The 72089-nt window shown below is 35.6% G+C and overlaps 2 protein-coding genes across 2 annotated transcripts; both read right to left on the bottom strand.

Moving 5' to 3' along the window:
• Window positions 1-16049: 16049 nt before the first annotated feature.
• LOC132626958 (uncharacterized) lies at window positions 16050-22359 on the bottom strand. The gene is made up of 2 exons (XM_060341998.1): window positions 22199-22359; window positions 16050-16535 (listed from the first exon to the last, which is right to left on the bottom strand). The coding sequence occupies exons 1-2, from the start codon at window positions 22260-22262 to the stop codon at window positions 16321-16323; spliced, it is 279 nt and encodes a 92-aa protein (XP_060197981.1). The 5' UTR covers window positions 22263-22359; the 3' UTR covers window positions 16050-16320.
• Window positions 22360-42459: 20100 nt separating this feature from the next.
• LOC132626956 (lipid droplet phospholipase 1-like) lies at window positions 42460-43799 on the bottom strand. The gene has a single exon (XM_060341997.1). The coding sequence runs from the start codon at window positions 43669-43671 to the stop codon at window positions 42613-42615; it is 1059 nt and encodes a 352-aa protein (XP_060197980.1). The 5' UTR covers window positions 43672-43799; the 3' UTR covers window positions 42460-42612.
• Between the last annotated feature and the right edge of the window lie 28290 nt (window positions 43800-72089).

Here is a 72089-nt window from a genome sequence, read left to right as displayed (position 1 = left end):
ACAATAGATTTATTGCTAAAATCTTGAGAAAAACAGAAGACTTGCAAGAGCACGGGAAGACACTTATGCAACGGAAAGACAAGTATAAGCAGAAGGTTAAACAGTTGGAAGAAATCCATGCCGTGGAAAAGCAAAAGGTTGTTAACCTGGTTGTCCTTAAGACTCGCTTCAATTTTCTGAAAGGACTTGACCTTTCCTCATTTGATCATGTTGATACTCTTGCTAATTAAAGGATGCTCGTGATCTTCTTGGTGATATGTTCGGAGATGATAATGCTGAAGAAGATGACGAAGAGGAAACAGAGGAGGAAAGCGATTCCGGGGATGCAAATGATGGATTTCTTTTGGAAAAGAAGATTCCATCTGATGATGATCATACTTAGATCATTTCAAAAGCTCTTGTATTTCTTTCCTCTTCGGTGTTTGATTTTTTCTCTGCTTCGTTTGGATTTGGCAATTATTTTGTAATAGTTTTATTTTGTGTCGATTTTACAATGAATGAAGCGTTTGCTTATCCATATCTCATGTTTTTCCTTTCTATCATAAATCTCTTGTAAGATTTCTTTGGTTAGAATATTCCTGGGTGATCAATCTGTTCCAAAATTCCGACCTCAGAATACTTGTAAGAAGATTTGTAATTTTGCCGCACAAATATATTCGGGAAGATGGTTTGGACATCTGACTCATTACGAATAAATTCCTTCACTCGTAATGCCGAAGAATATGGTTTTGTTTTTAATGAGAGACTTACTCTACTTTGTGAAAAAAGGGAATTCAAATAATCCATTAACTACTTAATCACAAAGTAATTTGAAATACAGAAGATAAAAATACCTTAATTCGTTGATGATTTGGGTGAGCGGAACTTAGTTATGCCCGGCATCTCCCAATATTTTCAAAAACATGAAACTAAATGATTCGGAAATACCCAAAAGATCGGAATCTGAAAGGGTATCCTGCAATTAAATTGAAGTATTCTGTCATAATGAATAACTTTTGTAACGCTTGTACTCAATGTTTTTGTCGTTATTTCGCATTTATGTTTATTACATAAAATGTTGTCATCCGTGTATATAGTCCCTTCTTCTTCTTCGGCGAAACGGTTATCTTCCCGTGTCCTCATCGGGATTTTGCCGGGAAAATAGGATATGACTAAGATTGATAAGACAGTTTAGTTTTCCGATGATCCTCTTTGATTCGCGTAACGTCTCATAATTAGCCATAAAGGCTGCTTTGTATCGGAACCGTCAGTCCCAACTCTTCATATTCTTCGTTTGAATTTATATAAGGAAGTGAATCATTAACCAAATATTTCACAGTTTTCTTTCCTTTCATAAGTTGTTTAAAGCAAGAATTATTCTATGCAATCTTTTCATATCTTTTCTGCGAACATGTCTTCTTCTTCTGATAAAAATCCTTCGAAAATTCCATCGAATCCTTTTAAATTAGAGACTTTAGCTAGCGCCTTCCTTCCCACTCGTTACGACTACCCCAATGATTTTGATGTTTTCCATCATTCTTCTCCTATAGAGGATATTGACTCCTTTATTGCTCCTGAAGATATTATTTCAGTTGCTCAGAAATGTGGTTTGGGTCCTGATGTTATTTTGGCTATTGACAACGGGACAAAACTTCATAACCATGTTGATGGTTTTACTTTGATGCCTATTTTTCCTTTTCTTATTGGGTTTTTGTTACCCATTCCTCTTGTTATTGAGGAATTTTGTTGTCGATACAATGTATGCGTTGGCCAAATTGCCCCTGATTCCTGGCGATTAATTTATTGCCTTCAGTTTTTAACCATTAAGGCTAATCTTTCTTTTACCTTGGATCATTTGATCCATCTATACATTCCTTTTATTTTCCGGGGTAGCTTGATCCATTTCTTTCCCCGTGGAGAATGCAAGCTAATCAATTCTACTGATTCCGGTGACGTGGATCATTTGAAACGATTTTTCAGAATTAGAACAGAACTACTTCATCGCCCCTCCGACGATGTTTTTCCGGAGATATAGAACCCAACTCTGAATCCTATCAATCGGAATGAAATCACAAACATTCTTGATTGGACAATGGGTTTGCTAGGAGCTTCTCGGGATGTTACACGTTCTTGGAGGAGTTTAAGGCTTCTTCCCTCAGTTTTTACTTTAGAAAGGCCCGGACCTTCAAACAGGAAACGAAAGAGGGATGTAATAATAATAGAAGATGATGAGGAGGAGGTTCAAGCTGATATTCGTCATTCCATTACTCCTCCTCTGCCTAACCCCGAGATACCGGCGAGCGAGTCGTCTCTGAAGAGTGTCAACCATTTTCGACAAGAAAGCTCTTCGGGATCCCTCTCGTTGCCAAGCATGCCTCACGGTAACGCAGAACTATCCTTGGGTCACTTATCCGAGATGCTTCTTCAAGGTTACTCTCTTGCAATGGCTTCTTCATCCCAGGTCGCTAAAATGGGAAAAGAAAATGAACAGCTTAAGTTAGAAATAAAAAAGCTTAAGTCTAACCTTCGGGATTCTGACTCTGTTGAAGTTGCTTTGATGTTGCGCCTAGAGGATGCGGTTTGTGCACTACAGCATCGGGATAATGCAATGTAAGCATTGAGCACATCCTATGCGGACCTTCAAGATTGTTGTAAAAGTGTTGAAGATTCTCGTGAACGTTGCTATTCTCGGTGTAAACTGCAACGCCTTCAACGTGATGTGGATATCCTTAAATCTCGAAAAGAGACTTTTGAAGAAGCTCTTACTCCAAATTTGACCGCGTTTCTTCGAGCTGCTACTCATGAGCTTCATGTTGCATCGGCATCTCTTAAAGATTTAGAGGATTCCGGAGAGTTTTCCCGAGATTAGGATCACTCTCTCCTCCAAGAACATTAAGAATCTTGAAAAAATGTGTGCTGATTCGGTTAGTGGGGCCCTCTGATAATTTCAATCTTGGTCACCAGTGCTGATTCTTAGACTCTTGCCTTCAATGATCACCATTGCTGATTCTTAGATTCTTGCCTTCAATGATCACCATTGTTGATTCTTAGATTGCTGCTGTCTTTTAAGTTGTAGAATTGAAACATGTATACTTTTAGTATTTTCGAGTATCCTTCTATTATGCTTTCCCTAAAAAAAACTTTTTTGCCCAAGTTTTTTATTTATTTAGGTTAATATAATCGGGATCATGTTTGCAGCATGTTCTCCGATGTGCGATTTTGAAAACCTTCTGAGACAAAATAACTGTAGCTTTGAATGATTTACAATTTTATCGGGATGATTTGCAGTCCCTAGTGAGTTCAAACTTTTGCTCTTATTCTACAAGATTTTCATTTTTGGTGTTCCCTGGTACTTCATAACCCGCAGTCCCTATTCATAGCCCCCCATTGTTTAGATATGAAGTATGAATACTTAAACAATGTATCATGTATGCCATTCCCGTATATCTTTCTTACTGCCTCTTCCCGGTAAAACCCAATTGGGATTAATCCCGATTAAGGGGTACGTCTCGTAGAAAATGTTTCTGTGTTAGGAATGATATAGCTTCAAATCGCTTAGGCTGTACTTGTTGGCGATGATCTTCCCTTTTGCTCCTATCATGTTTGATTTTGAAAACAAAAGAAAATAACAAAGTAATAATACTTGTGTAAACAGAGATGAAATAGAGACCAAACTACAAAGCCAACTGTAGAATTCCCACAGACGGCGCCAAACTGTTTGAGTCAAAATTCGTATTTTACTCAAATAGTTGAATTTGTTCTAAGGTTAACTACAGTTGGTAGTAATTTTATATAGATAATAGAATTAAGACAAACAACTTATTAGTTATGATAAAGAATAGCTAAATAAAGAGAAAAGAGTAAACTTATTCCAATTTTGATGAACAACAGTAGCGGAGTGAATGAAAGCTAGATGATTCCATAATAATAGAGAAAAATAAGCCAGACATAATAATAATAATCTATTTCTCCCTCCCTAACCTCTACAAATGAAAATCCTATTTATAGGTAGATGGTCTTATCTGGTGTTATTCCCGTTGTGTATTTGTAACGGCAATCATTAATTGTTAAATTGATGATTGTCATTTAATTTTCTTTATTCTGGCCGTTAGTAACCGTTTCAGTCGTTACTGCATTAATGCCATTGAATGCGCAATAAAGAGGGTGTTATTTGTTGTTTCCGTTGATGTTTTCACCATCGACCCAATCTGCTGGCTTTCCGTCAATGCTATGCTTGGCATTACCATCTAATATTTATTCGTCATTTGAATAAACTGACACATGTTGACTACATTTTGGTCCACGTGTCAGGTACATTTTTTACCCATACAACTATCTATATAGAGCAAAATTCGTAGACAGCAAGTGGACGTATTAAAAGATGACACGTGGCGAGGGTGACAAGCCAGATTAGAGTCAGCAAGTGAGGGGTTACGAAAAATCATACGAAGCTCCGGATAAGTAATTTGGTAACCCGCTTCCTGAGGCGGAAACTACAAAAGGCCCAGAGAAGCATGTCAACTCACCGGTGAAACGTCAATTAAGACGTGACAGTTACAGAAACGTTACAGAAGACCCTAAGTTTCCTCCAGCCTTTATTACATTTTATTGCAGCATCAATAATGATAATTAAGAGGGCATGCATGATATGTGGATCATGCACCCCAAAGCTCTAGTATAAATAGAGGCCCTCGTTTGTTGTAAGGCATCTGAAACTCAATAGAAAACAAATGATCTTAAGCAATTTCTCCTTGTTCTTGTTCTTGCTCTTAAGAAAACTTTGGCGCATAGCTTACCCAGACACTGTAGCTCACTATCTCGTCAGGGCTCGGGCCATTTACTTTAATTGTTACTTGCTTTCATTATGATAATCTTACTTGCTATTGCTTATTATCTCATTATTTTGGTCATATTGATTCACGTGTCCCTGACGACGCATAATTCAACTGTACCTATTTTACGGGTAAACAATCTTGCGGGCATCATTGCATATAAACTAATTCAAAGAGCAAAAGGTTACGGGGCGGGCTTAGCAGAATGAACCAGCTGTGTAACAAAAGGGCGCAAAACATTTTCTTCTTTTTTAACCATAAAAGTAGTAATATATTAAAATAAAATAGACAGTTAAATAGACATTACAATATTACGGGGGTCACTTAGGACAAAGGTTTTCGGGGCAAGTAAGATTATTACAAACACAAGCTGAATTATGTTTTTCAAAATGTGCTCCTAAAATATTTTCTGACAAGAGGAAACAGAAAGTGAATGGTTTTATGCAGACTTGAGTCAAAGATTTTCTTTCAGTACCAAATCCTAGAAATATAATTTACAAAAATACATCTGGATCAGTACTATCCCTACATACAATATTTTAAAGCATAGTATGATATGTTTGAAAATGAAAAAAAGAAAAGAAAAAGAAACTGTGCTTTGTGGTTTGTCCAAAAGTACATTCTTTTTTATAGTGCCAATTGCAGAGATTCTGGAACATAAAATTAGTCTGGATAAAGAATTCCCTTTTCTCGTTATCCTTTTACTTATTTATTTTATAAATAATTACAGATCACCTGATCCAAGAGCCAGCTCTTAAGGAATCAAATTAGATACAAATTAATCCAGCAAGTTTTATCTAACTACAATTTTTAATCATGTAGTATCATCGTCATTCTGATGATGCACTGTGTGATTTCACGTGTTTAATTTTCTATCATGAATATTTTATCAACAAAGAAAAGTAGAAAGAAAAGTAAAAGTATGTGGTTGTGATTATTCTATAATCTTTTTCTTTTGGGTTGTTGAGTTGAATCATACAACTCTTTTATTTTTCCCTTAGGCATTTGCTTAACTTTGACAGAACTAAGGACATTTGCTATGGCTAGGTAATAATTTTGTTGAAATTTTGATCAAACTAAAGCTCTATATTAAGCGGATGTTATACCATTTGTCTTAATTTGTTAGAAACTTTTTCTTACTTTATCATAACGGAAGTTTCCCACATTATATTATGTGAATTTGACTTTCTTATTGCAGGATGAAATTATGGCACTAATTTGTTGTATACAATCTAGAAATTGCAACGTCTTTAGGGCTAATGATGTCAATCAACACGATTTTATTTTTAGAAAAAGAAAGGGAGAAAATTAATTAATTGAGGAACTAAAAGAATATGATAACAATATAGATGGAAAGATTCCAATAATTTTGCAATGGAGAAGTACAAGCTGTTAAGTTTGTTGTACGGTTGAAGCAGTCACATGCGTTGACTTCATCGTTTTGAGTCCGGAACCTAAAGAGCACAAAAATACACAAAATAAACCAAAAGGGGGGCTTCCTTCCACGATATACCAAAAGGGGTATAACGTGGAGGGGCCAACATTATACCCCAAAAATTTTTTCCCAATGTCACACCAAAAAAAGAAAAAAAAATTAAGAGTATAACGTGAACTGATCCACGTTTTACAATATATATATATATGTTGTAAAACGTGGACTAATCCACGTTATACAAAATTATAAATTTTGTATGATCAGTCCACGTTATACTGATATATATTTTTCCCACACCCAACGTTTTACAAAATAGTTTGTAAGATGTTGGCCAGATTTAAATCATATCCGGCTATTTTTTTAATAAATTTTTTTTAGTGATTTTTTAATTTTTAACGCATACAGTTAATTTCAGTGATTAACTCAAACAAATATTTTAACGCATACAATAATTAAATATGTGTTATATATGCGAATATAAATAAAAAACACTAAAATATAAGTTAAATAAACGTCACACATTAACTGAGTAGAAAATGTTAAATTACATACGTTATTAAACGGCACAAGACATGTCATATATTCTTGGAAGATTACATGAGGAAACAACGATCGTACAACTTAAGAGAAAACATAAAAACCAACAAACAACAACAACTACTGATTTCTGACGGGACAGCGATTCTTGTTATGACCTGTTTGCTTGCACGTCCTACACTTTCTAGCCATGCGAGCAGGAGCTATATCCATTTCATTCCTCCTTCTAGTTGTACTCCGCGCTCCTGATGTTCGCTTGTATTCAGTGTTTGCAATTAAACTAAAAGGAGAAGGTGGCCAATATGCCTCATCACCCATCGGTGAAAAATTTTCACTGTACGTTTTCTTGTAATACCTGCAACTGTAGAACTTGCTAACATAGGTCTTTGGTTGAATTCCGTGGATATCACAAAATTTAATGGCATGTGAACATGGCATATGGTAGTTTCTCCACTTCCCACATGAACACTTTTTCCCTTCGGCAGAGACTTTATGGATATTTCCGCCCTTACATTCGTGTGCAAATGTCAGCATCTCAAAGACCCCTTCAGCTGTATTGTATTGCTTCATGTCAGTGTGCTTTAGGGACCTCTCCCAGTATTCATCAAACTTCTTTTCAACAGCGAGCAGCCAAAACTTTTTATCCACAATCAACAAATCAGCAAGGGTGCTTCTCTCAACAAACCGATCAACAAGATTTTTAAACGTATAACGGACCATGGAAGTAACGGGCAATCCACGAGCTTTCTTCAATAAACCGTTGTAAGACTCAGAGACATTCGTTGTCATAGCCCCCCCCCCCCCCCCCCCCCCCCCACATATGACCGTTGTCCTTATTCAATGTCTATTTCTCCTCCGGAAGAGCTTTTAACCACAGATGCGCTGGAGGTGACAATCTTTTGATTTGTTCCATCCTCATTTTATACTTCTTCTTCTGGTGCTCTGTAGCCGCCAACCACATTAGCTTCTCAAGGTCACTGTTGAGGAACTTTTTATTAAAGTTGCTTTTCAAATGCCGAACGCAAAACCTATGGTGTGTGGATAGTGGTTGTAACCAATCATGTGTTTGGACACATTGCAAGAGGCCCTGATGACGGTCAGAAATAAGTCCAATTCCTTGTCTCCCACAAATAATATGTCTCCACAACAACACAAGGAACCACGTCCAAGACTCAAAGCTCTCGGGTGCAACAATAGCATATGCAAGTGGAAAAATGTTATTGTTCGCATCAATTCCAATAGCAATTAACAGTTTCATCTCATACTTACCGTACAGATGAGTGTCTTCTATTGAGATGACAGGTCTGCAATTTTTTAATCCATTGATGCTTGGTTTATAAGCCCAGAAAAGAAACTTGAAGATGTCTTCACCTTGCATTGTAGTTGATTGGTACTCCCACTCAACAACGGTCCCCGGATTGAAATATTGTAAGGCAGCCATGTATCGAGGCAATGTCTTGAAAGAGGTTTCAAAATCTCCAAATACCATTTCAATAGCTTTCTTACGCCTCTTTGGTGCTTTTCTATAACTACGAGTAAACGTATGCAACCCTTTTATTTTTTCCTGAACCGACTTAATACTGATGTATGCATCGACCATAATATATGGTATCAACGTAGTAGCAATTAGGTGACTGTTCAAATTGGAATGATCCTTCCTGTAATCATCCGTGAGACAACTGTGTTGGAGAACCGTTTTGCCTGCCTTCCACATACCACTTGAAATTTCTCTAAAACGGATCATCCACTCACATCCCAACATATGACGCTTGCAAATAACCCTCCAAAATTTATCTTTGGACTGATCAGAAATGAACTCTTTCTTTTCTTTGAGACAATATAGTCTCACTGTGCCTTTCATTTCCTGCATGTTCTGAAATAACATACCTAATTGCATAATACAAGGAAAATTATCAACCCCCTAAAAATGGACCAACAAACAAAAAGATTATTCATTGCCACTATACTAACCTGAATTAATAAATTCAGGGTTTTTACGATCCCAAAGTGCAGGTCGAACTGGGCCGTCATCTCTAATGAAGGAAAAAGCATCCGGGCCTTCTTCTATGTTATCCAAATATGGAATCACATTAGAATGATAGCTAATGTTACCATCACCTCGAGCAGTAATGTCTTCTTAAGAATGACCATCATCATCAGATGAGTGATCATCATCTGTTTCTGCGTGATCTAATGGGATATCACTATATGACTCATCAGAGTGATCATTAGCTACATCATTATTGCTCACAATTTGTGTGAGCTGAGTCAACACGGGGTTTTCGTCAAAATCGTTACACATACAAACATAGGAAAATTCAAGGCGTTCAAATCTCAAAAAAAATTAGTTAGAAGTCTCCTAGTTTAAGCGAACAAAACATCGTTATATTTACCTTTCCGTAAATGACTCCACTTGAATAGGGCGATATCGAACTATACTCCCGCCACCTAATTCACTTGTATCTGGAGCACTACTCAGTCCAGGAATATCACAGCTCTGCATAGTCCAACCAAAGTTATGTGACTGGCTACCAACTCCTACCATTGTTTCTTGTTGAAGTGTACCTCTTTGAAGCCCAATATTCACAGTGGGAAGATACGTAGTACCTCGAATATCAAACTCATCGTTAGTGGGTGCTTCAACATTGGTAGAGCGTTCAACAGTTTCATACCTGTCAAGTGTCGCTATGCTGATATGATTGCTAAATATATCAGGACTTCGAAGAAATAGCGATAAGAAATCATCGTCTGAAATAAGAGTTTCCTCGTAAATGGGAAATCCCCTAGCCGTAATTGATGTTGGATATCGTTCAGTGATAACCACTGAAAGGTTAGGATCAGTTATGGCCATTTTGCTTATGAAAACACGTTCTAGACGATCGTATTTGAGGGAGATTGGAAACCTTTGTACGACTCCCGGACGACGGTTATATCTCACTGAACCTTCTTCGTACACAACTTCACCACCCCAATATAAATTAACTCGTACATAATTTTCTGCCATATTATTTTCAAAAGAATACAAATGTAAAAATGAATGGAGAATGCAAGAGAGAATTGGAGAATTCTTGAAAAAATGGAGTCTACAAGGGAGATATGCAGAATACAAGAAAGAAGTAGAGAATTCAGAGAGATATGCAGAATACAAGAGAGAATTGGAGAATTCTTGAAAAAATCTTAACTGGAATATAAAAAAAAATGAATCACGAACCTTTGAATGTCATAATGCAGATGTTGAAAAAATTTATTAACTGTTTGATTTTATGGCTGCATGCTTGATTTGACGATTGCATGACAGATTTGACGACTGCATGCATTCTCAGCTTTAACAAAAAAAATACAATTAATTTACTGTTTTGCTTTTACAACTGCATGCTTGATTTGACGACTGCATGGATTCTCTGCATAAAAAAAATTCAAGAATCAATTATTGCTACCGCTCCCGGCCAACGTTTTGCAACAATTGTTTTTGTTGTAAAATGTTGGCCTGCCAACGTTTTGCGACAATTGATTTTGTTGTAAAACGTTGGCCGGCCAACGTTTTTGCAATAATTGATTTTGTCGTAAATCTTTGGTTGGAAACGTTTTGTTCTTTATTTTCAGGTTGAGGCATCTTATAATGTAGTTTTTACACAAGTCATATAATAATTAACTAGAAAAAGCACAAGGCATACTATGTATTCTTGATAGATTACATAAGATTTGAGATAAATTCAATTTTTACGTAGTTTGCCCGCGCTCTCGTTTTGATCTACGTTGGTGAACCTCCTCTTGTATCACACCCTCATCCTGTAAATGCCATAAAAAATAGAAGTTATTTTTTTTAAAAAATAGAAGTTATTTTTGTACGATTGGATTCCTTAGATAAAGTTTCTTAGCAATTGTTTTAATTGTCTACGTAAAATCGGACAACATCTCCCCTGTAACGCGCCGCAGGTCTTGGTACATTAGGATGTTGACGACGAGGAACTTGCACAGTAGGTGGCTCAACATACTCCGTCAGTGGTGTATAATTTGGAGCGAAACTCAACATCGTCCCTAGAGAGGCAGCAGCCATGGACTCTGTATTAATGTGGCTAAACTTCTCTGCTAATTCCTTCATTTCATTAGACACAGTTGGATCTTAGATAGTCTCGTGAGCCAACCAGTACGATTCTTGATGTCTTAAAGCCTAAAAAATAATTAAATTATAAGATTTGATAGTGGTCTAAGACACATATAAAGACATCAAACATATAATGCAATGTAATGTACGTACCAATGCCTCATGCCTGCCTGTCATGTGTTGGTATCCTCTATCCACATTATGCGCAGGATTTCCTATGAAAGTGCGCGAGTGACGTCGATACCAACAAAAATACTTTGATAATGACTCTGGGTCTTGAGTTTCATACTCGGCCCGAATTACCCTTTGTCGACGATTTTCCCAAAAAAAGGTCCGTTCGCATAAAATTTTGTTAATCCTCCACTGTTATAGCATACCGCTTGTCACGTTTGTAATGAAAAGGATCAATCTCAACACATGGTCCCGGAATATGTTGCTTCCTACCAAACTGTCTGAGAACGCGGTCTACCATGTGCCACTCTGGATAGATTCCACAAATAAGGGGAACCTGCGCCCTCCAAATACCTGGCCACACCGACACCACTCAGGGAGTCCATTAATGATGGCCTCTGAATAAGGCTGCCACACAAAGTACGATAGAAAGAACATAAAATTACATGATAGTAAAATAAATAAATTACACATAAGCGTAACTATTATATCAAAACGTCATTAACAACCATAATTATGATAAAATACCTGACCATCTGTTAGATTGTACAATACATCCCCACATCACGTGCCTCATTTTCGCGAGATTTATGATGAGTCCACTTTCGTGCAAGAGTCGTGTGTGGCTGAAGGGCCCTGGGTGGTGGCTGCATCAGTATAATTCGCTCCCAAGCCCAAACCTATATTAAAAATTTAAAATAAATAAATAAAAAGCTTATAACTATCAAATAAGACAACTAAATAAAATTATATAATTTTAAAGGTCACGTACTTGCAATAAGGAAATGAATCCACACACATCCTTGGCTTTCCTCATCGAAGCGCGGCATAAACAAGTATACAAATATGACAATGCAGCCGCTCCCCAAGCTTGTCTACTCATTGCTCTAAGGTCACTCATGTCAAGCAAATAGTCTAAATTAAGTAAGTCACCGGACTTATCCGGAAATATCGTGCCGCCACAAAGGCATAGCAAGTACAACCTAACCCGCTTTTGCACATCAATTTCTGCGGTCTGATCTGTAATGGCATCTAAGCCTATAATCTATTCAGTTAATTTATTTACTTCCAACCTACTAACACCATTAAAAAAATCTAGACCGGGTGCCCAACCAGTAAGCTCATGGATCAACTGTTACCACCCAACAATATTTATATTTCAAGCATTAAGATCATTCAAGGGATTACCATCAACAATCATGCCAAACATGAGCTCAATATCTTGTAATGTGATAGTCGTCTTACCCGTACGCAGATGAAAGATGTGCGTCTCAGGACGCCATCTCTCTATAAGTGCAGTGATGACTTCCCAATCATATGATACACATCTTACCTCTACTACTCCCCAAAATCCACACAGGCCAAAGTAGTCAAGGATGCGAGGATGAAAAGGATGACGCCTCACGTGCTTCCAAAATTCGATATCCACGCGGCGTGGAAACAGGCATCTGGTCGGTCCTCTCAAGGCCCCATCCCATACAGCCTGTGATCGATGCTTCTCCTGGAGTGTTAACACATTGTACACTTCTACCCCGGATGTAGGGGTAGCCATGGAAGCTCCATACCTTAAAAAAAAATTGAAGTCCAGATCAAGCTATTTGGAGTAACTTACTATTAAAATATATATATATATATATTATTCCAATTTTAGCAGAACAAATATGCACTGGCTAGATAAAGCCAACTTCCATACGCCTTATTTACAAATCACTGATAGTGGACCACATTAATACCTATAAAGTATAGAGAAAATAATTGTCCACCCACTTAGACTTAGGTCCCATATAATAAAGCATTATCATGACATTTTAAGTATCCTTTTTTCTGGGCTAGTGAGGCATCAATTAAGTTTCACTTTTCTGGGTATATAAATATCACATTAAAGGTACAATGAAAAACTTAACAAATCAGACCTTTTATATAACAATCCACAGAAATAACAGTAACATAAGAACACATTTCTTCAAAAGTGCTACTAAACAAATCAGACCTTTTATATAACAATGCTTCTAACAATCATGTCTAAAGTTCAAATAAAAATAACACAAATAAAAAATTAAAGAATCCATATAATCAAGATATATAAGACAAACAGATATCCTGCATCTACTATAAATATACAATATTATATGAGTTAGAAAAAATACCTTAATTTAGACAGCAACAAAAGGTTTTTGATGAAGAACTTGCTCCAAAAATTAGACTGTAATGCAAGGTTTAAAAAGAAAATAAATGAAGGAGAAGAAGAAGGAGAAGGAGAAGGAGAAGGATAAGAAATTCTATAAGTTGAAAAGAATGGAGGAAGAAGCGGAGGAGAAAGATGAGAAAAATTAGGGCAAAAATTTTGGGTATCTGTTGTATGAGTCGTGGACAGCCCCACGTTTTACAATATATATATGTTGTATAACGTGGACTGAACGTGGATTAGTCCACGTTTTACAACATATATATATTGTAAAACGTTGACTGGTCCACGTTATACAAAATTATTTGTATAACGTGGATCGGTCCACGTTATACTCTTAAATATTTTTTTTTTTTTTTGGTCTGACATTGGGAAAAAACTTTGGGGTATAACGTTGGCCCCTCCATGTTATACCCCTTTTGGTATATAATGAAAGGAAGCCCCCATTTTGGTTTATTTTGTGTATTTTTATGCCCTTTAGGCTCCGGACTCTCATCGTTTTTTACTTATTACACATGACAACATTTCATCTACTCTTCTTAGGAAACTAACAGTGTCAAATACTTTGTTTAAGTGAAATGAAGCTTTTTTTAAGAAAAAAGACAAAGTAAATTTCAAAAAAAAAAATGGACTGAGAAGTAAATGAAGTCTCGTCAAAGGGAGGAATGCAATATAAGGACATCCTAAATGATCACCCATTTCCACGTACTTACTAATTTCTGTCAAGAAATCAACTTTTTTATGATAATACATACAGCACAAAAAGATTTGGGAGCAATTTTCTAGTATTCATAAGAAAATTAGGCAAGTCTAAATCCATTGTAGATATCCAAGTTTGACTGAGGAAACTATATTTCAATTTTTATGCGTATGTTTGTTTTTTATAATGATGTTTCTCGAGTCAGCTTGTACGCACCTCAATTATTTCATCGAATATTTACTATCCTTCTATTTGCACAAATAGAGAGTAACTTCAAACTCCGTTAGATTTTGAACCCAAAACCTCGTGATTCTCCTTCCACTCCATCGGACCAACCCATGGAAACAATGCTATGATGCAAATGTATTATATTTTAAGGTCATTTCTTCACTTAATATAATCCCTAACAGTTTGTCACGAGAAATGGGGCTAAACTTGCTTGACATGTGACAGGAGTTTTAACTACTTAGATAGGTAATGTCAGGTGATGTTTCTAGTTAAGTTTAGGTATGTCATTTCTTATTATGACTATTTACTAAAAAATTGTATATTTCACTGTTAAGCTAAAGTGCATAATAGAGTTAATAGATATTCCATGTAGAATCCCCCAATTGTTCTGTCTCATTTATATGATAAATAACATTATTGTTGTTCAAAAAAATAAAAAGTATTTTTTAATCAAATATTACTTTAAGATTTTAAAGTTTCGTGATATCTAGTACTTATTATATAGTTTTCATGCGCAAACTTTACTCCAAAGAGCTAGCGCACAATATCCGAATTTATCCAAAATTGTATATTTTTTATCCTCCTATCCTGAAAACCTATCATTCCTTTTGCTACTCCTTCCGAATCAAATAGAGTGTCCACTTAGCCATTTACACACCTCTTAAGCAAATATTAACTCCTAGATAAAAATGAGTAATTTGACTAAATTGTCTCTAATTAAATAGGTATTGGGATTTGATCACATAACACTTAATAGAGGCAAATTTGGAAAAATTAGGCTAATTCTTTCTTGATTTGATAAGTGGACACTCTTTTTGACCCAAGAAAAAAAAAGCTAAGTGGACACTCTTTTTTATCCTGAGAGAGTATCAATGAAACTTTTTATTGAATAGTACTACTTGTATTGATTTCATTTACTGAAAACATGTAATCATCCTAGACAATATTTCCAGGTTATGTCGTTATACACTCATACTCCCTCCGGATAAAAAAAAAAGAGTTCACTTAATTATTTGCACACCCCTTAAGAAAATACTAACTCCTAAACAAAAATAGGTAATTTGACTAAACTACCCCTAATTAAATAGACATTGAAATTTTATCATATAACACTTAATAAGGACAAATATGAAAAAACAAAGTTAATTTCTTCTTGATTTGCTAGGTGAACTCTTTTTTTTAATCCAAAAAAAAAAGGCTAAATGGACTTTTTTTTTATCCGTCGGGAGTACTCATTATTTTTCTTATAAACACCTGTCATTGAAACTCTGTATGTTCTTTTGAAGGTGGATTGGCTTTTGGAATGGAAACAAAGAAACTTAATGTCAAAATGTCCGTGCGTTTTGAGCCAATGATTTCTTTTCTCTTTTTTTTTTCTTTCTTTAAAATTAAAACTATCTTTATCCCAAAGCCTGGAAGGATAGAAAAATCATTATTTGCTCGACTTTGGTGAAAGGTCTCTGTAGCTAGTAGAAAACCATGGAGCAATAATTTTCACAATAAGAGCCTGTTTAAATGGGCTTAAAAAAAGTAATTTATAACCTGAAAACAACTTATAAGTGGCAAAAAAATAAGTTGAGCTACCCCAATCTATTTTTAAAATAGCTTATAAGCTGCTTTTTTAAGCTAAGCCAAACGGGCCAACTTATTTTTTTGAGCTTATTTTAAGCACAAAATGGCTTGTAAGCTGACCAACCAAACACTCTTATAAGCTAAGCCAAACAGGCTCTAAATTACATTTGCACCTGCCTGTTAACAGAAATCATATCTGAAATTAGCACACTGTCTACATGTGGTTGACGACAAATGGTATTGCTTTAGGTGTGTACTTTGAATGATTAAACTAAAACACAAAATCAATAGATGAGATCAAACCATTCAGAAAGAAAGATATCAAACTGCATAAAATTTAGTACATGGGATACAAAACACACCAATTGAGTTGGTGTTTTGAGTGTATTCAGAAAATATTATTTAAGAATCAGGCGCAAACGCCTTTGTTACTGTTGAAAAAAGAAAATGCAAACGCATTGTATAGCTAAGCTAAAACTGAAAGCTATTAAAAGCTTTAAAAAAATAGGTTTTGGTCTTCACAAGGACAAACGCAGAACTGAATTATTGTGGGGGAAACCGAAATAAGAAGCTGATCTAGCCGGAAGCAGTTTTCTTTTGCTGGAAGACGACAGCATAAACTGGGACTATAACACCAATGGCGACTGCAGACCAAACACCAAGGGTCATCTTTAGCTTCTGATTGGACATCCTGTCTAAGTTGTACATGTGCTTAGCATGAAGATAGAATGGCTCATCATGTCCATGTCCTCCCATTCTTGTCACACTTGTTGAATGGATTCCTCTGTTCACTGTCGAAACAAAAAGGTTTTGATCTTCAGCAAGGTGAGATGTGTAAAAGCATGAAATCTTTTGGAACTTGAACGAAGGGTTGCTTATAGACAGTCAGACTTAATCAAACTTCAAAGCTGAACAAAGGGAAGTTTCAAAGGACCAAAGCAAAAGAAACTACTAACATAGGCCCAATGACAATATTGAAAGTTCACACAACGCATGGAATGCAGCCATTTTGGTTTAAGAGAGATCAGAGGCAAACAAAAGTGTATTCACCACTGTACAGATTGAAAGATAGTCAAAGCTTGAAAGACCTTGCTGCTGGTCTAATAGAAGCAGTGCTACGCTTGGGAGGCTTTGCATACTACTGGGATGATTCTTTTTTTTTTTTTTTTCTTATTTCTCATAAAGGTTTGTGAACCTACCTGAGTCGATAATCCGACTCATCTAAAACATCAATATCATCTTCCGTTTCCATTGAAGGTACAATTTAAGCAAACATACATGAAAACACACAGTTATCATACATTCATAGTGACATAAAGATATGTCCCTCTCTGCATCTCATCTCTACATTTTCATGAGCAAGGTTTTAATAGCAGTCTTATTCTTATAGTTGGAGAAACCGCATCGCTTTCATGCATCCAAAATGACGAGCTAGGCCATTAGTTTGTGAATGAGGTTTTGCCTGTCATGGTAACTATAATTTTTAAGGTCACTAGGATATTATAAATCCTAACACCTACCAAAAAGAATATCACTTGACAAGTTCTCAAATATAAGACAAATACAGAGAAAACAAGATGCTGCTTTACCTCAGATGCTTCAACAGGAAATGGAAGCACTTGAACTGATTATTCCATATTTTGGTTCATATTAAAGGAATACATCTTAAACCTCCTTCAATAAACTCATAAGTGAGTGCAGGGTATTAGAAGAATTTTTTTCCCCAATGGTGAAAAATCTGAACAATTCCAACAAATGGAGTTGTTCGAAATTATATTTGTATGGTGAAAGACTTGGTGTTTTTAGCTTTTCTTCTAATGGAAGAATGATGGTCTGTTAGATTTCACTTTCTGAAAACGCACAAGTGCTCAGCGACTGTGATTTTGAATTTAAATTTGAAAACTCAATCTCATGGGGCTTTTTGAAAAGTTTCTAATGTTTTTTCAGCTTTTCTTTGAAAAAAGACTCACTCACCAATGTCATCTTCTCGGCTCAACCTTTTAATGCTTTTCCTCGGGATCAGTTTTTCTAAAAGAAAATGCTCTATCTCACGACACCTTCTTCAAAATCACACATTTGAACTCCATCATGTCTTTTAATAGTGTTGTAAACAAGGAATTTATATGCTTAAAGGGACTCGTAAGTCGTAACAAAGTTCTATGAATCCCTCAAGAGGATACCGGTAGAGTATTTGTATCTTCAATTTTTGATTGGTAAGAATGACCCATATAATCTCTTTCTCATTCAGATTCAGTTAAGCCCCATTTAATTTTGGGAAAAGGGTCAAGATTACCCTCCAACTATCGTCTATAGTTTAGATATACCCTTCGTTAGACTTTTGGTTCATATTTATTCCTCCTGTAAGAAATTTGTTAAAAATGCCCTTATGACTAACGGATTGCTGACTAGGAGCCCTTATCTATTCACATAGACGCGATGTGTATATATAATTCTTCTTTTATTTTAAACCATACCAATTGAATTTTGCCATGTAATTTTCTTTTTATATAAAAACAATACAATACCTAATATTCTTCCCCATCAAACCACCACTTCCCCTTCTTCTCAACCACTGTCATCACCCTCCACCGCCTTCCACCGTCGTCCACCGCCGCAGGTTAATTTACTAAAGAAATAACCCATTACTTCCCAACTTTTTTACCCAAACCCATTACTTCTCCATCTAGACTCCTGCTATAACTTGACTATACATCAGGTCAGTTCGTATCTTCTCGTGCAAGTGTTATCTGTCGGTCCAATATGTTGTAGGCAGCCTTTCTAATGGATTTGATTAGAGGAAGGCTAATTCTCTCCATTCCTATTATGTGAACAACTTGCTTGACAATAGTACTGGAGCTTGAAATGTACTTGGTAGATTGAAACAGTTATGATGGTTATCTAAATGTTAGTGCAATGTTGAAACAGGAATGAAGAGTTGGGTGGGAGCTAGATGGAGAAGTAATGGGTTTGTGTAAAAAAGTTGGGAAGTAATGGGTTATATTTTAGTAAATTAACCGGCGGCGGTGGACGACAGTGGAGGGTGGTGGACGGCAATGACAGTGGCGGAGAAGAAGAAGAGGAAGTGGTGGTTTGATGGAGAAGAAGATTAGGCATTGCATATTTTTCATAGAAAAAGAAAATTACATGGCAAAAGTCAATTGGTATAGTTTAAATAAAAGAAAAATTATATATACACACATGATGTCTATGTGGATAGATAAGGGCTCCTAGTCAGCAATCTGTTAGTCATAAGGGCATCTTTAACAAGGGGTAAATATGAACCAAAACTCTAACGAAGGGTAAATCTAAACTATAGGCGATAGTTGGAGGGTAAATTTTGACCCTTTTCCCATTTAATTTCCAATGCCCCGGCTCCACTTCTGCGATGGATCTTATTGTACCATGTTGACCAAGACACTTGGAAGAGAAAGAGGAAGTGTGAAATACAAGGGCACAGATTTCAAGATTTGTACGGTTACAACAACTACCAAACTTCAACCAAAGATGATATATTCAGTTTCAGCTCCTCTCCAGTAACTAATCTCTCCATTTCCTCCGATTGACTCTCTCAAAGTCATTACATGTGTTCCCTCAACAAATTGGTGGTTCAGATTTTTAGCTAATCCAAGCATTTTAACTATGTTCTCTCAAAGAACACTTCAAACCAGGTCAACAGTTTTCTCTCTTCCCCTCTCTCCTCTCCACTACCAAAAAAGAATCCCTTCCCTTACTTCCGTGTTGGATAATGGATGCACTTTGATTGGGAAAGTTTACAGATCAAGCCCAAAAAATAAAAAAGACTGACCTTATAGTTTTTTTTCACCGTTTAATAGACTAAACAGATAACTCCCTCCGGATCAAGAGTGTCCACTTAGCTTTAATTTTTTGTTCCAAAAGAGTGTTCACTTACCAAATCAAGAAAGAATTAGTTTTATTTTTCCAGATTTACCCTTATTAAGTGTTAAGTGACCAAATCCCAATACCAATTTAATTAGGGGCATTTTAGTCAAATCACCTATTTTTGTCTAGGAGTTAGTATTTTCTTAAGGGGTGTGCAAATGGCTAAGTGAACACTCTTTTTGATCCAGAGAGAGTAGTAGATATGTGTTGGAATTTCACAGAGTAGTATCACCTTTATAGATCCAGTTGCTCACGGTATAATCCATTGTCCACCACTAGTATATCCACCCAAGCTCTATAACTGAGTTTGTTTCTCTCTAGGGGAAAAAACAAATTTTATCTACTTTGGACTAAAAAGAACAAGAAAAAACTACTTATAAGATGAAATTAAAAATAGAGGGAAAAAAAAGCCCAAAGGGCTTTGGTCTAGTGGCGAGAGGGCAACGTGTGTTGTGTCGGTTAGGCGCACGCCATGGGTTCAAGCTCCGCCGCGAATAAAAGTTTGGTATTTAAGTGAAGGGGTTGTAGTTATTGTTCCTTTTTAAGAATGCTTTGTCATGCTTTCTTTAGATTTTTGTTTCGAACTACTTTGAAATGTTTTTCCTTGAGCCGAGGGTCTATCGGAAACAGCCTCTCTACCTCCCAAGGTAAGGATAAGGTCTGCGTACACACTACCCTCCCCGGACCCCACGTGTGAGATTACACTGGGTTTGTTGTTGTTGTACTTAAGTGAAGAAGGGTAAAGGGACAGGACATTGTCCATCAACTTTTGATCCATGCGATACCCACCCTCGGAGATTATAAAAAAGGCATCATTAGTTTGCTGGATAAGGGTAGATTAATCTTACTTCCACCAACACGTCTCCATCGTTAAATCTCAATCAAAGTGAAGGAGCCTCAGCTTGAACTAAGAACACCAGATAAGCTTGAATTTGCACTCACTAGATGGATTTGTTATAAAAGATAATGCTTTTAGCTCTGTTAAAGGTGGGAGTTTCTCCTGGGATGTCCATTGAATGCGTAGACTATCTTCAATTTTCATTTTTCCTTACAAACCCGCACGCCATGGAACTTCAAGGAAACATTAAAAATAAAGGAATAAAAACCCCAAAGGCTTTGGTCTAGCGGTAAGAGCACAATATGTGCTGTGTGAATTAGGCTAACGCCATGATTTCAAATCATGTCGCGCATAAAAGCTTGATATTAATTAAAATGGAGAAGGGTAAAGTGATAGGGCCATTATCCTTCGAGTTTTGAACCGTGAGGCACTCGCCCAGGGGGGTTTCTCCATGACAAAAAAAAAGGATCCATTTCATTGCCGAAGAAATGTAGATTAATCCGACTTCCACCAACAAGTCTAAATAGTTAAATCTGAATCAATGGGAATGAGCCTCAACTTGAACTAAGAATCCCAGATAAGCTTGAATTTTTGCATTCACTTGATGGATTTGATATTAGAGGTAATACTTTTAGCTCTATAAAAGGTAGGAATTTCTCCTGGGATTTCCATTGAACAGGTACACTATCCTTAACTTTCATTTTTCCTTACAAACCTGTCCGTCAAGGAAATTCAGCAGCTAAGTTCACTGAACATTTCAAAATCCTTGTTCTACCCCCTTCGTGGAGGAAGCTGCTACCTTTGGTTTGACTTCGTGTTGGATTTGTTTACATGAAATTCTACCAATATTGGGAGGAAAAAAGGTGATCTCATCTGGCAGTGGAGAGGAGGAAGATGGGAAGAGAACTGACGGGAGGAAATGCTGGGGCAAAGCTAAAACATTACTTTGTTAAGGGACAATAATATAGGACCTAATTGGAGGAAATATGCCATTATCATAGTACCAGCATATGTAGAACAAATGATAGCCATCATAAATTTGTGATCGTTCAACCGTTCAGGCATGCAGTAACTAAATTGCGCATTGCAACTCAAAGATTTTGATGAAGCATGTGTGACTTACAAGAGAAGGCCATATACATAGCCGTTGAGTACATTTTAAGATAGCACTTCCATTATCATAAATGAAGCTTCGCACCAACGTAACATAACACTAGACTAGATTTCATTACAGCTCCTTAACGTAATATACATACTTTAGTAAGCTGGAGTAACTGAGTAAATATATACATATTGATCAAAACATATTATTTTCTTTCTCATGAGAGAAGAACCTAAATATAGAAAAGCAGAATTAACTAATACAAAACTGAAAAAAAATCCAGAAAGGTAGCTTGTGAGTGATGAACCTGCAATATTTTGGTACCTAATAAGCGTAACAATTTTATCTACACCTGATGATTAGCCCAAATGGTTTTCTTTTTATCTCTAGTATGCAAACATATGTTGACAGAAATGATATGTGGTACACGTAAAACTTTTCTTTTTACAATTCAACCAAGCAGATCTGCGGAAAGTTCAGAAATCACAACCAAGAAAGATAAAGATCCATCCAATAGATTAAACAAAGACGAAAGAACATATCCTTATTTGGTTAAAAAAAATAAAACACAAATTAAGAATAGAAATGAAACAAACGCTAATGTGGGAACTGACCGGAGTTGTTTAAGAGGGATTGGGAGGAGGTGACAATCTTGGATGCACACGACCTCAATGCCATCGTCGCTATGTCTGTCTCTGTTTCTATGGGGTTTCTTTCTAGAGGGGGTCAAATTTTGCACATTCAACTTTATAGTATTATAGTGGAAAACAATTCTATTCAATTTTATCTTCCCCTTTATTTTTTAGGCAGTTTGGCTCCTTTTTGGGTTCTTATTATCTCTTAATTAAATATATAGATAAATAAATTAATAATGTTTCATAATAACTATAGAAAAATTCCACCACACTATTTGGGGTTTTACTTGTAAAAAATTTTGAGTTTCCATATTTTAGCAAAAGATAATTTTGTTCAAGTTTTATTTCTGTATTAAAAATTCCTCATTATTCCATACATTTTAAATGATGAATAAAGATTAATAAGCGATAAAATAACTTGTAAAACAAGCTAATTTTCACCATGTTGGAAAAGGTGAAAAGAAATGAAAGTTGCTCCTAATGTGCTTGAATAATTATAACTTTGATTTAAAAGCATTGTGTGAATCGGGGGTGAAAAACAATTTCTCAATTCTTCCTCAACTCCGAAAACAATTTTAAATTTTCTTAAAAAAGCAGACACCTATTTTCCAAAAAGTAATTTCATTTGTAAAAAGGAAATTTTCAAGAAGAAATGCTACGCATCGCTTATAGTTAAAAGCACCTAAAATAAGTCCATCCAAACAGTGTCTGGCTCAACATATAGGCCACATAGGCAATTGCCTAAGGCCCCATGATTATTGGGGTGGGGGGCGGGGGGACACTATTTTATGTGTACTAATTCTTTTTTTTAATATCTAGTAGTTTAGAAGAAGAAAAAAATCACGTACTGGGTTGTTGCATAAAAAAGGGAATTAGCCAAAAAACATAAAAAGGGAAGAAAAGTGACGTTTGGGATTAGGATTGGGAGAGAATCAGAAAAATTGGTGAGAGATATATGGAAAGTACCATTCATAAAGACAATATTTTAGGGGCACGTGATTTCATGCCAAGAGTATAAATACCGAAAATCGAAAAATCGGATCGAACCGAACTTCAAGAAACCGAAACCGAAAGAATCGAACCGAACTAGTTTGGTTCGGTTTTTTATGTCCACCTTCAAAAAATCGAAACCGAAATAGCCGAATCGAACTTTGATGAAACCGAACTGAAGAACCGAAATTTATACATTACCCAAAAAAATAAAAATAGTCCAGACCCATTAAGTTTAAGCCCAAAAAAAACTCAATTGTAATAAGCTCTCTTTTGCTTTTGTATCCCTAATTTTCCACTTCAGTTGAGAAAATCAAATATCTTTAACAAAAAAAAGATGACTAGGATGTGTCTATAAGATTAATGTATGTCCTTTATGTGTTTTCTTAATTATTCTTACTGTATGTATATAACACTCAGTAATCCTATATATGGTTATGGTTTTCTATTCTTGTGTATCCTATTTATTTGATTTTGATTTTAATTTGTTAGTTTTATGTTTTGTTGCTTTTGAGAATATGAATTAGTGTAAATGGAATCGCTTCTAATATCATATCAAAAAAATCGAAACTGAACCGAACTAGTTGGGTTCGGTGTTCGATATCCACCTTCAAAAAATCGAAACCGAAATAGCCAAACCGAAATTTGATAAAACCGAACTAAATAATCAAATGCCCACCCCGCTGTAACTCATACATCTTTTCTCTAATAAATTATTGTACTTTATATTTAACTTTTTAGCTTTTTCTAAACACTTTTAAACTTTTCCTCAATACTAAACACTTATCAAACACAAAAGTTCTCTTTTATTTTTTATTCTTCAATCTCCAACTAAACTCTTCAATCTTTACTCTCCATACGCAAAACAGCAATTGATCAAACATTATTTTGATAGGAAAAAAGAGTCGAAGATATAGTTTGGATTTCTTTTTCAAGTTTCAAGGGTTGTAAATTTTCAAAGAGTGAAAATTATTTTAAAATCAAGTTATCCATCTCTTAAATCGGGTTCTATCTTTTACTAGTTTTCATATTTTTTATTGATATTAATATTTCATCTGTATATATCTTAACAAAGATTGAATGGATTAACTATATTGTCAATTGAAAAAGTACTATTAGAAGATATTGATTATAAAAAAATTATTAGTAATTTTGCGTCTCAAAAAACTAGAAAAATAAATTTTAGATAAATAAATATATATAATTTTCTTTTTTAAGTTAAGGCCTCTCATTAGAGTTGGGCCTTAAGCCCCGATATAGTTGAGCCGCGCCTGAATCCAAACAGGCTCTATAGCACCTTGCATTCTAATTTTAAATATTTGCATACATTTTTTTTGCGCGGATTGCTCCTCCTTTGGGGTGGTCTTTAATATTTTCCCTTCAAATTGGTGGTATTTAAGTTTTTCCCTTCACCTAATACGCTGAGGTTGTGGGTTCGAACCCCAGCTCAGTAAAAAAAAAAAAAAAAATTTAACTGAACGGGGGGTTCGAATCCGAAATCAAGGAATTTTTAGTGAAGGGCAAAAGTTAAAGACCACCAATTTGAGTGGCAAAAATTAAAGACCACCCCCAGGGAAGGGCAATTCTGCAAATTGCCCATTTGCATATAGTTTTTTCGCCTGTTACTCTAAGATATGTTGTATGACACAGAAGTTATGTCTTGCTCTGAAGGACAATTTCTAATTCTCTATTTATGAAAGGAAAAAAAAAAGTAATACAATTATAAATCTCGTGGAACGTCATCTCGATCCATAAAAATAGTTAGAAGCTTGATTATGGTATATTAACTTAATAACGAAAATCTTAATTTTTCGCCCCTTACTCAACCTCAACAGCTATTAAAAAAAATACTCGGACAAGTTTATGGATTGTCTATGTATCTGGCCTAATAACAAAGTAAATGTATTTGAATGGTAATGCATGCGTGGTGCTAAATACATCACAAATAAGGGTTATAAATGGATTTTGAGTATATCTGATTTCTAACTAGTACATATGAGTCTAGTAAATTTGTACTCCCTCTGTCGACACTTTTCGCTTCTTGAGATTCAAACTGCATGAACTTTGACCAATATTTTAAGATGTATTTTTTCATCAAATTGATATGAGAAAAAATGCAACTTATAGGACTTTTCATGTAGTTTTCAAATCTATAAATTTTAATGTTATAATATTGAGTTAATCTAATCCAAAATTTAGCTTCAAAGTTTAGTCATATTGACTCTCAAAGAGCAAAAAGTGCCACATAAATTGGAACGGAGGGAGTACAAACTACTATATTATTATAAATGAAATATAACAAGTTAACAAGACTCCAATGATAATCGAAAGTTTTTGAGATTTAATATTACAATCCTTATTTGAAGTCTAACTATTCTGTAAAAATCATGATACGTGTTTCCTAATCTCCTTAAGATCTTGAGTTCCAAAATCAAATGTATACAAGAAAACATGTCGATAATATTTTATAACACGTTGAAGAAAGTGTGTCTATACAATATACAACATCTGATGATATATTAGGATCATGAGATCATGGTAAAAATATAAAAAATTAAAAAGGAAAAAAAAGGGAGGAGGGCTAACCAGACAGGGAAAAAATGGATTCAGTAGAGGCAATAAGCGTGGAAGCACAGGATCTTAATCCATTGTTCAATGCCATGAGTTATGTATCAGCTGGTTTATTTAAATTTAGAATCTACTTCTGAAACAATGCTGTTTCTAAGTTTTTATGCAAATAAAATCAAAGAAGGAAGATGATGACAAATCCAACAAAAAGCTAAGTCAATATAGTTTGTTATGTAAATCCCGGATTCTATACTTTTGGTGATGGTGTGGTCGGCACTTGTCTTCCATCTTGGGCCTTTGAAAGCTTTTGGGCTTCATGTGGGTAAATTGTAAAAATTGCGTGGGATGGCCAGTTTTTCAATTCGTATACCAAACTTAGTCGTTGTTTGAAATGTAACTTAAAAAAAAAATATATATATATATATATATATATATTGATGAAAAGATAAAATTTGAACAAAAATGCTCCTAAATAAGCACAAAAAGTCTCTAGCACATTGTGTTGGAGTTCAAAACTTTTACAAGTAAAACTCTAGCATACTGTGTGGAGTTCGAGAACTCCCTTATGTGAAAAACTAGTATATTGATGGGTTTTCAAACCTTACATGTGAAACTCCAGCATTGTGTGATGGAAATTCGAGCGCAAGGGTAAACTACTTGAATTTTCAATTGTAGAACCACGAATTCCACGCCTCTCAACTTGAATTTCAGTGAGTTCTCAAATGTAGAACCACAAACTCCATGACTTTATTCTTGAGTTACTAGTTGTAGGACCACTAATTCCATGACTTTTGCTTTGGTTCTCAATTTGTAGAATCATGACTCCATGACCCGTTATTCGAGTTTCAAATGTAGAACCACGACTCCATGACCCTTCATTTGAGTTCTTACCTAGCGTTTGGCCACAGATTTTGAAAATTTGTCTTCAAATATCTGTTTGACCATAGATTTTGGATCAGATTTTGAAATTTGTCTTCAAAAAATCTTCAAGTACCAATTTTTGAGACTTTCACTTAGAAAACTTCAAAACATTTCTAAGTAAAATGCATGTCCAAACACAACTTGAAAAAATTAAATTTTCAAATTTCGAGTTTCGACTTCAAAATCTATGACCAAACAAGAGCTAAGTAGAATAATGAACTTAAAAACATTTATTCTTGAATTTTTAATCATAAAACATTCTCAGAAATAAAAGCACAAGCATCTTCGAGTTCTCTATTGGAACCATGAATTCCTAGATTCTACTTTGGAGTAGTATATCGAACTGCGTTTGTTCAAAACTTCAAATAGAAGAGATAGTCAGAGTTTTGCTTTTCATAACTTAATTTTGAAACAAAAGTATGATGTTTCAAGTTTCATTGCAACATGATATTTCTTTGTAAGTACAAGTGACAAAGTTAGCATTTGAATACGATTAAGACAATTATTTTCTTAACTCCGGCATCTCTGCATTACAGGAGATGGACATGTTTCCTCTAATTGGAAATATTTCTTCTCATTGCAAATAATATGACCTGTATTAACTCATAACACATGGTAATTGTGACTTCATCACGAGTATGCAACAATTTTTGACAACATGAACACAACTGTTCAAAAAGCTTTGAAGCATTGTTCACTTTATTTGAGTACACATTTTCACAATCACTAATACTCCCTCGTCCCAATTTATATGACATGTTTTTTTTTACTATGTTTTAAAAATAATGTTATATTTCTATATTTAGAACAATTCAATTTTATAAGATGATTACAATCACACAATTATCTAAGGCTTATTTGGACAATAAATTTTAAAAAATTTATTTTCTTTCTTAAACTCCGTGCTTAATCAAATAGTGCCACCTAATTGAGGGGAGGGAGTAACCTTTTTTTTTCCCATGGCAATCCCAAATATAATTTTTTTTTCCGTAATCCCAAATAATACTAGACCACCAAATAAAAAAAGAACATCTTTTGCAATTTCTTGAGAAAAGGACCAAAATACTACATTATTTTTGGGTTTGGATCTAAAACCATACATGTTCTTTTACATGGAGCATTAATAGTCCATGATGTTTGTATAAGTGATGCACTTTTAGCCAACTCCCAAATATTTTGTTAAGAATTTAAAGAATTTAACGGAAAAGGGCAAAAATGTTCCTGAACTATTAAAAAGGTCTAAAAATACCCTTCATTCATCTATTTTGCTAAAAATACCCCTCAGTCCAACTTTTTGACTCATTTATGCTCTTTGACTAACAGTCAACACTAAATTGAGGTAACTTTCCTTCACTTAATTTTGTTAGCATACTTATAATTATTTGTTTGTAATATTCTTAGATATTGGACACTGAAAAGGAAATTAATGGATGGTTTATTTAATGGAGATGAGCGTGAATTGCTTTACTTTGGAATTGGGTCGGGTAATGAAACGGGATCAGGTAGTGGGTAAAAAAATTGAGAAGGGTCTTTTTATTTTTTAGCGTGTCGTTCCGTTGAAATTAATAAGAGGTAAATCAATGTGAAAGTATAATTAGATGGGAGAGATATATTTGGACCGAAAGTAAAACGAGTGTATATTTAAACTTTTTCTAACAGTACAGGGATATATTCAGCCCTTGTCCGGGAAAAAATGAAGAGATCAAGGCTTAATTGTAGCATTTTACGGAAAAACAAGTGTTCTATTCTATTATGTCCCTATTAGAATATATGAAGAAAATGTTACAGGAATTATTTCCAAAACAATTAACTATTATCCATTTTATACTGAGATAATTACGTTGTATGTTAATTAGGATAACAATGCTACCAAAATTGATCCACGTTTCTAAATCTACAAAAAATTAATCACTCCCTCTCTCTCTGCACCCACTCCGTCCTCCTCTTCTCTCTCTCTTCTTCGCCGGACCATAATCGCCGGCATCTCTCAATGCCGCCGCTGCCGGCGGTTGGCATCACCGGATAGGTCAGAGAGAGTTCGTCGGCCAGTCTGGTGCTGGTGTAGCTAGTCGGCACCACCGGAAATTTCTCTCTCTCTCTCTCATATCTGGTGGTGGTGTGGCTGGTGGTTTTTCGCCGGAAATTTCTCTCTCTCGCTCTCTCTCTCTCTCTCTCTCTCTCTCTCTCTCTCTCTCTTAGATCTGGGGGTGGTGTGGCTGGTGGTTTTTCGCCGGAAATTTCTCTCTCTCGCTCTCTCTCGCTCTCTCTCTCTCTCTCTCTCTCTCTCTCTTAGATCTGGGGGTGGTGTGGCTGGTGGTTTTTTGCCGAAAATTTCTCTCTCTCGCTCTCTCTCTCTCTCTCTCTCTCTCTCTCTCTCTCTTAGATCTAGGGGTGGTGTGGCTGGTGGTTTTTCGCCGGAAATTTCTCTCTCTCTTAGATCTGGGGGTGGTGTTGGAATTCGTCGGAGAATGGAACTCCAGCAATGGCTGGTGGCTGTTACTGTTGCTGTCGTTGGTGGTGTTGGAGTTAGTTCGTGTATATTATATAATAACAGTATATGGGTGTATACACACCTCTTATACACTATTATACATTTTTATACACTTATATACATAATTCTTATTCAAAATCAGTCCAGATCTATGTTTATACTCACTTAATACAATATTGTATAATTGTAAATGTGTATAAGTGCGTATTTTTGTGTATACAACAACAACAATAACAACATACCCAATGAATCCCACAATGTGGAGTCTGGGGAGGGTATTTTCGTGTATAATATTGTATAATTATAGTTTTTAGTGTATGCCTACACATTATACACCTTCAAACACCTACATACATAATGTATTTGTCTTTTGTATATAAATGTATAACACTGTATAAAAGTGTTTTTGGGCCAAAGCTTTGCAATGTAAGTTTTGGGCTACTATTTTGTAATGTAAGTGAGCAAATTGTATAATTATGAAATTTTCCCTTTTATATTTGCATATTGTTGATGTTGGAAGTTATTACATACTTGGATATTTTTTTTCAAGTGTTATGTAAGTACGATAAGTGAGGATTGCTCAGTTGGTAAAACACCTTGACCCATGAGCTATAAGTCTAGGATTTATGGTTCGAATCATACCGGAGGGAAAGTGTCGAAACGATCCTCCCAAAATGCGTGTACGAGGGTGAAAATAAAAATAACACAAAAAAAAAAAAAAAAAAACTTGATCTTACACATTTTTCACAATCCCACTTTTTTCCCTTTGCAATCCCAAATGTAATTAGACCTCCAAATAAAAAGAACATATTCTGCCATTTCTTCCTTGTTTACTTACTCTCCCAAACAGATCATCTTAATTTTCTTAATAGTTTGCGTAAAAAAGACTGACAATTTTTTTTTATATTTAGAATTAATTTAAGTGTATGAGATGACAAAATAATTAATTTCCCCCAATTTATTCTTGAAGAGCCTCATCTAACTTGATACCAATCAAAATCCTAAATTACACCAATCCATCGGACTATGTCGAGCAAAGAAGCCTCAAATGTGGGTGACTGCAATCAGCTGTACACAGCCTTAACTGGTTGCCACCGCCGGTTCGCAGCGGGTAGGGAGAGGGAAATAGCATGCCGCCACATAAACCGGAAGTTGGCTGAGTGTATGGTTGCCCTTATATGTCCAGATGAATCTGACGCCGTCAAAAGCCTCTGCTCCAGTGGCGGCACCGCCCTTAAACGCCGTCAGTGTCAGCAGGCTCAACTCTCTCTTTCAATTTGCCTCGCTTCCCATCAAGACCCTTGAATTAATCACCAAAGTCGTATTGGTTTTTTCTCCTTATTTTCTTTCATTTTCCCTATATCTTAGACTTAAATTTTCAGTGATGTTAAATCAAATACCTTGTAATCATTTCTCCTTCCCCTACCCTTGTGTAAGAAGAAAAAAAGTTAAATCAAATGGAAAAATAGGAAGATTGACAACTCAGTTCCACTTTTTAATCATGCAGAAATTGTGTGCTGTAAGTGGTTCATTTTGAGTTATTGTATCTTTTTTTTTAAAACAGAAGCTCATTATGCCTGTTTGTAAATTTTATAAATTAAATCAAACCGAATAAATAATCGATTTTTCGTTTTCAGAGTTTTTGAGATTTTTTTATTTCCCCTCCTTATGCTTTTGTTTGCATTCAATTTCAATACGATTATTTACTCATTACAACCCATCTGTGACTTTGAAGTCTTCACTCCACCAGACGACCACCTTCCGTTTGAGTAATCCACTGGCCAGCAGAGTTCCTCAGTTCGTCGCTGCTAGCCGGTTTCACTCCTGAAACACTGTAAGGCCTTATACTATCTCTCTTTTTTGCAGCTTGTTAAGTTTCTATTAAAGAATTATTATGAAGATCCTCCTTTTTTGTGGCTAGTACTTTATTATGATGTTAACGACTTCTGAAAGGGGATATAGGGATAGAGAAAGTACACTCACTGTTGGTGTAAGGGGTTTGAATCTGTTTTTGGCAGATGCAAAGCTAGCTCTCAAATTTGATCTCACATAATTTGCTGCATTCAAACATCAATTTGAACTAGAGTTGTGAATATTCCTGACTTATGAAACCATGAAAAACGCTATCCTTTTTGTAGTATTTTCCCACAAATTGATTGAAGTAAAAATCAGTTGCACACACCATAGTATTCTCTTGATTCTGCTGATAAATAAAACTTACCCTTCCAAAAAATAAAAATAGATTTCCTAGGAAACCTACCAATGAGATCATTGAGCAACCAATCCACTAGTAAACCTCATAGTTAAAACTTGGTTAGGGAAATCTTTCCCATCGGGGGGGAATTGCTCTGGAAATTGTTGAATAGACAGACTGGTCATTGACTAAGTGCAGTATGTTGTATTCGAAACGTAGAGACTGCTGAAATTTGTGAAATTGGAAGTTGCATAACTGTAAAATTGTAAAATAAAAATAGAGAAATCGTTGAAATTGGGACTACAAGTTCTCCAACATCATAGGACTTGATGAACTTTCGAGTATGTAGGTTGAAAAGTTTTTGCATATGACCTTGAGACTTGTTATTTGATTGTGAAGTTAAGTTTTGATGTTGCAAGTTGTAGGAATGTAAATTTTTATTGGATTTAAATCCATAAATTAATTTGGACTATATTAAATTCAAGAAAATAGTCCGGATAATGTGGTTAAACTGGTTGGATTAATCATCTAATTTTAAATGAAATGGGCTAGTCCATTTAATTGGGCCCCAAATGATGAGTCCACTTCAATAGCCCAAAGTCCAAGTCCATCTCAAAATCTAGGCCCCTGCCACGTCTCAAGTGAGGTGGCAATCCAAGTCAAATTAATGGGCCAATTAAATCATGCCAAGTGTACGGATGACATGCTCTGGCCAATCAAATCACAAAGCTACACCTTCACTAAAACTATAAATAGGGGTCCTCATAACTCACATGGGGGGACAGAAATTCTAACAAGAAGCCAGAGAGGGCTCGTGGATTAAACGCCGCAGATTTCTCTACAAGCAAAAAGCATTCAAGCATTCAAGTATTTCTCTAGAATATCTAGAGATCCAGACGAAGATTCAAGATCAAGCTTCAAGCCTTGAATCCAAGTACAAGTTTAAGATCAAGACCACCAGATTCAAGATCGAGCTCAAAAGCCCTTGAATTCAAGTACAAGTCAAGATCCAATCCATCAAGTTCAAGATCAAGCTTAGTAGCCCCTGAATTTATTATTGAAAAGGCGAATTAGAGGATTCATAGAGATTGTAACACTCATATTTGAAATCAAATATAACGATTGTTGCGGTATTTTCTCGTCTTGATTATTATTATCTCGACGCGAATTTTATAGTCTACAAATTCTAGCGCGCCTAGTGAGACAATCTCTACCTCTCATCTCAACTTTTCGATTATCAAAATTTAACAACATCGAAATGGCCTCAAAGAAGATTAACTCCAAATCAATTTCCTCCAAGGCTGCTGACTCCAAGTTCTCTGCTGATGTGGAAAACATCCTCGACATTACCTTCGGTAGCATTGGACCAGTTACGAGGAACAAAGCAAGCATGCTGGGAAACCAACACTCTAAGTGTTGTCCGCATCAACTCCTGTTTTCGAATCTTCATCTCCAAAAGGAGCATAATCCTCTACCGATGCATCGGAGGAAGAAAGCAGCATTGCTGAAAAGATTAAGAAGATTCTAGCTCTACTTGATCTCTCTGGATCCAAGAACTCTGCCATGAAGGAAGATGATGATACTTCGAGCGACGGATCCTCTCCACATGAAGTAAGCCAATCAAAGATCAATTTATGCAACAATCCATGCTATTCTCCAACATCCCCAACAATCATGCAAGTAATGGTAACTTAACACTTCATCAATGGAGGAGACACTAGCAAACTTGACAATGGTGATTGATGGCTTGGCCAAGGATGTGCAAAATCAAGACGCTCGGATTAAGAAGTTGATGGACAAGAGGGATGGATTATTGGAAGGAGAATCCAGCCACGCACTTGGGAAGGGTCCAGAAGCACAAGAGACTGAACCTCGTGCAAAATAAGCACCGCCTACCAAGGAAATTCCAGTTTCTTCTGAAGGGATGATTCCGCTTGACCGACTAAAGGAGTTCATCGAAGGGACTATCAAGGATAAGTACGAAGTTGCTGCCAACACTTCTTTTACTTAGGGAAAGCCTTACACTACAAGAATTGATAGCTTCAAGATGGCTGCCGGTTATCAACCTCCAATTTCAACAATTTGAAGGCAAGGGAAATCCAAAGCAACATGTTGCACATTTTGTCGAAACATGTAAGAACGCTGGGACTTATGGAGACTATCTTGTCAAGCAGTTCGTCCGCTCCCTCAAGGGGAATGCCTTTGACTGGTACACTGATCTTGAGCCTAATTCTATCGATAGTTGCGAGCAATTAGAGCAGGAGTTCCTCAATCGCTTTATAGCACAAGGCGTACCGTGAGCATGGTGGAACTTATAAGCACTCACCAGAGGAAGGACGAACCAGTTATCGATTTCATCAATAGATGGAGAAATGCAAGTCTAAACTGCAAAGATAGGTTCATCGAAGCTTCTGTGATAGAGATGTGTATCCAAGGAATGCACTAGGGGCTTCACTACATCTTACAAGGAATTAAGACAAAGTCCTTTGAAGAACTAGCTACTCGTGCTCATGATGTGGAGTTGAGCATGTCTTCCACGGGAATTGAAGTAATGTCTGTCTACGACCCTCGCAAAGGAAAGGACAAGCATAAACCCAAGAGATGGAGCAAGTTCGTTCCCAAGAGTGACAACAAAGAATCCATAAACGTCAATGTCTCGCCTGTAAAGTTTACTGCGAAGGTGAGCAAGAAGCAAAGTATGAAAGCAACTTCCTTTTCAAGACAACACAAGTCGAAAGTCGACCTTGAAAGAGATGCAAGAGAGAGAATACCCCTTTCTGGATTCTGATGTCCCTGAAATTTTTGATGATCTACTTGAGCTGAAGCTCATTGAGTTACCAGAGATGAAGCGGCCCAATGAAGCTGAATGAACAAACGACCCGAACTATTGCAAGTATCATCGACTTGTGGGTCACCCTCTTGAGAAGTGCTTTGTCTTCAAGGACAAAGTTATGCAGTTGGCTAATGAAAACAAGATTTTGCTTGACGATGAGAAGGCAAGTTCGAATCAATTCTCTATCACCTTTCATTCTCTCGATCCGGTCCAAATATGCAACTTTGAAGAACATGAGGAAGGACCATTGGAGGAAGATAAAATCCAAGTTGATGAAGCCGATGATGAAGGTTGGATTCTAGTGACTAAGCGGAGACGCTGAAAAACAAGTCCACAAAAAGAATCATCTAAACAACCAACTAGGAAGAGGATGGTTAAAAGACTAAGGAAGCAAAAATCGGTTGAGCATTCGAAGAAAGCAAAAGTGGAGGTGAACTACCACCAAGAACCACGACGTCTCGTGACTTTGGAGGAATTTCTACCAAGTTGGTTCCGTAATAAGATTGCTTGAGACAACATTGAGGCATCATGCTTTAATACTGATAAAGATGAAGCAAAGGATGAAAGCCTATCGACGTTGTCTTTATCGTCATATGAAAAGCCTGTTGAATCCTCTTTCCAAGAGGTACACGCATGTGATACAAGAATCACATTCACGGATAACGATCTTCTACTTGGTGAAATACTACAATCGTCCTTTGTACATGGTGGGTTATGCCCTCGAGAAGAGGATAAACAGAATATTGATAGATGATGGATCTGGAGTTAACATTCTTCCTATTCGCACAATGAAGGAACTTGGTATCACAACTGAAGAACTTTCTGAAAGCCGCTTGATGATACAAGGATTGATACAAGGATTCAATCAAGGGGGCAACGAGCCATAGGTGCTATCAAATTAGATATCACCATTGAAGATATGCGATCAAGTACATGGATGCATGTCATCGACGCTAAGACTTCGTAAAATATGTTGCTTGGCAGGCCATGGATACACGAGAACAAAGTTGTCCCATCCTCCTATTATCAATGTTTAAAGTATCTCGAAGGCAGTGTCGAAAAGAAGATAGTTGTTGATGATAAGCCATTTACTGAAGTTGAGTCACACTTCGTCGATGCGAAGTTCTACTTGAAGAACTACATTGTGAGAGAAGTAAAAGTCGATGACATCGCAACGACCAAGAGTGATAAGATCGCAACTAAAAGAGCTGATGAGACTATTGGAAAAGCTGAAGTTGGTGCTGAGGTGCCGCACTCCAGTCCGAACAAAGGGAACATCGTCTCTTTGAAGAAGAAAAAGGCAACTCCCGTGCTCTGCTATGTTCCAAAGGTGAAGAAAGAGGAAGGTCAACCATCTGAAACTTAAGAAAATGTGCTAGGGGGGCTAATTGTTCCTATCAGACGAATTAACGCGATAAATTTGTCCTCAAAGCAACTTGGAGACTTCGTGGCTCAGAATCCGCCGCAAAATATGACACTCCCTACAAAACGTACAAATGAAGGCTTTGATCTAAATGCTCACAAGTTACTTGTCAAATCTGGGTACAACCCCAACGAGCCATCAAAGCTAGGGACTTCCATCAGGAGCTGCCATGATGCAATCACGTGAAGGTTTGGGATACAAACAACCTCTGCCAGTTCGCATATCCATAAGAAGGGCAAGTACCGACTACATCACTGTGGAAGATGAGTCTGCTGCTTCTAACAAAAGGCCTTCAGTGTTTGATCGGCTTGGAAAGTCGGCCGCAAAAGCTTCCGTGTTTGAGAGATTAGGGTCGTTGAAGATGAGGAAGAAGAACAAGTTCCACAGAAATTATCAAAGTGTGAAAACGCTTGCTTTTCCTAGAACCCTGAAGGATATACAAAGTTTGATTCCTTCTAGAATGAGGTGACAAACAAACCTTGTGGTTTTATGTGAAGAGGTACTAAAAGCAAAGTCTCACACCGTGGTGTATACTGAGGAGCGTGACGAAGATGAGGAAAGTGTAGGCTCTTCATATAATATTACTACACAAATTGATCAAGATACCTCATTTCAGATGGAGGTTTTTGAGAAATTAGAGGATATCTCCTCGTGTTACCACATATCTTTCAATGATGGTGGTCCTCAAGAGGATGAAGATGCTAGAGATGCTCCTCCGGAACTTGAAGAAGGGGTGAAGACCACAATAGACTCCTTGAAAGAAGTTAATCTTGGTACTGATGAAGACCCAAGGCCCACCTACCTAAGTGCTTTTCCAACAGCTGATGTAGAAGACACTTACGTGGAAATACTCAAAGAACATAGGGATGTTTTTGCTTGGAATTATAAAGAGATGCGTGCATTAGATCCCAAAGTAGCAGTCCATCATCTGGTGGTCAAGATTGCTGCCCGTCCTGTTAAGCAGGCCTAGAGGCACTTCAGACCAGATTTGGTTCCTTCGATTGAAAATGAAGTCAACAAATCCATTGAAGCTGGCTTTATTCGTGAAGTTAAATACCCTACGTGGATCTCGAGTATCCCTTAGATTCCAGGGGTATTCACAAAGAGATCAAAGCATATCTCGAAAATTTCATAAATGCGGCATTCTTGGAGATCAAATCCATTACAAGGAGGTCTTCCTACATTCAAGAAAGACACTACTAACAACCCTCGAATTACAGAGAAATGTTAGGAGAGAAGAATCAAGGGAATAAAAAGATTTGTACCCCCAATATTCATCAATAAAATCTCTGTTTGAACATATTTTGTTTGTGATTTGCAGTTATTTTCCACACATATTCGAAATTTGTTGCAAACAAATTGGCAAGTAGCAACATCATACTTGTCTTTAATGGTTCCCATAATGAAGTCCTTCAGTTGATGGTGATGCCTATCTTGCCGATTTTATAGAAGTTAATCACATCCGCTGCCATATTTGTTTCCATCTTTGCTCACTGTTGCCGAAAAATTCATATATTGATCTTCAGAATTGTGTTCAGCCTTACATAATGAACATACTACAAGCATGCCAAGTATAGAGGCTCAATTCGAGTCGGATAAATACTCGTAACTTTTTAGTAAATATCGTATGTAATGAAGAAATTCTTCCAACTTGATAGGAACGTTCAGAGCAAGTTGGGAACAACTCCTTTCTTCTGATTACTTTCATGAATCGGGATGTCGGATAGCAATTGTTTCTTTTTTATCCTTCACCTATGATCGACGTATTAATCTCTCAATATTGAGCCAATTTATTCGACAACTTTATCAAGTCAATCCAATCATCACATAACACCGTGCATATTTTTTTTTACTCATGCGATTGAACTTAGAATAAAACTCTAAGCGCCTACGTACATCGGTGAAGAGGATTACGTCATGCCGTAGTTCAGAAAAGTGAGGTTTTTTTTTTTCAAATAAAAGAGTAATTTCATTTATCAAGATTGTGAGTACAAATCTGTATATTTCCTTGATTCTTCTCTCCTAAATTTCCTCCATAATTCGAGGGCCGTTAGTAGCGTGTTTCTCGAACGTAGGATGATTTGGACTTCCTTGAGATATATTTGATCACCAAGAACGTCAGGCAGAATTGATCTCCTTGTAAATACCCATGAGTTTATGGGTATCCGACATATCTTTTCAAGGGAATATCTGCCCCTTTATATAAGTGTGAGCTAGGTTTTAGAGAGAGTAGCCTCCAAGAAACCCTAACAGATATTGAGTTCATCTTGTAGAGTCCCACAAAATTTCGATGTCTATCCTTCAAGGCTTGTCGGAGTGTAGATTTACCGAAACTCAAAGACAAGACATGAAGTACCAATGAAAATAATGAGATTTTTTTTTTGTTACCGTATCCCCATACCAAAACACTTAAACCCGTACATATGTAGGTGCGTGAATTGACAAACTCTAGGAATAACAATTATTTCAATTAAACAATACTATATACCTTATCCTCAATCTATAAGATAGTACTGGTGAATTAACTAAAAACTTCATTCCATGAACCAGCTATGGCACCTTATGGTTATGAAGATTTTAATTCTTTATTTGTGCATCAAACAGAATTCTCTTTTTGCGTCATGTAGCTTTAGCGAGGAGTCGCTTAAGGCATCTCCTTCGCAACTTTGTGGCTTTGGCGAGAGACTATTTGGAGCGCCTCCCTCCCTTATGACTTTAATGGAGAACCGCTTGGATAGAGAACAAGAGATTTGCCCCTATAGATTGCCCCCATTGTTGGAGATTAGGTCTGATTTGTAAGAGAAGATATGAAGGGCAGATTTGGTCCCACTGGGCGGGCCAAAATTTGTAACCAACAAATTTTCGAGTCGAGAAAATAAATAATCAAGACAAGAAAATTGAGTAACAAAATGTAGTATTTGATATCAGTGACTTAATGCCCGATAAGCTCACTGAGTATATCTTTTTGTGAGGTGCACTTTTAAGGCCTAAACCATAGAAATAAAGGAAACATGAATTTCAGATTCTTTAATCCCATAGCTGTATCTCATGTAAGGGCCACCACCCTTTAATCTTTGTTGGAGAAAATAAAATTCATGTAGCCTTTTTTAGGAAGCAACACGTGACACAACATATGGAGGAGTATTACCACTTCTTTATTTGGAGAAAGTAGTCATGTGGGCCTCACAGGTCTTTGACTCCTTCTTTTACTTCAAAGAGGACTTCTTTTTTTTTCATTTCTTTTTCTGCAAGTACTTGATCCCTTGAAAATAGGATACCCACTTTTTTGGGATTGTGATAACTATCACACTTTTCATCCTATTAGGAGTCTACCACTATTATTTCACCATTCTATAAATAGGGTGTGCTCTTTTCAGTTCATAGTACACCACAAACCTTATAAAGGGAGTAGTCATCAAAAAGATAGCCTGCTTATTATATCACCAAAAGGTTAGTTGGCCTGAAATGATGTGATAAAAAAAATTGAAGATGCTGTATTGCTGAACAAAAGCCTAGAAAAGTTATGGTGTAATTAATGGAAAAAAGGGGACTTGGTCTCAACAAAACTATTATTAGGCATCAATTGGCAGAAGCAAGGTACGTACTTGAGAACATGTGACAAGATAACAATATTTCCATGTAATGAGAAGTCAACAAAAGTTGCTGATTTCAAAAGTCATGCTCTGGCAAAAAAAAAAAAAATAAAAAAAATAAAGGGGACGAATAATACAAAAGCAAAGCTATGTGCCAACAAAACCCTCAGGGGTTGGCCTGGTGGTAATTGGCTTGAGCCTTGGGGTGCTCCCTTTCAAGGTCTCAAGTTCGAAACCCACTGGGTGCAAACAATTTCTGAGGGCCATCGGACTGGGGTAAAACCCTGAATTACCCGTGGTGCACTTGCGGGAAACTCCTTGCCGAGGGCCTGTGCACCCCCGGGATTAGTCGGGGCTCAAAGAGACCCGGACACCCAGTGCTTAATAAAAAAAAAAAGCTATGTGCCAACAAGTACTCTTTATTGCCAGCATAATCATTAAACAAAATTAAAGAAAAGGGAAAAGTGACGTTGGTATCATCAATTTTTTTTCTTCCATGTAAGACTAGGCAAATTTCTTTTAATACTTGGAACATGTGACTAGCGGAGGCAATGTGTGGAACAAAAGTGTTTAAATGGCTACACAGTAATTTAAAAAAAAAGAAAAAAAACTGAAGCAGGAATAGTTACCTGCTGGACGAAAAAGTTGCTGTCAAACAGAAAGACTATAAGGTCTGTGGTGTACTATGAACTGAAAAGAGCACTCTCTATTTATAGAATTGTGAAATAATAGTGGTAGACTCCTAATAGGATGAAAAGTGTGATAGCTATCACATTCCCAAAAGAAGTGGGTATCCTATTTTCAAGAGATCAAGTACTTGCAGCAAAAGAAATGAAAAAAAAAAGTCCTCTTTGAAGTAAAAGAAGGAGTCAAAGACCTATGGGGCCCATAGGACTACTTTCTCCAAATAAGGAAGTGTAGTACTCCTCCATATGTTGTGTCACGTGTTGCTTCCTAAAAAAGGCTAAATTAATTTTATTTTCTCCAACAAAGATTAAAGGGTGGTGGTCCTTACATGAGACAAAGCTATGGGATTTAAGAATTTGAAATTCGTGTTTCCTTTATTTTTATGGTTTAGGCCTTGAAAGTGCACCTCACAAAAAGATATACTCAGTGAGCTTATCGGGCATTAAGTCACTGAGCCAAACACGGCCACAAATTGTCCAAACAATTCCTCATGCCATGAAAGTGAGCGTACATGCATTAAGACAACGAAAGAAAAATAAATTATAGCGTTGTTTTAATAGTACTTCAAGTCTAGTCTTTAAAAAAATTAATAAGACAAGTCTTGAAGTAGGGGGCATTTGTAGGAATGTAAAATTTTATTGGATTTAAATCCATAAATTAATTTGGACTATATTAAATTCAAGAAAATAGTCTGAATAATGTAGTTAATCTGATTGGATTAATCATCTAATTTTAAATGAAATGGGCTAGTCCATTTAATTGGCCCCAAATGATGAGTCCACTTTAATAGCTCAAAGTCCAAGTCCATCTCAAAATGTAGGCCCAAGTGAGGTGGCAATCCAAGTCAAATTAATGGGCCAATGAAATCATGCCAAGTGTACGGATGACATGCTCTGACCAATCAAATCACAAAGCTACACTTTCCCTAAAACTATAAATAGGGGTCCTCATATCTCACAAGGGGGGACAAAAATTCTAACAAGAAGCCAGAGATGGCTCGTGGATCAAACACCGCAGATTTCTCTACAAGCATTCAAGTATTTCTCTAGAAGTTCTAGAGATCCAGACGAAGATTCAAGATCAAGCTTCAAGCCTTGAATCCAAGTACAAGTTCAAGATCAAGACCACCAGATTCAAGATCGAGCTCAAAAACCCTTGAATTCAAATACAAGTCGAGATCAAATCCATCAAGATCTAGCTCAATAGCTTGAATTTATTATTGAAAAGGCGAATCAGAGGATTCATAGAGATTGTAACACTCATAGTTGAAATCAAATATAACGATTGTTGCGATATTTTCCCGTCTTGATTATTATTTTCTCGACGCGAATTTTATTGTCTACACCAGTTACTCCTACAAAAAAGAGGTTTATCTTCAATGAGATGCATAAAAGTGAATCATGTAGCAACATTGCCGGTTCATTAATACTTGAATGATCGTTAGTTTGTTAATAAAAAATGTTGTGGTTGATCCATAACTAATGATGCGATCATTTATTGTTTTTAAAAGATGAAAACTTGATTTTTATATTTGTATGATGTGTTTCAATGACTTCTCGTTTTTAATTCAAATACATATTGAGAACTCATATTGCTGTTTGGTTTAGTTATTGGTGTATGTTAACTTGTGGTTAGTGTCCTTGTGGTGTTTCGAACCTTGAAATTACTGCTTTTTAATCCTGAATCTGACATTGTCTCTACTCTATATATATATCTTTATTGTTCAGTAGATAAAGAAACATGTCCACGTGTTCAAGCTACTCTGATTATTGGGAAGAATCAATCAAAACTAATTCTAACAGATCATAATTGATACATAATATACTTTACAATATTCTTAATATTCGTTTTCAACGACTTCTCATTGATTTTTAAATGATTAGTGAGAATCTATACATGTTATTTGGTTTAGTTATTGTTGTATGTTAACTGAATGTCTATACTAATGATTGATGATAAGTGATTCTTTTTCAGGAGTGAGTAATTCTATCACGATTAATCCTAGAACTTACACAGATGGGAACAATTTTGGATGATTTTGCTTCCTTGGTATTAAAAAACGCAGAACTTGATCGTCTTGCTGAAATAGTGAGTGAAGCAGCCGTCACTGGATAGATTATTCGAAAATATTATTCTAGGTGGCTGACTTTTGAATTCAGGGGAAAGAACGGCGATGGTCCAGTCACATGTGTTGACATAGAAGCAGAAGAAGCTATGGTTTCCCTAATCACAAATGCTTTCCCTTCTCTCTCAATTTATGGTGAGGAGACCAACCTGGCCCGAATCAGTGTATCTGGGTTTTGGATCCTATTGTTGCAAGCTTTGTAGGGAAAGACTCATGCGCTTTTGGAATACTAGTTGCTGTCGGCTATAATGGAAGACCAATATTCAGTTGCATTAGGGGGATAAACACCACTGTTAATGGCCAACAAGTTTCCACAATGGGTTGTGATGACATGCCAAAAGCTCGTGTCCCTTTCAAGGGACCAAACTGCAATGACGGTGCGAAGCACACATATGATTGCATCTCATCCAAGGCGGCTAAGAAGTTTTTTGATGTTATTTTCTTTAATATCAACTTAAAACAGAATTACAGTTGCCTCAGTTGTAGCTATTGTAAGGTAGGTAGTTAGAATCAAGCTCTAGTGTCAATTCATTTCTAAACTATATCAGTTGTTTTACAACTGCCTAAGCTACAAACTAGCAGTAATAAATAAGGAGTATTCCTGTTGCTTCTCTTGTTGCTTGATGTGGTCTGCGACGTGAGCAATTACTCCAGCTCCAGCATTGTGAAGCCATTCATTCTTTACATGGATATTGTTATGAGCGAAGAAAGGCCAAAACGCTGAGTGAAAGCTAACATCAACTTTCTTCCAACTCAACCGCTGTAAGCCAAGTATCATTTCCTGTTCAATAATTTCATGGTATTCCAATGTGGTCTGCATGCTGGTTGCATTTTGGGCTGCCTCCTTTGCTTTGGCTGCCTCAGGAGGGAAATGAGGACCTTCAGATGGAACGGCCGGACAGTACTCCATATCTACAACATGCTTGTAGCCATCCAAAGATCGGCGAGGAGGCTTGAAAAGTTCCCTCTCCCTTCTTATAGAGGATGTACGCCAACCAACCATATGGTCATAAGAGACATTGGCATAAAGAACGCGAGATTTGAAAGAACCGAGGGCTGATATAAATTTACCATCATCACAGTCGGATGCCGTTCTAAGTAGAAGAGGTGGTTTGTTGGGTTTGCCATCTGTAAGGAACAGCTGACTACCAGTTTTACCGACAAAAATGGGAGCAATTGGTGCTGCAAGTTTCTCTAAGATAGGAACTCCCAATAGAAATGGAAGCTGCTTTTTCCCTCTCACGCCAAGATGTGGTGTTGCCAAGGTGATAAAATTGATTGGTTCCAGCCCAGCAATCAATCCTTTATTTGATGATGATGTATAAAGAAGAGCAAGTGCATATCTTGCAATCAATCCACCAAGAGAATGAGTTAAAAAGGAAATCTTCTTTAAGGTATTGTCTCGCTTCTTTACAACCATCTTGATTTCATTTGCTAGCCTTTTTCCAGCTCCATCAATCCCAGTGAAGGTTTTGGTGAAAGTGTTACATGAACTTGCATACATCACAAAGTTTCTTCCCAACCGCGTTTTTAGCTCTGCTTGTGCATACTTCCAATCACTCGGGCTCGCCAAGATGCCATGAACAAGAACAAGAAGATGTTCAGCCTTATCATCCTCCACGCCCATTGGTGATCTTTCACTTAGTCTCCAACGCTTTGATCTCAGATGGGGTCAAAGTACGCCGATGAAGACGAAGAACAGGAAGGAAGAGAGGAACATGCATTTGAAGATAAGAAGGAATTGTTATTGGAATGGTGTTTAATTCGAGGCCAATAGTTTGTAGTTGATGATGCCATAAATAGTAAGGGATGATGAGTTTGTGATTTGCCCGTCAAATTAGCTGGCTTGTTATGTCAGCATCTCCCCCATTCTTTTCTTACTATATATTATCCATTTATCCTCTATGTCCATGCCCATGCCTATCATCAATATGGATATTATAAAGAATGGATACTGAGTATCCCCCATTATTGGGAGATTTATGCTCCCTTCTTTTGTCTTCGGCCAAGAGCTCAAAGGCAGCTCATGTTTACTTCCAAATATTTTTTTTCTCTTGAGATGTGCATAATCTATTTTGATATATAGTGTATGTATATAATACTTATTATAAAAGCATGAAATTCTTTGGCGAAATGTCATTCGATTTTCTTACACTTTAAAAATATATTTACGTCGAACAAAATTTTACCTCATATAAGTCAAGTCATATAACTTATTTTGTTTTTGGTTTGATCAATCAGTGTGTGTTTGTTTAGTCCGTATAATTTTTTCTCTGATTTGTTTAGATGTGGTTTAAAACAAATACAAAGTCATTGTGTATTTACCCAAAGAAAAAAAATCATTGTAGAGTCCAAAGTAAGAATCTAAGGGGTGGTTTGGTTTGAAGACGAGTTATGTTGGAATTAGTTACGTTGGGATTATTTCTTAGATTGTTTGGTTTGTTTTATTAAACGTAACATGTATTGCATAATTTTGAAGAAAAAGTTGGTTGTTTAAAAAAATAGGCGGAATAGTCTGATAGGCCCGTATACTTGTTCATTTTTGTCATGTCGGTATTTGTACTTACGAGTTTGTCAACGAAACTCCTCAACTCAATCAAAACATGTATTTTAAATCCCTCTGACCGTTGACCAAGCATATGTGGCATTTATCATGTTGAGTTGGACAAAATGAGGGTGACACGCGAATTAAGAGGATGAATGTAAAAAAATTTATTAAAAAATAATTATTTTAAAATGGAAAAAAAGAACACAAAAAATAACTAAGCTATTATAAAACTATATAATTGGAAATAAATAAGAGAAGCAAGCTAAAAGAACTTTGTAGAGAGAAAGGGGATATTGTATTATCACTTGTTGATGGTGTTACAAATGAGAAGGCATAGCTCCTTATTTATAGAAGAAGTTTGCCCCTCAACCTACAATATACAACTTGTACAAGTTGCTCTACAACTTGGTACAACTAAGATACAACTTGCAAGTGCAAGTTGTATTTATCACTTAATATGCAAGTGGTATAATTTACACTTAATAATACATCCAAATATTAATCTTATAAAATAGTTCATAACATTCCCCCTTGGATGTTTTATTTATAGATAATGTGCCTCGTTAAAACCTTACTAGAAAAAACTCAGTGGGAAAAATCCTACTGAAGGAAAAAGAGTACACATATCTGGTAATACGCATTTCCAACTGCCTTATTAAAAACCTTATCAGGAAAACCCAAATGGACAAAACCTTGATTAAGGGAAAAAGAGTACATCGCGTATTTACTCCCCCTAATTAAAGCATCACATAATTCTTGAAGATGACATACTCCGATCTTGTATTCCAACTTATCATATCTTGAGGTTGACAGAGCATTTGTGATCACTTCTGTCAAATGATCATTTGACTAACTGCTTGATGATCTGCATCTTCATTCCTTAGATAGAGTTACATCATCGTCATATAATATTTGTTGCAGTCACACCAAGTACATTCTTGACTTGCTTTATAAACTACTGTTATCTTCCTATGATTTGACTGTCAGTAAAATAACATGGTATGGCAGTAATCCTTCATGGAAATAGATAACATATCTGTATCGAACTCTTATGTAGATCATATGAATGTCTTGTATATCCAAAACTCTTGACAATATTTGTTAGGATAAACACATTCATGTCAGGGCTTTCATCTGCAATATGCAATTGATCTATTTCAATATCTCTATTTAGAAGTAAAACTATATCATGTTCGTAGTTATAGCAAGATATATAAATGCATCAATTGCACAAATATATGGTACTTCAGGACCAATTCAATTTTCTCATTTCAACCTCTTTTAGCAAATAATCTACTACTTTTGAAAACTCTTCAAGAGTTCCAATAATATTCAAGTCATCAACTTGCACAGCAATATAAAAGAATCTGATTATCATATAGAGAAATGGGTAAACAAGGTCATATTTGTACCCTTCGTCAATAAATATTCATTTTTCAGTACACCAGCCTTCATTCATTTAATCCATTTAAGGATTATAAACAAGTTTCCCAAGAATTTGTATATGATTCAGGCATTTTGAATCCTTCAGAAATTTTCATATAAATTTTGTCAAGTAAGCCACATAGGTTGTAACAGCTTCTATCAGTATAGATTATGACATCTTCTGATGTCTGGACTACAGGTCCAATCGCTTACCAAGATGCATCATTTCACTTGGTAATTATTTCTATGTCAAACATGCTTTAAGAGACGTAAAATTCAGATCCTCACAACCTTATACAATATTGCGCGCCATATTGTATCAAAAATATCGTCGACGAGATATCATTTTGTATCGGTTCGCAATTCAACATAACTTACTACGATCACATCACTTCATTATTTTCAGGTACCTGAACCTCCCATAATGTTTCATGAAGTGCTATGTCGTAGGCTTTTCAAGAGCACATTACCTCCCTATTATGATCATTTTGATCATTTGCTCATCCCCTTTTCAAGGATTATTATATTTGGAACCTATTGGTCTACCATGCTTCATGCATGTTGTAGACTCTGTCCTTCAGGGACATTAAGAGCATTTTGCAGATGAGATATGAAATAGTTGGGTCAGCAGCAAATGCCTCCAGCATTTGACTTGAATTATCTGAGGATCATACTGATGATAATTCACAACATATTTCTTAGCTGCATATTGTCTCCCCCTCATGTTAGATAAACTAACATATATCCTCATTTCATTTGGGAAAACCCATCTGTGTGCATGTGGTAGATCCATTAATCATATGCCAAACATCAAAAGCTATAAGATGGAAATATTTGATTTCTGACCCTGAACCAATTGGGAGGAGAGAATTTTATCATAATTTTTTGGTCTGAAGAATACAAGTGTCGTTGGATGCAATATATCATATCTCAGACCAACATCCGAAGCTTTGTTCTCATAAGCAATGGTTTAGCTATATAATGGAGGCATCCAACGCCAAACCAGCTTAGATATAAACTAGCTTATCAAGATGAATTTTCTTGATTACATATTCTGAAATTTGTGCTTCCAACTAAATTATTTTGAGCAAGCAACTTTGTAAATGTCAAACTGCCAGTTGACAATAAACATACATGTGACCGTCTCGTAGATGCATCTATTTAAGACATCACATGGCAGGTGAAGGGGCCCACATTCACCTTTTATATTTTTTTTAGAATTTAGGGGATTTAATCCCAACATTAGCTGGTGTAATCAACTTATCATGAGAACAAGCAACACAAACAAATTCTTGAAGAATCTTCTAGTTCTTCAATATATTTCGAATACTCAATTAACACATCAGATTTAAATCAGGACAATCAAAATGGTCTTGTCAACTGATAAAATTATCTGTACCCGTAAGCTTCAAGTTTACCATGACGAGTGCTATTTATTTTAGCAAACTTCAAATTTACAATTGCATGAGATTTTATGTCAAAACTTCTGGTTTATTGTGACATGTGATCTCTGTTGCACCTCATTTTTACCAAGGCTAAACAAAGCACAACTTATGGAACTCGAAAATAATTAATTATGTACAAAGTCGCCACCTAGCATTTAAGGTATACTAGGGTACCTATAAATTATTAATATATGCAGCTTAACATGGTCTACGAAAATAAGTGAGATTCTAGGTAAGGGTTCAAATTATTCCGAAGGGAAGGTGTTAGGCATCCTTCAGAATCCACAAATGTGGTTCTCGGCTAGACCAGTTTAACTATTCGAGGGATGTGTAAAAAGACTTGATTATTACTTACAAAAATTAGTACAATTTAGACTAAAGAATAACTAATATGACTATTCACATAAATAATCGTGCAATATGTATTTTTTACATATGTGATATAATAATTACTTTTTTAAAAAAAGGTTATGTGCAACTTAGAAACTTGGGTATGTGACAAAAGTATAAAAAGAAAATGGACATGAAATTATTTTGCACTCGAAGTGGGTTAACTAATTTAACTAGTTAAGTATGTACGCCTAATCAATTAATTATGAGAGTACATTCTAAAGCCTAAATATTGAGGCAAATCACCCTATTTATTCACTTAAGTGTGCTAAGCTATTGAATTAAAACTCTAGCGAAACATGATAACTATCAGAATATTAACTACAAAAATAATAACTGTCTAATATTAATTTATCTAAAACACATAAAATTTAAATCACCTAAGCAGATCATAAATAAATACCACTAGCCTACACCCTAAAAAGTAAAGTTTCACTATATTTTATGCTTGCATAATTTAAGAATGTAAAAAAATATATATATATATATATATATATATATATATATATATAAACAAAGAATTTAAGAAGCTATTTGAACTTCTTTGAGTGCCATCTTCCAAAAAATAACTTCAGATACCTGCATGAGACTTAATAAAAAATGTTAGTAAGAAAATAAATAATTATCGGATGAATTAAAAAATAATAAATAAACTTAAAATAAAAATCCGTCTTTGTACATGGAAGGCCTTGGAAATCGACGGAAATTTCTTCATCGGCCAAACTGTCATTTTTTTTTTCCTGAGTATTCAATTACAAGATTCTGTTACATAAAGCCACATAATACAAAACACTTTATCTTACAGATTGAACATTTTTCACCCAACTGGACCCAAAGTGTCACAAATCTAACTCATTGTTCCAGGAAGAAAAAAAAAAAAAGATTCAACTGGAATGGCATCTTCAAGAAAATTATCAATTGAAAAAAAAAATCCTAATTTCTGAAACAAGATCTCATAGATCCAGCCAAATGTAGCTCAGTACAAAAAGCAAAATATATAAGACCTTTACTCACTTAACAAAACAACATTCAGTGGAACCCCATTCAAGATTTTGAGTGGGCAAAAAAGCAAAAACAAAAAAAAAGATTCAGACCCATAACACAATATTTAATGGTAACCCCATTTCAAGAAAATGCAGAACCATAAACACCACAACATTCGCTAGAACCACATTTCAAGATTTTAGCAAAGACCAAAAAAAGATTCACAAAACAAAAATGCAACATTGATACAAAACCCCATTTTAAGATTTGGAGTGATAAAGAAGGAAAAGACAAAAAAAGAAAAGAAAAAAAAAGAACTTGAGGACATGAATGTACTTACATTAAACGCAGAGAAAAGAATAGCAAAGCTGAGAGAAAATCTTCGTTGGAATGGGATGAAACGTTTTCTTGAAAAAAACGGATGAAAAAAGAGTTATCAGAGAGAGTGTAAAGAATCTGAAAAATTCAATGTGTGTTGTCTGTGTAAGTGTGTGTTGGTGCGTCGAAGAAGGAGGTGTGGGGGTGATTTTGGTGCGTCGGAGATGAGATAGGCGTGGTGGCGGCTGAAAATGGAGAAGGGAAGAGAAATAATTAGGTTTAGGGAAGAGAAATAATTAGGTTTAGAAGAGGAAGGTGAAATTTGTGTTGTGTGTGTATGCCTCCCATTTCTTATAATGCAAAATGGCCCCTGTTTTGTCCAAAGAATAGAAGATTGCACCCTTTTGTCTCCTCAATGCTTACCTTAATCCTTTTTTTTTTTTTTTAAATGATGAAACCTTGACTTGATCGGATTTTACTCTGCGTTTAAAAATTAATTACTCCGATTTTCTCTGCACTGTCAGACTGTACTAAAATATAGTTAATTAATACATGTATAAATAATAACGCAAGTATAAAATATAAACATTAATGTCTATGATATGAAAATGTATTGCTATAAAATTAAGAAACAATTATTAATTGCACAAAAAATGGTAGTATTACGCTGTACATGTGCAAAATAATGATTCTTGAAAAATGACAATAAATTGAGAAAATTCCTAAAATAAGGATAATCATCGATAAATTGTTGAAAAAATGTAAAAATGTGTAAAAATGTATTTCGTGCTCTTTAACGAATCAGGGCCCCCCAAAACGTTAATTTTAAGCACGTCGAGCCAAAATTAGGTGTCAACAACTTGTCCCTCTTCGACCGGAGACGATGAAAGAGTTTTCGGACGAAGACGTTAACATATAGCCTATTTTGGCTCGACAAAGAATTGTTAAAAGGATATGTACGGAGAAAGAGGCCAGACGTTGGTAGAGCTTTGACAATACTCTCAGTCCGTCGGCGGGGTTGCAATAAAAAGAAAGATGATAAACGGGAAGGATTGTTCAGGGCCGAAAAAAATGTGCGCATACCCACGTCGTCGCTTCCAAAATTGCCCCAGTATCGAGCTACGAGATACTGGGAGGGTGCAAGATTGCATACTTGCTGGGGAAAGAATGATTCTCGTCCCGATGTGACAGAACTCTACATAGAGCTTCCTACATATCTCGTCAATCACGAGAATCAGGTCAAATGTAGTTCGAAAGGTGATAACTAATGGATGTTGTGACAAATTTTGATCGTCCGATCAAAATTTTGCCCCAGTGTTGTTAGAATGGTCCTAGCAAGTGTAGGATGAAGAACGGTCGTGCTCAAATTTGAGTTACCTACATATCCCTGAGATGGGAGTCAGACCGACTGTAATTCGAGATGTCATGCTATGTAACGCCTTTGCTTCGGCGAAGAATGAAGGTGCAGAAGATGATGCCTTTGCTTTGGCGGGAATGAAGGTGCAGAAGATGATGCCTTTGCTTTGGCGAGAATGCAGATGCAAAAGATAACGCCTTTGTTTCAGCGAGAATTCAAGTGCAGAAGATAGCGCCTTTGCTTCGGTGTAAACGCAGTGCTGGTGCGAAAAGTAACGCCTTTTTTTTTTTAAGCCGGCATGATGTAATGCGTTTGAATGGTATCTGAAAGTGATAATGCAATGCATGTGCAGTGTGTTTGCGAGCATTCGCAAAGTAATGATGCAATGTATGTGCAGTGCATTTGCGAGCATTCTCAAAGTAATGATGCAATGTATGTGCAGTGCATCAGCGAGCATACGCAAGGCATTTAAAACAAACAAATGCAGGTACGGTGCAATGCGGCGAGCATACGCAGGGACATTTGAAAACAATAAAACAATGCAGGTGCAGTGCAATGCGGCTGCGAGCATATGCAGGGGCATTAAAAAAATAATAATAAAACAAGGCAGATGCGGTGCGATGTCTTATGCAGAAATTTTCAAAGGGCGGAGCGCGGCCCGTGCAACATATAAAAGGCGGTGCTCAGCCTTATGCAGAAATTACAAAAGGGCGGTGCGCAGCCTTATGAAGAAAATTGAAAGGGCGGTGCGCAGCCCAGGCAACATATGAAAGGCGGTGCTCAGCCTTATGCAGAAATTACAAAAGGGCGGTGCGCAGCCCATGCAAAAATTACAAAAGGGCGGTGCATGGCCCATGTAACATATGAAAGGCGGTGCTCAGCCTTATGCAGAAATTTAAATGGGCGGTGCGCAGCCCATGCAACATGAAAGGCGGTGCTCAGCCTTATGCAGAAATTACAAAAGGCGGTGCATGGCCCATGTAACATATGAAAGCGATGCAAAGGGCGGTGCGCAACCCATGCATCATATGAAAGGCGGTGCTCAACCTTATGCAGAAATTACAAAGGGCGGTGCATGACCCATGTAACATATGAAAGGCGGTGCTCAGCCTTATGCAGAAATTTAAATAGGCGGTGCGCAGCCCATGCAACATGAAAGGCGGTGCTCAACCTTATGTAGAAATTACAAAGGGCGGTGCATGGCCCATGTAACATATGAAAGCGATGCAAAGGGCGGTGCGCAGCCCATGCATCATATGAAAGGCGGTGCTCAGCCTTATGCAGAAATTACAAAGGGCGGTGCATGGCCCATGTAACATATGAAAAGCGGTGATCAACCTTATGCAGAAATTTAAATGGGCGGTGCGCAGCCCATGCAACATGAAAGGCGGTGCTCAGCCTTATGCAGAAATTACAAAAGGCGGTGCATGGCCCATGTAACATATGAAAGCGATGCAAAGGGCGGTGCGCAGCCCATGCATCATATGAAAGGCGGTGCACAGCCTTATACAGAAATTTAAAAGGGCGGTGCATGGCCCAGGCAGTAATAAAAGGCGGTGAGCAATGCAGGTGCAATGCAATGCGGCTGCGAGCATACGCAGAGGCATTTGAAAATAATAAAGCAATGCTGGTGTGGAGGGTAACGCCTTTGCTTCGGCGCGAATGAAGTGCAGAAGGTAAGGTCCTTGGGCCATGAAATGGTGCCTTTAGGCGATGAGAATGATGCCTTTAGACTATGACGCCCTCGATGTCCTGTTGTGGGGCTGGACGAGCCAATGCAGTGTCCTACTGTGGGGCCGGATGAGCCCGTGCCTTTTCTCTCAAAATGTGCCATTGGTGGAATTTTTGAGGGCCCCTTCAAAAATTCTGTCCCAGTTTAAACAAACAAAAATTCGCATACTTCCAGCGGAAAGTGATGTGCACTTGCTTTTTTTTTTTTTTTTTTTTTTTTTTTTTTAAGCTACTCAAAAATGTTCTCCCAATTTCATGCTTCAGCGGAGAAATACGAGGATCTTTCATGGTAAGACCAGATGTCGATACCTCGTAGAGTTAGTAACAACACAACAACATTGAACTATATTTACTGTGCAACGATAAAAAAACAAAATTAAGAAAAAAAAAACAAAATCACGAAAGCAAAATCCAGCAAAATTGTTTTTTTTTTAATAATAACAATGATTAATATAACATGCCCCGACTTCAGTTGGTACCAACAATTAGTATTGTGCATAAGAATTCACCATTATTTATCGTCCAACAAACCAAGATCGACTTATTGGTAATTCCTATAGCTTCAAGTGGTACCTCAGACATACCTAAAGATCGACAAGATTGGTTCATTTCGCTTCAAACAAGGATTATGAACTATACCTATCCTCATGTTTCAAGTGCCCTCACCAGAAAGAAAGTCCCTTTTCACACATATTCAGTATTTTTGAACTTTGAGACATCTAGAGAAGTACACTCAAACTCAGAAAGATGTTCAATGCTTGCAATTGTAATACCATAAGCTTGGCCGTCATGTAAGTATCCACTAATGAGAGAAACCTTAGCATAGAATCACGTAGGGCTTGTTATGGTGTTGTAATGTAGGCTTGGGAAAAGTGTAGGATATTATTTGGGTAAGGAGTGACTAATCCTTACCTAAGCGTTGCACTATGTCTGTGCTCAGTATTTGTGTGCTCTGACACTTTGTTTTATTGTCCCTTTCTTTTGTACTTGTGCGACCTCTTTTGCAAGTTAAAGCCCTTTTTTCGTTTTGTTTTGTTTTTTTTTTTTTTTTTGAGTTTAGGGTTGCATGCCCGAAACTCTGTGGGGATTAAGGGAATTGACCTGGGTTGCATGCCCGAGGTCTTGATAGTAATTCCAGGTTGTATGCCTGAGTGTGAAAAAAAATAATAAAAAAAATAAAATAACGGGTTGTATGTCCGAGATCCCGAATGACTGAGGTTTTTTTTTTTTTTTTTTTTTTTTTTTGTGGGCTCCTTCTTGCTTTGGAGGTCGTTCTTAGCCTTTGTTTTTCTGGGACGGTCGAATCATTTTTTTTTTTTGGAAACTTCAGCTCAGACCTCTATCCGCGATTGCACATTTTTAGTGCGCTCAGAGAGGTTGGGCCAAGAGAGAGATAGTGCATATAAGCACTCAGAAATGGTATAGGCTTATGATGTGGTGGTCAAAGAAAAGGCTCTAGGCTCAAAGGGGAAATGCTAGGGATAATGTCATTTGGTAGGCTAGAAAGGCTCAAACGGGTCAAAGAAGGCCTACGATCCTTTTCTATGCTGAGTGTTACTCATAATTTCGCCTCAACAGACATTCAGGCCAAGTTCTAGATTACAATGCAATGCAATTGAACGCTATCTAAAGCTCACCACACAATGCACATGAAACAATGAGATTAGTTTTGTTCTTGTCTTACAAGCATGCAAGAGAATTTTTCAAGTGTCACTTAAAGTGTGAATGAGAGGTACCAAAAGAAGCTATAGTTTACCACGAAGTCAGTCCTCTCCATCATATTGATTGTTACTTGTTTCTTTCCTATGCACATCCTAACTGTGTCAGTACCAACCAAGTCAAAGATATGAATCTAAAAAATATTTTTGTATTTTTTAAATAGGGGTACCGAACCCAAAAGGGTTGCCTACGTATCTCATCTTTGATGAGAATCAGGTGCGCGTAGTTCGTTCAAGTAGGATAGAAAGAAATAAAATATTTTTGTGATTTTTCAAAAATAAAGTTTTATTTTTTTGTGATTTTTTGAATAATGAATTTTTTTTGTGATTTTTTGAATAATGAATTTTTTGTGATTTTTTGAATAATGAATACCGAACCCAAAAGGGCTGCCTACGTATCTCATCAAAGAAGAGAATCAGGTGTGCGTAGTTCTTGCAGAAGGGTATAAAATGCATGATTGAAGAGAAAATATTTTACAAAATGCAGGGTTCAGTACAAGCCTTCTAAAAAATAGTTAGATAAAGTGCTAAGGTAGTGCAAAGCAAATAACAACAATATTTATTTAAAAACAAAACATGTAACAAATAAAGAGTATGTGAAAAATGAAAAACATGTTCGAAATAAAAGATAAAATTCAACCTAAAAAATAACTGCAAAATGGGATGTACAGTAACCTAGGAATTCTAAGAGTTGGTTTTCCTATGACACAAGGCTCCCGAGCGGACTACTCGAGTGAGAAGGCTACGCGGTCCCCGTTACTCGGGCACCCCGCGCATACGCCAACTCTCCTAAAATTTGAATTCTACGAAAAAAAATCGCGGGTGCGCAAAACACACCTCGCGTGTACGTGTGATAGTGTGAGTTTTCCAGAAGTGGAGGAAATATGAACGGCATGCCATTTTATATAAACCGATAACACATATGAATATTAATATAAAACCACCAAAAGATAGCAATCAAAGAGAAACAGTAAAAGCAAGATGCATAATTTACAATAAAGTAAAAAATGAGTATGGTAAATAAAACTTGCTAGTAAAAAAGGCAATAATACAATTGATGAAATTAAAAGCAGATATGTACGTAAACAAATAAGGGAACAAGGGAAAGGATATACATGACGAATAAATACAGGCAAATAAAATAAAGAAAAATTCAAATAAAGACAACATACCTCGAATAACAAATTGAGTCCATATGGTTAGAACCTAAGTGTCCCCAGCAGAGTCGCCATGTTGTTGCACCTCATTTTTACCAAGGCTAAACAAAGCACAACTTATGGAACTCGAAAATAATTAATTATGTACAGAGTCGCCACCTAGCATTTAAGGTATACTAGGGTACCTATAAATTATTAATATATGCAGCTTAACATGGTCTACGAAAATAAGTGAGATTCTAGGTAAGGGTTCAAATTATTCCGAAGGGAAGGTGTTAGGCATCCTTCAGAATCCACAAATGTGGTTCTCGGCTGGACCAATTTAACTATTCGAGGGATGTGTAAAAAGACTTGATTATTACTTATAAAAATTAGTACAATTTAGACTAAAGAATAACTAATATGACTATTCACATAAATAATCGTGCAATATGTATTTTTTACATATGTGATATAATAATTACTTTTTAAAAAAAAGGTTATGTGCAACTTAGAAACTTGGGTATGTGACAAAAGTATAAAAAGAAAATGGACATGAAATTATTTTGCACTCGAAGTGAGTTAACTAATTTAACTAGTTAAGTATGTACGCCTAATCAATTAATTATGAGAGTACATTCTAAAGCCTAAATATTGAGGCAAATCACCCTATTTATTCACTTAAGTGTGCTAAGCTATTGAATTAAAACTCTAGCGAAACATGATAACTATCAGAATATTAACTACAAAAATAATAACTGTCTAATATTAATTTATCTAAAACACATAAAATTTAAATCACCTAAGCAGATCATAAATAAATACCACTAGCCTACACCCTAAAAAGTAAAGTTTCACTATATTTTATGCTTGCATAATTTAAGAATGTAAAAATATATATATATATATATATATAAACAAAGAATTTAAGAAGCTATTTGAACTTCTTTGAGTGCCATCTTCCAAAAAATAACTTCAGATACCTGCATGAGACTTAATAAAAAATATTAGTAAGAAAATAAATAATTATCGGATGAATTAAAAAATAATAAATAAACTTAAAATAAAAATCCGTCTTTGTACATGGAAGGCCTTGGAAATCGACGGAAATTTCTTCATCGGCCAAACTGTCATTTTTTTTTCTTCTGAGTATTCAATTACAAGATTCTGTTACATAAAGCCACATAATACAAAACACTTTATCTTACAGATTGAACATTTTTCATCCAACTGGACCCAAAGTGTCACAAATCTAACTCATTGTTCCAGGAAGAAAAAAAAAAAAGAAAAAAAAAGATTCAACTGGAATGGCATCTTCAAGAAAATTATCAATTGAAAAAAAAATCCTAATTTCTGAAACAAGATCTCATAGATCCAGCCAAATGTAGCTCAGTACAAAAAGCAAAATATATAAGACCTTTACTCACATAACAAAACAACATTCAGTGGAACCCCATTCAAGATTTTGAGTGGGCAAAAAAGCAAAAACAAAAAAAAAGATTCAGACCCATAATACAATATTTAATGGTAACCCCATTTCAAGAAAATGCAGAACCATAAACACCACAACATTCGCTAGAACCACATTTCAAGATTTTAGCAAAGACCAAAAAAAGATTCACAAAAAAAAAAATGCAACATTGATACAAAACCCCATTTTAAGATTTGGAGTGATAAAGAAGGAAAAGACAAAAAAAAGAAAAGAAAAAAAAAGAACTTGAGGACATGAATGTACTTACATTAAACGCAGAGAAAAGAATAGCAAAGCTGAGAGAAAATCTTCGTTGGAATGGGATGAAACGTTTTCTTGAAAAAAACGGATGAAAAAAGAGTTATCAGAGAGAGTGTAAAGAATCTGAAAAATTCAATGTGTGTTGTCTGTGTAAGTGTGTGTTGGTGCGTCGAAGAAGGAGGTGTGGGGGTGATTTTGGTGCGTCGGAGATGAGATAGGCGTGGTGGCGGCTGAAAATGGAGAAGGGAAGAGAAATAATTAGGTTTAGGGAAGAGAAATAATTAGGTTTAGAAGAGGAAGGTGAAATCTGTGTTGTGTGTGTATGCCTCCCTTTTCTTATAATGCAAAATGGCCCCTGTTTTGTCCAAAGAATAGAAGATTGCACCCTTTTGTCTCCTCAATGCTTACCTTAATCCTTTTTTTTTTTTAAATGATGAAACCTTGACTTGATCGGATTTTACTCTGCGTTTAAAAATTAATTACTCCGATTTTCTCTGCACTGTCAGACTGTACTAAAATATAGTTAATTAATACATGTATAAATAATAACGCAAGTATAAAATATAAACATTAATGTCTATGAGATGAAAATGTATTGCTATAAAATTAAGAAACAATTATTAATTGCACAAAAAATGGTAGTATTACGCTGTACATGTGCAAAATAATGATTCTTGAAAAATGACAATAAATTGAGAAAATTCCTAAAATAAGGATAATCATCGATAAATTGTTGAAAAAATGTAAAAATGTGTAAAAATGTATTTCGTGCTCTTTAACGAATCAGGGCCCCCCAAAACGTTAATTTTAAGCACGTCGAGCCAAAATTAGGTGTCAACAATCTCATCCTGCTCGGGTAACGATTTACACACATGTTCCTACTCGTAATAAGTTGGAGATATTCAATCTTCCAATCATTTGTAGTCTCAATATGTGTTATACCCCGTATATTTATACGTCAAATTATTCGCAAGCAAGTCGAATCAAGTTAAAGGCGGAATTATTTTCGGACACGAAATAGAAATGTTTAATTTTTTTTTTATTTTAATTAAAACATAAATTGTTTATAAATTTTATTGGTATAAAGATATTATTGGAGATTAGGGGTAAATTAACTATGATTAGATTATTAAGTGGGATTAAAATTTAATCACTTCATTAATTAATTAAGCCTAAGGGGCCATGTGGGCCCCACCCGAATAAAAAAAAAAGAAAAAAAAAGGGGGAATCAAATCTGAAAATTAAAGAAACAAGGTGCAAAAGTGGGTCCTCAAAAGAGGGAATACGTGTAGCAATATGGGGAATAATATATAAAATAAGGCATAGTGCAAATGACACTTTCCAACTCCACTTGTTGAAAAATCAGCTTTCAAGAACTAAACAAACCAAGAAAAAGAAGAGTTGAAAGAGAAGGAGGTCACGGCTAGAGTGGAGAAAAAAAAATCAGTTTTGTGATTTAATAAAATTCTAAGGAGAAGACAAGGAGAGGGAGGTGGAGAAGCAAGAATAAGTATAAGAATTTAAGACACAAATTGGAGCCAAGTATTCAAGGTAAGAATTGGTTATTTCTTTTACATTTATAATGAGTTTGGATACATTATGAACATGTATAGATGATGAATTGAATGTATATAATTTTTTTTGCATGTCGGTATTGGAATGTTGTTGTTGAAGTTGAAGTGAGCCGTGAGTGATAGGTTTAGATGGAATCATGCTTAATCTTCTTGTACATGTATTGGGAGTAAATTGAATGTGTTGTGGTGTGGATAAATGGATAAAAAAAAAATCATGAAGTTGTCGTAGTTGTGTTGAAGCCGTGTAGGGGGCTGTTTTGAGGCTAGTTGTGCGTTTGACGTAAATTGTATATTTTATGAAAATCATATCGTTATATTGTGGATTGTGATACAAAACATGACTTAAAAATAAGGAAAGCAACGAGAGGGCTGCTCACAGTTTAGGGGACTGGTTTCGGCCAGCTTTGGGAAAATTTTTGGATTGTTGAAAAAAAATTATGTGAATGGTTTAGAAGTCCTCTAATGTTGTTAGTATGGATTTGGGTTAATAATCGAATGTACGAACGATATTGTGGCTTGAAAGTAAGCCGTTGAAACGAATATTTGGAAAGTTGTTGAAAGATGTAAAAGAGAGCTATTAATGTTGTTTTGCCTTTCGAATTGATTATTGATGTTGCTAGGTTGGTTATTGTGGTTGTTGTTGTTGATTTTGAGCGAGATAAATTCTCGGGATGGCCTATTTATAGGGGAAGTGCTGCCGAATTTTCTGTAGAATTTAATGATTAGTTGGAAAGAATGGCTCAAGTGCCCTTAACTAATGTTTGGTATTCGTTGGCGTATTTGTAGACCTTGGGGAGCCCGAGGCGTAGATTGGAAATTTACTTTAGATTGGCTATTTTGGAAGTGCGTAAGAGGTATGTAAAGCAACCTTCCTTCTTTTGGCATGCCTTAGTTTCACATAGGCTAGATTAGAGCTTTAAGGGAATTCCAAATTCGAGATCCGAGCATGTTATGATCCATATATATATTCTTTGACACTCTTATGTATGTTTTTATGAAATATGAACCATGATGTATTTGAAGTAATCGCTTTCCGAAATTCGCATAGAAAATGTTCACTTTAAGAAATTTTGTAATCTCTGAATGCAATATTTTTCGCATAGAGGCTCGGATCGCTCCAATAATTTTTATAGGAGTTTGCTTGATGTATAATGGGTATGTTTTTCATAGGCGGGCTCAGTTCGGGTCTATACTCGTCTATGGGTCCCGCGACGCCCTTTATGTAAATTCGACAACTTTGAATCAAAAAGTGATAATTATTATTCCGATTTCGAATATGACTATTTTACTTATCCTTCGGATTTATAATAATGATTTTATGCATATGATTCCTCACTACTCCGCTCGTGCCTACTATGATATCGTTCGCCGGTTCCCGGGCCGGTTCTGTTGTCGTGCGCTTTTTGATACATTCCGGTGTTATGCTGTGTTTATGGTTCACCGTGCTCCTCGCTCGAGGGCCGGGTTCCACTTATGTTTGGCGTTATGCTGTGTTTGGCGTTATGCTGTGTTGTGATGTGTGACGGGGATTCGGAGATTTGAAACTTTCTGGTGTTATGCTGTGTTGTGGCGCCATCGACAGGCGGGCGACCACATTTTCCAGTGCCCTATGCATAATTTATACTTTGGAAATAAACATTTTGATATGTATTATTTTCTATATATCTGATTCGATTATTATTCAGATTATTTCTGTACCTTCTGCTTTGCATACTCAGTACATATTTCGTACTGACCCCCTTCTCCGGGGGCTGCGTTTCATGCCCGCAGGTACAGACGCACAGCCTGGTGATCCACCTGTTTAGGACACCCTTTCTGCTATTCGGAGTGCTCCTCTCTTTTCGGAGCTTATACTTTTGGTATATATATTTATTAGTGCATTTGTATATATTCGTTCATGGGTACGGCGGGGCCCTGTCCCGTCATATGATTCTGTCGGTCTGTTTAGAGGTCTGTGGACATGTTTGTGGGTTAGGGTCTTTCTGTATAGATGTATGTACATGTCGTTTGGGCGACCCCATACGCCGAGGCGGCCGGTCCGCATATGTTGTTTGGGCGATCCTATACGCCGAGGCGGCCGGTCCGCATATGTTTATATATTGCTTGGTTAGCCCTGTGTGGCTTTTGTTGGTATTTTCTGCGTGCAGGGTATATTGGATAGTCCGTAAAACAAAGGAAACTCTGTCGAAATTTTCTGGAAATTACCTAAATTTGAAATAAAGTCTTGTCGGCTTCCGCCATATACTAGAATGAGTTGATAGAATTTGAGATAATATTTGATAGATGGGTTCGGGTGCCCAGATCGGGCACTAGTCACGGCCTACGGGGTTGGGTCGTGACAATATGATGACCATTTGTTTGCTAGTAAACTTCAGGTTTACTACAATTTATTTTCCGATCATAATAATTATGATCTAGGATGAATGGTACTATTATATATAAGCTCTTCGAGAAACATCAATTTGTTCACCATAATCATAGATTATTTGGACACTGCTGGTGTCATGATACTTGTAGATAGGGGTGGGCGTTCGGTTGTTCGGTTCGGTATTTTGGTTTTGATTTTTTTAAAGTGGATACCGAACACGGCACCGAATTAGTTCGGTTCGATACGGTGTTTTGAAGTTCGGTTCGGTTCGATTCCGATTTTCTAGTTCGATTTTTTGGCACTGGTTAAGCAATAGTCACCCGTTAATAATATTCAAACTTTTCCAGCTAATCGAAGAATACTGTGACCTTACCTATCCATCGACCAAGTTTAACATAAATAAATAGCAGCAACTGCAGCAGCAACCAACAACTGCATCAGCAGCAACCAGCAACTGCGTCAGCAGCAACCAGTAGTTGTTGTAGTCTGCAGCAGTAAAACAGTAACAGCAGCAGCAAAATAGTGTTGTAAAAAAATATTAGATTAAATAAACCGAAAAATCGGTGATCCAAAACCGGACACCGAACCGAACACTGAATGTGTTATTTAAAAAAACCGGAACCGAATCGAAACACCGAAAAATGAAAAACCGAATCCATTCGATTCAGTTCGATTTTTTGGTTTTCGGTATTTATGCCCACCCCTACTTGTAGATATACAATTAGCTCTTCTGGAACCCTTATTCATTAGTTTCTAGTACCAAATATTTTCTAGATACTTCTGGTATCACAAAAAAATTGGTTAGACACTACTGGTGTTATAAAAGAAAACAATAATCAAATGGAAATTTAAACACAATTTTAAACTGTAAATTATGAAAGTAAATGTTAAGCTCCAAACTTTTGTGTTTTAAATATCTCCTTCAAGGAGATTAGCCATTAACATCTGAATATTTTTTATCAAAAGCGGCAACCACATAGTAATCACATTCTTTAGGAAAGATACATTTAGTGTTTATTTCTTCAAGGAAATCAATAACAACTAACCATAATGCATCAATGTGATTATAATAGAAAGTATTCTACTCTGCTTCCTTTTGCCTTAGGATGATACTTTAATACGTTTCGACGTACGGCATGTACGTATTACAATGCCTTAATTTCATACCACAAAAATAACATGTATATCCAATGTTATTTTATCTCTCCAAGAGATAGGTTGTGGTATTTTTTATTTACTTGAAACTGATTATTCAAATGTGCTTGCAATACGACATTACTCAATAACTAGTTATTTTGCTCAAGCACAAGAAGACATTGCTCCAGAATATTTCTCATATATTTTACCAGTTCTTTCCACTTCAGGAGTAAAGTTTCAGAGTTTTACTACTTCAGGATTAAATTTAAAGATTTACTACTTCAAGATTAAAATCTCAAGGTCTTACTACTTAAGGAGTAAATATTAACGTGCTACTATTTCGGGAGTAGAGTTCAATGTTCTACTACTTCGGGTGTACGGTCCACAGTTTTGCTACTTCGAGAGCAAATTTCTGAGTTTACTACTTCGGGAGTAAAACATAAAATATTCAGATATTTATATTTTTACAATTATTTGCACGTTCATATTTATAGGCTTTACTACATACTGTCACATTCACTTCTGGGAATGGGTCTGTATTTGAAACATTTATCAAAAGTTTTCATTCTTCAAAAATGAAACATGATTATCCAAACGTGCCTTAAGCATATTAAATTGTGATAGCTTTCAACCTCTTTTAAGATATTACTACTTCGAAAGCAAATTGAGGCATACATATTTAGTCCCAACAATAAGCCCATAAAAATACTCCCACTACTGGTGGTTACAGACATAAATGAATTTAATTATAACGAGATTTAATAAATATTATCACTTCGAGTGGTTATATATTTCTTGTTAACTCTCATTCTTAGTCATTTAGGGATATAAAATTAACATCATGATCCCTCGTAACAATATTGTTCTTCAGGAAAAAATTTAAGGCATAAATAATCGAGTAAACCATTAATTAGATTGCGGAGATCAAAATAATCCAAGTATAAAAAATAATTGTAACAAACATCCAAAATCCATAAAGGATGATATATAATATACTACTAATGCTATGTATTCATAGCTCTTTTCCGTAAAAACAATTTTGCATATGGAAATTAGTTCCAAATGTTTAATTAAGAGAGGATGAATACCATTTTTATTCAGGCCACATGGTCAGAATGTCAAAGAACTCAACAAAGAGAACTTTGTCCCTGCTATATTAAAAACAACAGAGGGAACAATAAAAAGAAACGAAAATTGCTAAAAGGGATACCCGATGCAACTCTTACTTTCTTCATCTTTTAAAATATTTGCTCAATAAAACAGAGTTTCGTGTTGATAACGTGTTATAAAACTATATAATTAGAAATAAACAAGAGAATCAAACAAAAATAACTTTGTAGAGAGAAAGGAGATATTATATTATCATTTGTTGATGGTGTTACAAATGAGAAAGCATAGCTCCTTATTTATAGAAAAAGTTTGCCCCTCAACCTACAATATACAACTTGTACAAGTTGCTCTACAACTTGATGCAACTAAGATACAACTTTCTACAACTACAATACAACTTGTAAGTGCAAGTTGTATTTATCACTTAATATGCAAATGGTATAATTTACACCTAATAATACATCCAAATATCAATCTTGTAAAATAGTTCAGCAAAATAATTTTTCCAATCTCCCTATTCATCTTCTTCGCCCCCGCAAGAAAAAAAAAATTCCCAGCCCTCACTTTCACCAAACATCCCACTACCTACTCCGTTCAATTCATCCGCTGTCTGCAGCGGCGGCGGTTGCTACTGCTTTTCCCACTCCATATTTCTTCTTCTTTTTTCTTAACCCCTTAAAATGGTCATCACAAAAATCAATATTGTGGACTTCTTGTTTTTTTTTCTTCTTTCTGTGAGTTGAAGTAAATAGAGAGCATACTGAAGAGGACACAGTAAAGATAAGATTTGGTCCTATAGTTTATGGCTTTCCATCTCCACCCATCAAACCACCCCATTCATGACCCGAGCCGAACCTAAACCGACCTCTACCATTTCTACCTCCAAATTCTCTTAAAATAACATTCAATGGCTTTGGCAAAATGTTGAGCTTTGATCAATGAATTGTAATATGATTTTGGTCGTGGGTGGTGGTGGCGGTGGTGGGTGAAAGAGAGAGAGATGGGAGGGTGGAGAGAGAACAGAAATGTTTGAATATTTTTTAATAAGAAAAAGGGATAAAGTTGTTTTTTCATTTGTAAAAGCTAATTTTTATAAAAATAAATCATAGTGTGGCATCAATTTATCTAGGTGGATCTGACATGTCTTCCATTTCAGGGCAAGTGAGCAACACACAACGTCGGAGAGGTTTAAGATACTTGTTTTGATTGAGTTGAGAGGTTTAGTTGGCAAACTGGTGAGTATAAACACCGGCATGACAAAAATGGACAAGTATAAGGGCCTATCAGGTTATTCCGCCAAAAAAATATCCTCCACCTTATTTAGTAGAAAAACAGTTTGAGGGGCTTTAGGGCTACTTTGTCATTTTCATTTATTTTATCACCGGATTGTTATTCACACTCGGCTAGGGATAGCTTATTCCGGTAGTATTTTTAATTCCGAGATAATCTATTCCAGAATTAATAACCAACAAAAAATAAGGCGCCACTAAAATTTTATAACAGAATTATTTTTCCTTACCTATCATACCAAACGAGCTCTAAGAGTATCTTATCTCTTAGACATCCAACACGAGTCTTGATCCATGCTCCAAAGCAAATATCGAGGAACATGAAAAGAATATTAAGTCAAAACTCAACATCTTATTTGTTCCATATGGCTAACTCAATTTCCTCTTAGAAAATATTCCATGTTTGAAAAAAAAAAGTTATTATGCCATAATATTGTTTTATATATAAAGTAAAATTTATATTAATTGTTGATAACTTCAATTATTGCAGTCTTTTAAAATGTCTATTTAGGAGACAATACTAGGGCGAATGTTTGGAATGTTTTCATCCTTTTTATGCTTCTAACATAAGCAAGAGAACAAATGGATGAAGTAGCGATTTACGTTTCCTGATGAAAGTGACACCATTGATTACGAGATGCTAATAGCTATGCAGATAAGTTATAATCTCGTGGCTCTATGTTATCTTTGCTTTCATGTTCGTTATTTGCACTTCTTTAACACTTCAAAATGCAGTTTCAGAATAAAAAAGGCGGAGTTTTGATTTTGCCACTATATTTCAAAGTGCATAAGATATTAGATATCATGTCTCAATTTTATCTGAAATTCCTATTTACGTAACTCCTTTTTTTAGTACTCATTTGAAACCAACATACATTTCTCTCAAGGCTTCTAAAACAAATACAAATTTCATACATTTTTTTTGTGCGGAGTGCCCTTCAAATGCACTGATCTTTAATTTTTGCCCTTCGCCTAAAACTACTAGGTTCCGGGTTCGAAGTCCCGCTCAATCAAAAATTTTAAAAAATCTTGCCAGGTAGAACTTGGATTCACGCAAAACTCTGCCTTAAGGCAGAATTTTGCCTTCAAAACTCTGTCTTAAGGCAGAATTTTGCCTTCAAAACTCTGCCTTAAGGTAGAGTTTGCTAAGGCATAGTTTGCCTGCAAAACTCTGCCCCATCGGGCATAATTTGCCTACAAAGTCTGCCCCATCGAGCATAATTCGCCTGCAAACTCCGCCTTAAGGTAGAGTTTTGCAGGCAAATTATGCCCGATGGGGCAGGGTTTGTAGGCAATCTCTGCCTAGCGATTTTTTTTTTAAATTTTCGCCTGAGCAGGGGTTCGAACCCGGAACTCTGAGGTTTTAGGCGAAGGGCAAAAGTTAAATACTTTCATTTTGATGGGTAAAAATTAAAGACCACCCCAAAATAAGGGCATTACTATGAATTGCCCAATTTCATATATCAAAACTTGTGTTATTTGGCCCGAGCTAAATCCAGGCCCAAAACTAAGTTTAAAATTAAATTTGCAATTACTTTTTTTCTCACTCTGAGTGATATTAAGTTATTTAAAGATTAGCTCGACCTTTTCTGCAAATCAAAAATTAAAATTGCACCCAAAGTATTTAAAAATTAAGTAAAGACTTTTTTGTCCTTATTTTAGACTTCTTTTTAGCATTCTTTATTTATTTAGATTTAGACTTTGGAAATTTCTTGAGATCCAACTTAGCTGTGACATATGTGTGATTAAAAACATTCATTATGAACTATAACACTTTCTTTCAAAAAGACGAAAAATAATTTGGTTCAAGAGACATCAATTATATATGCTACATTTATTCTTTCGATGAGATGTTAGTAGATGTTATAAGTGGCACATTATTTTATAAAATGTACATGCTAATCATTTTTTAAACAAAAATAAAGCTTCAACGCTTCATGCTTAATTTAATCATGTGTCCCTGTGATTTAAAAGACTACACACATCTTTAATTTAAGATCACGAGATTCAAAAGTCTCGCTTTATTTCTTAAATTTCGCACACAATCAAACTAAGATACTTAAATTGGGACGGATGGAGTATTACTATTCTCGGAAAACTAAAAATTATATAATATTTAGGTACATAGGCATAAAATACGTCATTTTATTTAATTATACACATCAGTTTTAGTTTGAACGATTATAAGGATTTACAGGTTATTGAGGCTAATGTGTATATTGAAGGAGGTGACATGTTTTAACCTTTTAAGTAGTTAACTCATCTATGTAATAAACATTTGAGAATACATGCAAAAGTATTTTTTAAATTTAAATAGAAAATGTCTAATAGAAACATATTATCTTGTGTTCGGTTGTTCAATTGAAATAAGTCGTAATTTATGTGTTCATTTAAAATTTACTGACAAATTTTAAAAAAATATTAAGCCAATAAAGCAATATATAGTAGAAGAAAAGTGAGGCATATAAAAGAAGTTATAATACATTCCACATCACCCTCTCAAGTAGATGAACAATAAAGGACAACTAAAAGGTTGATTTGGAAGAGAAGTCTTTTGGTTAGTAACCATTAGTTAGAATCTAACTAAGAGACTACAAAATCTTTAGATTCCCCTCATTATAAGTAGTAATTAGCGTAAAGCATCCGAGTACCTCTACGGGACGAATTTATTATTTTATGGGCAAAAAATGTATATGTACATAGTACGGAGATATATTTACAGAACATGACGATACTTTTCAGTTTACAAAATATATCAATAGATTTCTTACAAAATCTAACGAATCGGGTAAATTAAAAAGAAGCAAATAAAACACAGTAAATAACGTAAGGAAACTGCTTCCCTTATTTTATCCACTTTTCTCTTCCTATTCAAAATTAAGAGATATTGTTTGTCATAAAATTATGGGAAAGTATATATGTATAATAAATTTTCTAATTGATACAAACTAGATTCCATACACATTTCATACACATATCAATTTTCAACATTTTTAAGACCAACTCATATCGAATTTATTCGCATTTCATACACACTGTAGCGCATATGTCTCAAAAATGATATATGGCAAATTCCATACACATTTCATACATATATTAATTTTCAATTTCTTTAAAAAACTACAGTATATATAATTTATACAGATTTCATACACACTGTGATCACCCATATCTCAAAACAATACAAAATAATTTTTATATACAATTAATACACAAGTCAGTAATCAAAATCTTTCTATTATTAATGTATAAATAATTTATACACATTTCATACATACAATTACAACACACATCTCATACACACATTTCAACTTTTTTACATGCTGCATTTTTTTTTTTTCATTAAACATATCATCACTCACAGTATCCTGCTGCTTAAATTCATAATATTTTCTACTCATTATTTCCCACAAACAAAAGCCGAAGCACAATTAAAGTCTAACAATATAGGACTGGAAAACAGTATTAATATACAAAAATGACGATAAACAGTAACAATTGTGAAATATTGGTTTGAAAATCGTGAATTGAAAATAGAGAGAATTGTTCATCAATGAAGCTAAAATCGTATCATACCAAGATAGAAGATGAATTTTAGGTAAGGAAATGACGTTTATCAACAACTGTAGAGGGAGGGAGAAATCTTTTTGAAAAAAAAAAAGGAAGAAGTTGATTAGTAACCATCCTAAAATTAAGCCCACACTTAAAAAAAATCAGATTCTCTTCCTAAAAAAAAACCCAAAATAGTGGGTATCCCATTAAGTCCAAAGCTGGTATACTTTGTAATTTTATTCATATGTTTTGTAAATAAGGAAAATCATCCTTATGTTTTGTAATATAGAGTCTTAAGTAGTGTTATTAGGTCATTTTCCCTTATTTTATGTGTTTGGTTTAAATAGGATCACTAATCATTATTTTTAGGAACATGTGCTTTTCTTTTAATTTTTAATTTATGACTTAAATATTATTTTTAATATAATATTTAAATGATCTTTAAAAAAGTTGACTGCACATAATCTCATTTTGGACAGCTAAACAAACAGTTATTCTATTCAGGAAGAATGCAATTGGTGCTGGCAATTTTATTTGGTTCAATGCTATTGGTCTCAATTATTTTGATTCCTTCCAAGATAATGAAAGTCATTGAAGCTCACTGCAGGAGCTATATTTGGTTCGGCACAAATACTCTTACAAAGAGGGCCCTTATATCATGGGATAGATTGTGTTTTCCTAAAAGTTGTAGATGCCTTAACTTGATAAATCTGAAACCATGGAACAAAGCCGCCTTGTCTAAGAGTTATTGAGATCTTGTCCATAAACAAGACAAATTGTGAATTAAGTGGGTGCATACTTATTATATAAAGACTCATCAGCTTGTACAAATGATCATTACTCTCAAGTTTTGCTGGATGCTAAAGAAGACTTTAGGAACTAGACAACTAGTTAAGTAATTGCAATAGCATACGGTGCAAGGTAAAATTGTTATTAGGCAGGCCTATCTACAAATGATTTGAGCATTCAGCAAGGGTTCCATGAAAGTGTTTTTATTGTGTATAGAAATGATACAGAACTAAAACTATATTCACTCTATGGCTATTTTCCAAGATAGGCTCCTTACCAGTGATATATTGTTGAATCGGGGAGTTTTGGGTTAAAATTGTCCCTTATCTATGAGAGTAGGTTCATTTTGGTCCAGGGGCGGATCCATTAAGGGTCATGGGAGTGCCACGCCACCCGCAAGTTTCGCCCGAAACCCTATGATATACAGAAACTATATACAAATATTTAAAGTGGCACCCTCACTACAAAATGCCCAGCTGATGCTAATGGCGAAGGGCTTTGTTTTCTTCTGTCTGGTCGGAGGATCGAATCTCAGCGGCTGCATTGCTGCACTTTATTTTTATTTTTACCTTGCTGGCAACAATAAGCAGTTGACTTAATTTAATTTTTTAATACTTTTTTATTTCTTAAAGTTGAAAACATAAGTTTCCCTCTCTCCCTTCTCATCAAAAAAAAAAAAAAAAAAAAAAAGAACCTCTCTCTCTTCTCAATTCTCATCAAAGAAACAAACCCTCTCTTCTCAATTCTCATCAAATAAACAAACCCTCTTCATGAAGTATAGATTAGAGATTTGAGTTACCAACTCGATACTTCCATATTTTATATGCGAAGTGGTAATCCCAAGTTCTCCAACTTGCAAGGAATTCGTGATTTGGCAAAAGCATTGGTTGAGGCAAATCTTGTGGATACTTATTCACTTGTTTATTTACTTGTGAAATTAACTATGATCTTACTTGTTGCTACCGCAACTGTGGAGAGCATTCTCATCCATGAAGCGGATCCAAAATGAAGTGCGGAATAGCATTGGTGATCAATATTTGAATGATTGTTTAGTTTGTTACACAGAGCGTGATGTATTTACAAATGTAAGTAATAATGTCATCATTGATCATTTTCAGAAGAAGAAACTTCGTCGAGGACAATTGTAAATGAATGATGGATATTTATAATATTAGTAATATTATTGAAAGTTTTATGTTTTTCTCTTTTGTATATTGCTATAAATAAATGTTTCATTGGAAAAGACGAATAACCCGAATCAAAGCCCGAAAAGACAAATAATCCGACCCGAAGCCCAAATTGATTGAATGACGCATGGCACCCGGAAACTTCAAATCCTGAATCCGCCTCTGTTTTGGTCCCTCAAATATAACGCTAAGCATATTTAATCTCTTAACTATGCTAAAGTGGGGCACTTTTGATTCCCGTAATAGAAACCGTTTAAAAAGTAACGGTGCTAAACTCATGTGACACTCACGTGACTCGTAAAAGGCTAAACCCACCGGACAAAATGCAAAGCAGAGTTAGGGGTGTACATGGACCGGGTTGGTTCGGATTTTTCAAATACCAAACCAAACCAAATGCGTTGGGTTTTTAAATTTATAAACTAAAACCAAACCAATAAAATTCGGGTTTTTCAACTTCGGGTTTTCTCGGATTATTCGGTTTTTTCGGGGTTTTTTTTTCCGAAAAAGTCTTCATACAAAACATATGACTTTTATTTCAACTATTTCTTTAGTCCTACAAAGATATAACTACATAACTAAGGTGTCTTAAGAAAGTAACACAAAATGTGAGATGGGTGATGACATCGTATTAAAATATTCAACAAAAAAGATAATAAAATCTGTTAAAATAAGTATTGCTAATTTATAAGCCATAAAGAAAATGACTTTAATCTAAATACTAAGTTATGCTAAAACAAGTACGGCTAATAAGTATTAATTACATGACAAAAAAAAATTAAGCTATGTATTTTTACGCTCTAAATCAATTTTGCAAAACTAAAAAATAGATATCCAATATTACTATCATTCCTAGTGTTAGAATTGAATTTCTTTTGTTAGCATTAGTGTTGAGTTGGGTTTGATTTGGACTTTATTTGAGTTACTAACATCCATGAGATATAAAACTTATTAGCATTCAAAATTCTAAGTTCAAGCTTAAAATAATATGATAAAAGAAAAAAAACTATGAAAAAATTTAGGAAATAATTACAAATTACATTACAAATAAATATTTTTATATATAAAATATTTTAAAAATCGAATACACGTAATGTCGGGTCGGTTTGGTTTGATTTGACTTTTTTTAGCTAAAACCAAACCAAACCAATTATGGTCGGGTTTTTTTTCTCAACACCAAACCACTAGTAGGTTTTTTTTTCGGTTTGACTTGGTTTATCGGTTTGGTGTGGTTTGTCGGTTTGCTTTGTACACCCCTAAGTAGAGTGATGGCATTTTTCTAAAAAAAGGAACTCATATAAGATATTAGCAAAGCAACTCATAATATTTGGATCATATGGTTAGTAACCAACTCTTAAACTGTAATATGGCAGCACACATGGAATCGTTCCACTTATTTTGGAAGCATGTGAATATAAAGTTTTTTTTGTTAAATATTAAAAAAATCAAAATTCTTTTTAATAACTGTTATAAATTCTCTTAATTGGTGGAACCGCTCCAATTTTTTGGGGAAGCATGTGAATGCAAATCTCAATATATTAGATAAAGTTTCTGCCTGTTTTAAAGAATCACCTTCTTCTTCTTCCAGCCAATTGAAGCTTTCTACAGAGAGGCTAGGGCTTTTTCCGGTGATTTGTTTCATTAGATGAAGTTGGGGAGAAAGGCGAATGAGTTTAGTATTTTTGTCCGATGGGTTTAGCCTCTTAAAAGTCACGTGAGTGTCACATGGGTTTAGCACTGTTACTTTTTAAACGGGTTCTATTACGGGAACCAAAAGTGCCCCACTTTAGCATAGTTAAGGGATTAAATATCCTTAGCGTTATATTTGAAGGACCAAAATGAACCTATTCCCATATATAAGGGATCAAATATGCTCAGGGTAATATTTGAGGGACCAAAATGAATCTACTCCAATAGATAAGTGACAATTTTAACCCAAAACTCTTGAATCGGGGTTTGAATATTGATGTTGGATGTGTTTTCTGCCCCTCTTTCTTGGAGTCTGGAGACCATATATTTGTCACATGTGTGTTTGCTAGACCACTATGGAATAGATCATCAAGGGAGATGGGACTATGGCCTATGACAAATATCATTGTGGTAACTCTACCTAGAAAATTGAAAATTCAAGATTCAGGTTGAAGGAGCACAAACAAAGTCATGAATGGTGGATAACATTGAACTCAGTTCATTCTCGCCATAAGACAATATTTAGAACATGGATTAAACGTTATTTAATTGTTTTTGTACTTTATATG

This window comes from Lycium barbarum, chromosome 2 (genome assembly GCF_019175385.1).
Source record: "Lycium barbarum isolate Lr01 chromosome 2, ASM1917538v2, whole genome shotgun sequence".
In the NCBI taxonomy this organism is placed as follows: Eukaryota; Viridiplantae; Streptophyta; class Magnoliopsida; order Solanales; family Solanaceae; genus Lycium; species Lycium barbarum.
Note: the sequence above shows the minus strand (reverse complement) of the source record. Positions and strands in the feature narration are given on the sequence as shown.

Excerpts from the sequence above, each read along its gene's own strand:
- LOC132626958 (XM_060341998.1), bottom strand. The coding sequence starts at position 22,262 with ATGGCATTGAGGTCGTGTGCATCCAAGATTGTCACCTCCTCCCAATCC. Across the intron at positions 16,536-22,198 it reads ATCCCTCTTAAACAACTCCG|TGAACAGAGGAATCCATTCA; the intron begins GTCAGTTCCCAC and ends TTGTTTCGACAG.
- LOC132626956 (XM_060341997.1), bottom strand. The coding sequence starts at position 43,671 with ATGGGCGTGGAGGATGATAAGGCTGAACATCTTCTTGTTCTTGTTCAT.